Source organism: Delphinapterus leucas, chromosome 14, assembly GCF_059928025.1.
Source record: "Delphinapterus leucas isolate spDelLeu-1000000601 "Yukka" chromosome 14, BTC_Dleu_Yukka2, whole genome shotgun sequence".
Lineage (NCBI taxonomy): Eukaryota > Metazoa > Chordata > Mammalia > Artiodactyla > Monodontidae > Delphinapterus > Delphinapterus leucas.
The window spans coordinates 84,095,302-84,167,390 of record NC_143142.1 but is presented as its reverse complement, the minus strand read 5'-3'; positions in this window follow the sequence as shown (position 1 = coordinate 84,167,390).

The following is a 72,089-nucleotide window of genomic DNA, read 5'->3' as shown; positions in this document are numbered from 1 at the left end:
CCATTTTAAGAATGACATTCAAGGACCGGAATGTGTTATTCAAAATGTTTAATTAAAATCATAGGGGCTTCCCTGGTGGCGCAGTGGTTGGGAGTCCGCCTGCCGATGCAGGGGACACAGGTTCGTGCCCCGGTCTGGGAAGATCCCACATGCCGCGGAGCGGCTGGGCCCGTGAGCCATGGCCGCTGAGCCTGCGCATCCGGAGCCTGTGCTCCGCAACCGGAGAGGCCACAGCAGTGAGAGGCCCACGTACGGCAAAAAAAAAAAAAAAAAAAAAATCATAGAAATCAGAAAGGTTTTTGTCATCTAACACATTGAATTCGAGCTTTACGATCAAAATATCTGTGAACTTTATAGGTCTCCTGGTTACTTGCCCTCTCTGAATCTTAATGTCAGTATATGGGGGGAAAAAAAAGAAATATGAACAAAAATACCCACCTTATAGAGTTTTTGTGCAAATTATATAATAACATGTTTAAAAGTACCAGTGACAGCTCCAGACTTAGAGTAGCACATACTACCCTCCTCTGTCTCTCTCCCTCTTTCCAGCCCCTTCTCCTTTCTCTAAAATATCTTTTTTGCTCCCTCCTCCTTCCTGCTTTCTCTAAATTATCTTTAGGCTGGGAGAAACACTTAGTTTTAATTTTATTGCTTTGTTCAGTAACTTTTGGCTTCCTAAAATCTGTCTTCCCTTAACATTTTTTAATCCCTCAGCTACTTGTCACCAACTACCTTTGACATTGAAAGCTGGGATTTGTTCTCCACCTCGTGGTCCTGAGGCTTCAGCTGATTTTCATATCTTCCTGCAAGCAATATATTCTCTCAAGCTACACTATTAGATGAAAACCAAGCAGTGGTTTTGCTTTTTCCCTCTAACTCTAGAGATCTGCTAGGTCACTGTCATTCCTTCCGTCTTTTCCTGGATCCTCCCTCATAAGGAAGGTATTCAGAAACATATGAGAATACAGTCACTGGCAGCAAGAAACTCAACTTTTCAATTTCGTTCCTGAAGAAAAATCTCTTCTCTCCTGCCCACATTCTTCCAAAGCATTGCAGAATAAGGTGACTGTTTGTACTGTCTTCCAACCTGAAATAATTTGACATATTGCTTCTGAAATGAATCTAAACTTAAAGCCTAAACCTATAACACATAGAAGTAATGCTGTACCCATAGATTTCACGGCTTCGTGACAGTTCGACACTTTGCTGTACTGCTTCTCAGACTCTTGGTAAAAATTAAGTGTTTATTAGTTTGACTTTTGACTAGCAACAAAAAAATAAATATGGTAAATATCTGAAGTATTATAATGTATGTGGAATTATATATGTACATGTTATACATATATAATAAAGCTTTGCAGTAAAGTCATTTGATTGTGTTTATGTAAAAATTTTCTCAGTTTTATATTTAAAAAAACATTTACAAGTCTACTTAATCTTTCAATCATGGCTTCATACATTAAATTAATATTTATAAAGTGCAGACTCTGTGCCAGACACCTATCTTGTGACCTAGAAATTTAAATATGGACATTCATGTTCTCATGAGGAAGACAAGTAAATAGATAATTACAGCACCATAGATTCAAGCTATGTAGAGATATAAAGTGTATTTATACTTGTACAATATAATTGAGTATCGTGAAAGCAGCTAATTCCGTAAGAAAATTTTAAAGATATTTCCTACATGCCTGATATTGGTCTGTTTGTTTTATATACATCGCCTTCTTATGAACTCGCAGTGGCAACCCTGTTCTCCAGCAGAGGCAGGGATCAAATGCAGTTGTCCTGGCCATGAGGCCTGTGCCACTTAAATGACTCTTAAACTGGCAGCCAAAGGAAAATTAGTTTTCCAGGTAAGCAGGCTTGTCAAGGGCTTTCCAAGAAGGAGGGCCTGCTGCTGGTGGTTGAAAAAGAGAACAGAGTTCCAGATACTGCACCTGAGAGGTGAGACCAGCCCGTGAGCAGAAGCCAGGTTGTCTAATTTCCACAGTGGTGGACTTGCTCAGCTTACCTTCTTGTAAATGAATATAACCACTCACCATTCACTCTTTTTTTTTTTTTTTTTTTTGGCCATGCTGCATGGCATGTGGGATCCTCGTTCCCTGACCAGGGATCGATCCCATGCCCCCTACCTTGGAAGCGCGGAGTCTTATCCACTGGACCGCCAGGGAAGTTCACCATTCACTCTTGCAATTCAACCTTTGCTGAACACCATGCCAGATTTCGAGAGAGACAGCGATGAACAAAAAGACTATGGTTCTCTGACTCTGAGAGGCTTATAGTCACTTGCTGAGGAGAAGAAAGTCATCGAGTATATTCACACAAGCCACCGCAAGAGCGCGGGAAGGACAGGATCAGATGCTTGGCAGAAACTATCCAGTAAGAGCAGGAAGCAGAGGTCTAGTTAATCTGAACCAATCGAATATCAGCGATGCTCTTGGCCTGTGAATCAGGAAATTACCTAAATGTCTGTCACTTTTGCTAGGCAGAGTTTTCTGGATCCACTTTAAAATTGCCCATTGCTCTTAATGCTAACCACCACCCTCCCATCTCTTGTTCTGCAAGCTTCAAGGGTTTCCTAATGTTTCTTTTAGCTTCAATCAGTTCAGACTACAGTTGATCAACTTTCAACAAAATAAGTTCCTCTTTAAGTATCTTTGAAGTTTGGTCTTTCCTGTCTCAGTCACCACATATATTATTTCCCATCTATCACCATTACTGACATTAAGACATCTAAGTTTTCCAATCGGACATGCTAGATTAATTCACCTTCCTTTTGATGAAGAACTTTCTGGCCTAAGTATCTTCTGGTGCCAAATTGGCATTTTGGAGAACCCGTCTGCATTATAATAACTTCTATTTTAACCTGAGGGCTTCCATGTCCTCTTACCTTCTTTTCCTTCCAGATTGACTCTTGGCAACCATAAAGAGATTCAGTGTCTTTCCTGCATTCCAGAAATCACCTGACTTTCTCAGTCTGGTGCTGTTGCCTCTCTATTCTTCTCCTATAGGCTTGAATTAATCTACAATAGCCTGTCCTCGCAATGATGGATTTTCTTGATTATTTCTCGCCATTATATTTGAATATTTGAGACAAGGGATGGTCCTATTTATATTTTATCACTAGACCCCAGCAAAACTTCTGATGTAGAGTATATCCTACAAGTGTTTATAGAATTCACGAGTGAATGAATATATATTATGGGGGAGAAAACTTTCTTCACTCCAGTCTTAAAAAAATTTTTACTAAGTATCCTAGTCATGATTTCCTATATTTTTCTTCAAACATTACTCTTCATTTATTAATAATTAGTGTGCATTTTGTATGAGTAGACTTTTAAAAAGTCAATTAACCCACCTGAACTGCATTACTGTGAGGGAGGAAGCAGTGGGGACTGTTGGTTTTTCTGTCATCAGCGTTCCCCAAGGTTCAGGTGGATGCCCTGAGGGTTTTATCCCTTTTGGAATTTGGGGACTGAAGCAGACACTTCAGGAGGAGTAGCAGAGTGAATTTAAATGAAAAATGCTTCCCTAAATAACTAAATTGTTAAGCAATATTAATTATCGTAATTATAAATTACGTAATTATAAATTTAATTATAAATTTCCTTATATAAAGATGATTAGCGTCTTGGAGGTAATAATAAAAATATGTGGTTTTAGAGAATTCAGATTTAAGGGGACAAAATAGGGCAAAGTGTAAAATTTTAATATAGAAGTTAGCATATTTAAATCACATTTTCATATTAATTTCTATTTTCTTCAACTCAAATTATTAACATTGATTTTTTTTAGCAACTTGTTCATGGAACAAATGGAACAGTAATAGATATAAAGGGTATTTCTTTTCAGAAAAAAGAAAGACAGTGATCAGTCTGTTAATTTATATTACTAAGTATAGTGCACTTACATTGATCATTGCTTATCATTTGTTTTTTATACTTTTCATTTCTATCCCCCCCACCAAGAAAGATTCCTGTGCTCTAGGAACCACCATCAGGGTTTCCACATCTACTATTACACATATTTTGTATATAGAAATTTTGCATATAATGCATTTTTGTATATAGTGCATTTTCATCCCTTATGAGGAATATTTAACTATTCATATGCATTTATAAATAATTGTCACGAACTAATTGGTAAAACTGAAAAGATAAAACTGCAGATGAGTGACTATAATTAATTATCATCAAGATTGTACTCAGTATCAAGCCTACACGTAAACTAACATTTTTACATGACTCTCGCTTTTTAGCCTTTGCCAAAATCTTGTTGCCGACCCTCCCCAGTTTGTTCCCAACAAGGGTCCTCCTGCCTCGTGCTGCTCCAGCCAATAGAAGGAGAGCGAGTTTGCTTCAAAAGCAGAGGAAAGCTTTACGCTCTGATCAGAGAATGGAGAGGGGTGAGCTCGAGCTCTAGAGCACACGCCCTCCCCACAGGCGGTGGGCGGGGCTGCTTTGCAGGGATCCTGTCATTGGGGAGGGGGCGGAGTTCGGGGGGGAGGGCGCAGCGTCCGTGCACAGGTGTATGGGTGGCGAGCTGGGGTGTCAGCAGCAATTTCACGCCTGGAGCTCTGGGTAGAAGGGCCCTGCGTGAGGCCTCTGCCCGTGGCCCACCGTGAGGCCGTGAAGCTAGACTCAGCACAAAGGAATAGAAAAAGTTGAGACTTTGTTTACCCAGGTTCTGTTTTCATTTGCTGGGAATTGTTATCAGGCTTTGCTGAGACCGTCTCTCTACCTTCTCAGTCTTCTTTGCGAATGACAATGATAGAAAGTGATGGGCAAGCGATACTTTGCCTTCTTAAGAAAAGGAAACTATGTCAACTGATCTACACAGCATACACGTGAGGTTTTTAGAAGATACACTGAAGAATAGATAGTCGAGGTCTGGCCTTGGGGAGCGGGGGAGGGGAGAGGGGAGAGGGTGCGAGCCGAGAGGCCTCAGAGTCATCCAGGGTGAACCGCTGGCTCCACAGACGATAAACTGAGGACCAGAGAGGTCGAGTGACTTCCCCGAGGTCTCCCGACAGTTCAGAGAATACAGTCCCGCTGTCCTCACTGCCCGTGGGTGCTGCCAGCGCGATGCCCACACCTTCTAAGAGTTAAACTATGTCAGGAAGAAACAAGATCGATCCCGAGGCGTCTGCAAAGCCGACTCCATTTTCCAAGACCATCTTTTATTCGACGCTAACAAAATCTCAAAAGGGAAAACATTGTCTCTTTTTTTTTTTTTTTTAAACAGGACGAGACAAGGTGTAGTAAGTGTCAGGAGTCAGCAAGGGCTTCACAGAGGGGATGGTTTTTTTTTTTTTCAAGAAGATGTTGGGGGTAGGAGTTTATTAATTTTTATTTATTTATTTTGGCTGTGTTGGGGTCTTCGTTTCTGTGCGAGGGCTTTCTCTAGTTGTGGCAAGCGGGGGCCACTCTTCATCGCGGTGCGCGGGCCTCTCACTATCGCGGCCTCTCTTGTTGCGGAGCACAGGCTGCAGACGCGCAGGCTCAGTAGTTGTGGCTCACAGGCCCAGTTGCTCCGCGGCATGTGGGATCCTCCCAGACCAGGGCTCGAACCCGTGTCCCCTGCATTAGCAGGCAGATTCTCAACCACTGCGCCACCAGGGAAGCCCCAACATTGTCTCTTTAAACAAGGAAAAACATGTACTAGGTCTCTGTAGTCATGTTAGGGAATTCAGTGATTTCTTGAGACACGGAGGAATTGGGGAACCTGGGGAGGCCCGCAGGAAATGGATCCTGCAGCCAGGCTGGCCTCCTAATTATCAGGTTGGATGACACAGAGCCTTAGGTGTTGCTATTGTCACCACAGATAAAATGCATCCTTTTGGCTTGTGGAGATTTTGGAGTCCGTTCATGAAACCAGATGGGTTCTAATTAATGCAGGAGCTGTACACAACCCACTTCTTTTTATTCCTAACTGGCTGCCTGAGATCCATTTGGGATTTACCTAAACGAGTGAGTCTATTCCAGGAAACTACCATGTGCATTAATTAACTCTATGATAGAAATAGGGGGAGCATTTAGAGGGTTGTTAAAACGGCAACGAGAATGTCACATTCTCAGTTCTCTGAACCTTTTGGCTCTATAAGAATTGTTCTTCAAGAGAGGGCTGATATCCCAATACCATCTAGAGTTCCTCAGCCTCTGGAGTGTTACCCCTTTCTTGCACCTGTTCCTTAGTGTTTGGAGCAGTGATGTGCCCATTTAAGTGGTCGCCTCCCCAGCCAGGCATGGCCATGTGAACCAGTTCTAGTCAGTGACATGTAAGTAAAAGTCTTCTGAGTGGGGATTCTGCAAATGGATTGTTTTTTGACACAAAAGAATAGAACTCAGGTGACCCATAAATTTTACCTTATCCTCTTCCCACTTGGATTGTAGACATGGTGCATGAATTGAAGTAGTTATCTTGATTTCATAAGGACAAAAATCCCTATGAAGAGAGTGGCAGGGGAGAAAAATGGACAGAGTCCAAGACAGGATGGCCTCCTGCGTCCATGCCCCTCACCGGGCTGGCACTGTGTCTAAAGACCAAATTCCCCTTTTGGCAAATTAACTCCTCATTTTTACCCCAAACCCCATGGGCGTCTAAGCTCTCCCTGGGATATTCTTGTGAATTAAGTAAAAATAAGTCTTATATTTTATTGGTCACTTTTTCTCGCCTGTGATAATGAGTTTGCCCATTGTTGTGAAAACGCAGGTGAAGAAATCAGCCTCTCACTTTTCTAATCAGCACATCCAAGATCAACTCTCACAAAGCATTTGTGAGTAAGAAAGAATGTACTGAACAAAGACGTGTCAATTAAGGATCACAGGAAGTGTTTCATACTGTTGAACTCCAATATGCATTCAAAATCACATAGCAGAGATTTTAGTTTCTGTCTTTTTGGATCCCACAAAATGAAGATTTTCTTGAGAATTTTTCCGAATAATGACCAGGGCCCTATCCTACTCTGGATCTTTTCTGCATCCCTCAACTTTCACTTTTGTGTCTCTTTGAAAAGCAATTCCTACTCTTTATCTCATGATCAGTAGTTTGACTTTCTTTTTTGAAGCCATCCTACCAACACAAAACCTGGCTTTCTACCTCAACTGTGTCTTAAAGTATTATGTGTTTCTTTGTTTATATTTTTTAGAAAACTTTTTATTGTTTTGCTAAGAAGAATGTTGGTATCAAAACATAAGGATTGTTACTGAAACTTGAGGATTGTTTCACTTTTTTATAAGTAAAGGAACAATTTATGTACACATATTAGTATGGATTTATGTCTAGTTTTACATTTCTAAAAATGTCAATTTTTGTGGACCTTAGTAGTTAAATTTCTACTTCAAAGGGCAGATATAGTCTTTATAGATGGCTCCTAAAATATCAATAGAATCTCAGAAGATTTTGAAAAGGCAGCAAGTGGGATATCGGACCACCCTCGTAGGCTCTTCGTTGTTATGTAACCATTTGACATCTCTGCCTCTCTCTGACTTCATAATCTGTTAAACAGAAATAACACTCCAGTCATTATATGGCTTCAATCGTAGGCTGCCCGAGACAACAAGGAAATGCCGTAAAATGCTAGAGTTGATTTTCTTTCGAGAATGATGATAAATCTTAGTTTTTAGGTTTGTCGAGTCCATCCTTTTTCCAAACCCAAACTAGATCTGACTTTTGATAATTGTGGTTTGCCTTAAATTCAACTCTCAGTATGTACTCTATTGAGAATTAATTCAGGAAATGAGCTTGTTTCCCTAGGCAGTGGTAATTACACCCTTGAGTAGCACGTTCCTATATGACGGTTACTGCTAAACTATAAAACAAAAGGCAAGGAGGACTCCCAAACAGACTCCACAGTGTTTTCTTATGTGGGAAACTCCTTATCTAATACGCTGCCACCAGCACCCCTGCTAGAGTGAGGCTTCAGGGTGACTCATTTTAAAATACTCCTTTTTTTTTTTTTTTTTGGCAAGTGAAATCATTTGTAGGTAAAGTGAGAGAAAACAAGTGAAAAGAGGTGGTAAGGGATAGAGTTTGGAATGGAGCTGACAACAATTAACCCAAATTAGCACCAACCAGCCCACAGACACCCGAGCAGAATAAAACCAGGAAGGTTTCCTACTTAGATTTCAAATCATATACAACCATGGGATGTGAGTACCAGTCACTTGATCCCTCTGGAAAGCTGAGCTTTTATATTTTAGAATCAGTATCAAGATTATGTTTATAATCCAGAAGGGAGAAATGCATTTGCTTTATTCTGTTTAATTTCCAGAAATAATAAAGTCACATAAATAGAAAAAATAGGTGTTTCTCATGCCTTTTAATTTTTGCAAGAAAGAAAACTCCAATTTCATCCTGAAATTCTTATATATTCCTCTGATTAGGTAAGTTCATTTTTTTCCTTTACTACCCAATTATTTTGGCATGAAATACAGAATTACCTTTATTTGAAGGGTATATATGTCTTAGGAACCATTTTGAATTTAAAATTCCTTTATGTGTAACACATCTCTCTGTGGTTAAATCAATGTCCTCTCACTGTGCAGAATATCTTTTTCTCATCCCAGTGAAAAATGGTGAAACGACACACAGAAAAAAATTGCTTAAAATATGAAAACCATTTATTTCATGACATTTCTTAAAAGCATATTTTGTGGTCAAATGTTAGGTGGAAGCAAATAATTCAGAATTGTGCAGATATAATAGACCACTTTTGGAACCAGGAATTCCTCACAAAAGAAGTTGTACTAAAAATACTTTTATTGTATATAAAACTGACATTGTATGTTACCATAAAAAATAGGTTGAATGATTTTATTGATCTCGTTAAAGAATTAGATGTGAGACTTTCATAGGTCTTAGAATTTTAAATAGGGTTGAAATTGAGTCTAATACAATTTATTCCTTATGTGTACAAAATAATATAATCATTTAAATATTTTTCCAATAGCTACTGTTTATTAACTGCCTACTATATGCCAGGAATTGTGCTCAACAAGTTATAGGTGTTATCCTCTCTAACACCCACAGCAACCCAATGAAATAAGTATTACTATTTTGCCCATTTTAAACATAAGAGTTCTGAGACCTAGAAAGATGGAGAATCTTGCCAAAGACTACTCAGCTGGGATTAGACTCACATCTGTTTAACCCCGAAAAGCTCATATTCTTAACAGTATGGGTGCTCTCCTGCAATATCCTGCCAATGTTTTATTTCCTTATTTCTTTTGTAATACAAGACTTTTATCTTAGTGCCTCTGGCTAATACTCTTCTTTATGATATTTCAAATGGTTTCTGAAATTTATATGATAAGAGCATGACATTTTAAAATACTTCTTCTTGAGTCGGATAATGTAATCCTAACAGAGACACCTTGTTGACTTTGTGCTCAAAATGACATGCTTTGTAGAAATGCCACTGCAGAATTCTTGACATGGTGAGGCTGACCTTTCTGCCTTAAATCCATGCATATCTGGTTGACCAGAAGATCTCAGGAGAGGGGCTCAGTAGCACCTCTCCTCCACTGACTTAAAAGCTGTTAAGTGCCTTGGTGCATAAAAAGCCATGTGGGTTTCGCATCTCTTCCAAGGTATGATTTGGGGTTTTCCAGTCTAATAACATATGGTGAAGTTAGTGAGCCTAAAATTTAAACTAGGCTTGAAAATAACTTCCTCAGGAGTCCTCCACTTTATTACTGACTATTCCTTTATTATTCCAGTTCTCCATCTGGAAATTATAATGCTTAGATGTACTGCAGTGGGAGGTTGTGAATGATTAATTATATGGATTTAGCTTATTGAAGTCGTAGAAAATTACTAAGGATCCTTTTAACCTCTCTTCTGCTCTGCCAGAGAGATAGAGGACATGAGCTAATGAGTCTCTTCTCTTCCATTGTAAGCACATGATCTTTACAGAGTTTGAACATCTGCACTTAGGTGAACTTGCTAGTGGACATCAAGCGGAGTGAAACACATTACCAAAAGGAAATGGGCTGATTGGTTCAAAAGAGGCCATTCACTCTTGAATATCATTTACGTATATGTTGTCATCACTGTAGTAGTTCCTACTCAATCTTTCCCCAGCTTCCTAGCAATCCATCTCTGAATGGGCTTCTGGCTGTTGCTCAAAGAGCAAAGCACTTTTATTTTTCCTGGTCACCTCTTCCCTGTTATGTCCACATGGTTGGCTCAGAGAGTTCAGGTTTCTGCTCAGTTGTCATCCTAACAGAGACGACTTCCACCACCTCTCTATGTAAAGGAGCAGCACTCTGTCCTCTTCTGCCCACACTGTCACCCTTTAGCCCTTTATCCTGCTATATTTTTCCAGAGTGATCATGGTGTTTGGTTGTCTGTTATCGATCATCCCACTCTATAAAGGGAAGCTTTGTGAGATCAGGGAATTTGTACATCTTACTCGTTGCTGTATTCTCAGGACCCAAAGGGGGCTTAGAAGAATTTAGGCATTCACTGAATATATGCTGACTAAATGTAATACTTCTGCATTATACATCCTTCCTTCTTTAGTGTCTGTTTCCAATTATCATGGATGTGGTCTACATTCGATTTTTGGCATTAATAAGGTACAGAAAAATCTTGTCCTTCAGAAAGTCTTACAAAACAATTGTAACTCACAAAAATCAAATTTTAATTTGCTGTGTAAACCTCCGAAGAGAGGGTAATAGAAATATGTGTCTCTGATCTAGTATGAGTTTTATCACATACATATACATCTGAACTTATTTTAAACTCCCGTTGGCATACATGGTCTCGTGTAGATTTGAGGTTCAGGTAGACTGGATTTCAATCTGAATAAGCCATTTGCCAACTGAGTGTTGCTTGAACTATAGATTGGGGGATAATAATACCTATTTATATTTTTCCTCACGAGTTTATTAAATAAGAGCCTTTTAAGACATCTAGCAAAATGACTGATGTATGTTGGGCATCCAATATGTGTTAGTTTTCCTTTTTATCAAAGCAAAACACATAAATTTTTATTTACCTAGGAAACCAGGAATATGTGTCTAATTTTTCTCCTTTCAGAGACTGGCTAAGTCACCTCTAGATGCTTCACGGGTACATCTGCTGTCGGTCAGGCTCTGAAAGGATGTTTCTTCTACTTACCTTCTCACTCTTGCACCTCCCTCTGTACCTCTTCACTTACAATTTCTTTATTTGCTCTTGAGTTTCCTGTCCTCCTACAATCTCATCTGTATTAGTGTTTCTAAGGATTCTGTTCCTGTCCCATCACTCTCTTTATCCCATAAGCTTTCTCCCAAGTGGTTTTATTCATTCTCTTCTTTTTATTATGACCTATATGCTAATGGCCCTCTAGCCAGCCCTGTCCTCTAAGATTCAGGATCTTATACTCAATCAATGCCCTGCTGGCTCCAATTCAGTGCTTCTAATAATATTGAAGAGGAAACTATCATTTCCCTCAAATGAAATTGCTCTTCTTGCTGTATTTTTTGATGACTGGATGGCAAGATGTCTGGTTTCTAGATAACATGGTAGCAACAACTGAGGGAAAGAATAGGGTGACAGAAAAGTCCTCACCCTCAAGTGTGGTATTGGTTACACAGATGTGTAACTTTCCGGAGAAGCCTGGCAGATGCTACTTTAATCAAGGAATCAAAGTTAACATCCACAAAGATGAGACAAATCAAATTTGATAGGATGCAATGAAAAGAACAGCCTATCACTTTTGTGATATTTGCTTCAAAGATGTGTAACCTGAACCACATTCTATAAAAACTTTAGGTAAGGGGCTACCCTGGTGGCGCAGTGGTTGAGAGTCTGCCTGCCGATGCAGGGCACACGGGTTCGTGCCCCGGTCTGTGAGGATCCCACATGCAGCGGAGCAGCTGGGCCCGTGAGCCATGGCCGCTGAGCCTGCGCGTCCGGAGCCTGTGCTCCGCAACGGGAGAGGCCATGGCAGTGAGAGGCCCGCGTACCGCAAAAAAAAAGAAAAACAAAAAACCACTTTGGGTAAACCAAAATGAAAGGATATTCTTGAAAACAACTGGCTTGTAATCTTGTAATCAAAAGCGTCAAGGTCATGAAGTCGAGGAAGGATTGAGAAAAGACATAACTAATTTTAAGGCATGATTTTGATCTGGGTAATTGTGCTATAAAACATGCTATTAGAAAAACTGGCACAACTTGAATGGGGTCCGAGGATGATACTGTAGAAACGTATCCATTTTTATTTTTTACGTTTGTTGGTCTTATTGTGATTGCATAGGAGAAGGTGCTTGTTTATAGGAAATATACACTAATATTTGGGATGGTGGGCAACACATTGACAATTTTTTCTGAAATGGCTTGTGGGAAAGAAAGTCCTTTGTAGTGTACTTGCAGGTTTTTCCCTGCAAGTTGGAGATTGTCTCAAAATAAAAATAATTACTAAAAAAAAAGGTTAGAAATTTGCTCATTGCTATACAACTGTTGAAAGACATAAGCTGTATGGTGACATAATCAGATGGATGTCTTTGAAAGGTCACTCTGCTGCTCCCTGGGAAGCAGATTTGGGAAGTGGGAAAGTGAAGGGATTGTTAGACTTTGGGCATGTACTATCCCTTGGGGGGAAATACAGTAAGGTTCCCCTCCTGGGGGATGAATTGAAAAATGGCAGGCAGCCCATTTTCCAAGCTGACATTGTTCCAGGCCAACCTCTCAAAGTGCGTGACTATATGGAGAATCTCTGGGAAACCCAGGAACCAGATGGGAAGCTATAGCAGCTCTCCACAAAACAGGGGATAAATGGCTTTAGGAGCAGATGACCTCCAGATATATTTTAGAGGTTAACTGGATAGAACAGGCTGAAAGATTTGACACAGAGAGTGAGGAAAAGAGAGAAATCAAGAATGACTTAATAAGGTTTTAACCTTTAACTTCAGCAAGGGCTTAGTGGTATCATTTATTTCTATGGAGAAGATGGATGCACAATTTTGGGAGAAAAATTAAGAATTCTTATTTTGTTATGAATGGGCAATTCACCAAAGAAGGATTCCAATGGCCAATACGCAATATCAACTTCATTAATATTCAAAAAATAAATAAAACATTGGAGTATTTTCACGTATCAGATAAGTAAATTATTTTTCTTTCAATTTTGTTATCTATTATTGATGTTTGGGGTAAAGAAATGGGTTCTTTTTAGACTGATGTTAGGCAGGTTAGTTGGAAAGGTCTTAATGGAGAGAAAATATGCATGCAATACGGTTACAATAATTCATACTCTGAACAAAAAAAATTCTACTTTTAGAAACTTACCCAAATGAAATTACTAAGGAGGTATATAATTTACATTATATGCATATGTGTATGCATGTGTGTGTATAATTTGCATAGAAAAAAAGGAGAAACATATACACCAAAATGTTAAGACTGATCATCTCTGGATGGTGACATTTATAGTAATCAAATATTTTTATTTTAGAATATGTGTTTATTAACTTATATTTACCTGTCCTACCTTTGGGAAGAGAAGAATAAAAATAAGGATAATAATGTGAAATAAACATTAACAAATAAAATTATAAAAATTGTATTTTATGTCTACCTATCACTAATACCCCATTTCTCTTTTAAACATTATCTATATTTTATGAATTTTTTGGTCTTAATAACTTGCAACATCAGCTGATGGCAATAAATAAGCTCAAAATAATGATAGTGTGTTTAGATACATTCTTTTTTCCATGAATCTTTTAACTCTCAAGCAATCTCATTATATCATTTATTGTTTTATTAGATTTCTATTACTACTTTGTATTAAAATTCCTATTACTATAGTAAATATGAAATCAGAATCACAAAATTTATTTCATAGCAGACGTTTCTGTGGTTGAAGAAAATATATCTTACAATTTTGTGTGGAAAATGTGCAATGTAAGTTGTAGACCTCCTTTCCATGGTCTCACCCAGTGGGGCTGACTCTCAGGACTCATTAATTTTCAAGAAACACACACTCAGTGGGCACACTTCCTTCCATTTATGGTATGTGTTCTGCTCTCAGTGGCTTGATGGCCCCGGTGTCAACTGGTCTCTCAAAATAATACTAGTGGTGGGCTTCCCTGGTGGCGCAGTGGTTGAGAGTCCGCCTGTCGAGGCAGGGGACGTGGGTTCTTGCCCCGGTCCGGGAAGAGCCCACATGCCGCGGAGCGGCTGGGCCCGTGAGTCATGGCCGCTGAGCCTGCGCATCCGGAGCCTGTGCTCCGCAACGGGAGAGGCCACAACAGTGAGAGGCCCGCCTACCGCAAAACAACAACAACAATAATAATAATAATAATAGTGGCCCCTCAAGTTCAAATATAAGTATGGCCATCTAGCCACTGGCATATTCTTAACGTACTTTTCTAGTTTACTCATGTCTCAGCCTGCTTTTGTTTATATGAGTCCTTCTTACCTATTGCACAGAATATTTGGGAGATTCTGCTGAATAATATTTAAGAAAGCTGCACTGCTACATTTACTCTAACTCATGCTATAAATGCAGTGTGTTACTATTACTACAGTCAAGTCAATTGATTTATTAATTGATTACTGGCCTCCATTGGGCATGAGGATACTGTGCCTTGACTCCATGAAATTCCAGCTGATAACCAATAATATATGATGTCCGGTGCTATCCAGTCCTTTATATTTTCACTAGAATGATATTGTACACTTAAGATATTGGGATATATCTATCTATATCTATATATTCTTTATAATCCATGAGAGCTAGAGCCATAATTCTCATTATTCCAGATATATTTACTAATTCTTTTAAATTTAACATTTTGTTAAGTACAAATACTACTATAACATTTAAGAGAATTCTTGGGTTTACGTTAACGTAGTTGAGCTACCCACAAGGCAAAAGTAAGACCTTCTCTTTCAAAGATAAAAGCTGTACCAAAGTTTTGGAAAAGTGTAGTTTTGCCCTGAAATATCCATTCAATATGATCACTGTAGTTCTAAGAAATTTAGTTATGTCATGACAGCTTCAAAAACTGAACCTCTCCTGACGAAAAGTTAAATCAACCCTCTGTACCCGGCTTTATGCAATGCCGTGCTCCTGAAATATTCAATATACATCAAACAGTATTTTAAAGATATTCAGGGAAATAGTTTGTGCAAGAACCGAAGGATGAATTTTCTTATGACTAACTGTTCTCTGAGTTATGTCTTCAGTGAAAGTTAGATTTTGTTAAGTCTTGAGTTTCCTATCACAGTTACTGAAAACACTTAACGATATTATTCTGGAGACTAGTTTCATTTTATTCAATGAAACCATATTGAAAACTATATTAGACTAATTTTTAAATGGTGAAAAATCGCTGTGTTAAATGTATTTTAATTACAAAGTAGTTCCATAAACATGATCCCTGGGTGTGATGTTGTCATGATGCTTCTATGTCCATGTTCAATGTTTCTTCTGCAATAAGGCCCAGCAAGGCTTCAGGGAACAAACCTTTGGGTTGACACTCTAAAAAGTGGAGGTTTTCGCAGCTGAATGGAGAAGTGGATCTGATCAGTGAAAGAACGTGTAGGAAATTGATTAGGTGGGAAGGGTGTTTCGGCCACCACACCTGTCATATGCCAGACGGGAGAGGGTCTTGGCAGCCCTGCTAAGGGATTTAGACTTTATTTGTGGACAAAGAGAGGATAAAGGAAGATTGTGCAAGAGAAGTAATGTGGACAGGACATCAGAGCAGCAGGGCTATGGACCTATGAGGGTGTTTCTGCAAACTATTTGTTGTATTGTCCAGAACTGGAAAAGTCTGGGCGTGTGGGAACCAAGCGGAAAGTGCTATGAGAATAACACCCGCTCTGAGTTTTCATGCTTAGTTATTTAGAATACGTTTTCACATAATATAAAGTTAAATCCTTATAGTATCTTACCACTGAGAAAACAAAGGACCAGAGAAGTTTAAAACACAAGAGGCAGCAGAGTTAGTAAGTGGCTGCTCTGGTATTAGAATACCGGCCTGTGAATCAGAGCACATAATTCTACTCAGTAGTTTGTTTTTCCTGCTAGATAATTATTGTTACAGTGGGTGACAGAGCTCTAAACCCTACAGAGCACGTCCACTTGATTTGATGGCAGAATGTGGAAGCAAAGGTGGAGAGAGCTTATAGCTAAAGACAGTTCTGAATGACCCCATTTACAAGAACTTAACTGATAACTAGCAATCTAACTTGCTTTTAAGTTTAGCTGGTTAGAGCTTAAGGTGTGTGTGCATATATACAACGTACACACACGTCTGTCTGTAGACAGAACCTACAAATGTTTTAGTTTCATAAAGTAGTGTATTCTGACTTGGCTTTCCTCAAGCCCATAATCCTAATGGGCCAATTTTTAATAATGAAATAACTGTGTATGTAAGGTAGTGGGGAGCCATACTTTTCTAAAATCGTCTTCAAGTTCATTTTCCATCGTTTCAGTTTCTAGTTCAAAACATTTTGACACTTGTGTAATTTACTATTATTGGTTTTAAAAATATTGGGGGGGGACATTCAATTTTCCTAGATGTCATACCTATTATATCAGTTTGCTAAGTGTTGCTGTAACAAAGTACCACTCACTGGGTGGTTTAACAACAGAAATTGATTTTCTCACAGTTCTGGAGGCTAGAAGCCCAAGATCAAGGTTTGGCTGGGTTGTTCCTTCCCAGGGCTGTGAGGGAGAATCTGTTCCACGCCTCTCTTGGGTTTGCAGGTGGCTGTCTTCCAAGTCCATTCTCCCCTCTGTGTGTGTCTGTCTCTGTGACCAAATCGCACATTTTTATAAGCACACCAGGCACACTGCATCAGAGCCCACCCTAGTGAGCTCATTTTAATTGGATTAGTTCTTAAAGACCCCTGTCTCCAGGTCAGGTCACACTCCGAGGAAGGGGGTTAGGAAGGACTTCAACGCAAAGCTGGGGAACACAATTCAACCCAAAATACCTACACTACAGACGAATATGTTAGTATAGTAATTATTTATAATGGATTGTGGAGATAATTTTAACTCCATAAATGGAACTTTGTTTGACACATACATGCTGCCTGGAAAGTTCTTACCCCTGGTCTCCGTCCTAACCTTCAGATCTCAATCACAGTTTCTCCTCAGAGTAAACTTTTCACATCCCAGTCTCCATCTAAGATCTTTGCTTTTTGTAGCTCTTTACCTGCCTGGAATGGGCTGGTTTGTTCCTGTGATTTGTCTGTCTCTCCCCAGTAGGAAGGACGCCCCTTCCCAGCAGGGCTGCTTTCTGTCTCACTCACTACTCTGTCTGCAGGGGAGAGGACAGTGCCTGGCACAGAATGGACTCTCAAATAATAACTGTCAAATAATCACATACAACTTTAAAGTTTTTAACTTTAATCTGGATATGGATCGAGGGCATTAGACGTACAATCATGAAGCCCTACTATGTGTCTCTGAAAAACCAGGATGAATAACGCATGGCCCTCATCCCCCCACGGAGGCTGTGTTTTTTTCTGCTGCTCTCTGCCATGGTTCTATCGGGTCGGACACTTTCTGTGTACTGTATCATTTCCTGTCCAGAGTTGTAGAAAGGTAAATGAATCCCGATTTTGCAAATTTAGAAATCAAATACAAAAACATAAGTAAATCTATCAAACTCATTTTAAAGACTAAGAAACTAAGAATCTACCTGTTACTATGACTTGCCTAATTCGTGACCATACTAAGCCTAAAACTTAGTTTTCAGAAGATTAAGGACATGCAAAAAAGAGGAAAAAAAAAAAGGGATGCCAGAATTTGTATGTTTATATTTTAGTATCTGCCTACGTCATTATGCAGTTTTTGTCTCTCGCCACACCTGCTGATGGAAAAGTAAAGGCCCGGTGCACCTTCTGTCTCCAAAACAATAGTGTGTTTTCTCTGTGGACATGGGGACTCCTGGGTCTACGGTCAGGCAACCACCACCTGCCTTCTCACAGGCTGGCCTATGGCATCCACTTCTCAGCACATCCTGAACTGGCTTGTGCGTCAGCCTCAGGAAGTGTAGCCTTGTGCGTAAAAATTGAGAAAAAAAAAATTGAAGCTCTGATTGACACTTGCAATTTGGGAGAATGATAAACAATCTGATCAGAAATAAATGGAGAGTTAGTAACAGCATGTTCTATTATCAGCTCTGCTACTGACTTCCTGTGACTTTGAGTCAATCACTGAATTCTGTGATTTCCCCATGTGTAAAATACAGAACGAAATGATATCCAAGGCCCCTTCTATCTCTAAAATTCAGTTTATATTTCAAATTGAAAATATCTGCCTGAAGGCATTAACACATTGTTTACAGCTTTCCAATAAACAGCTTTTCAATAAATAAACTGTCTAAGGCAATTTGAATAATAGTCCCTTTCTCTCCCCGTCTGTCCCTTTCCTTCTCTCTCCCATTTCCTCCTTTTGGATGAATGATATATGAAGTATACACTTATCATCCTATCTGTTTGCACTGACTTCTGACTTCATTGGTCACATAACTCAAAATCGTTCTCTGCATACCCCATTTTCTCACCTGAATTAAGGTGCACTTTCACTGGTGGACTGTGGATATAGGCAAGAGAAGCAGCTGTCACCCCCCTGCAGAGGGATCCTCTGCAGTTGTCTTATCTGCATGGAGCAGCTGGCTGGTGAAAGCTGTGCGTTGCGTTGATTGATCTTGGACATATTTTGAAGTGCGTTTATACCTGTCAGCGAGTTTTATAACATCTCCCTTGCATTTTTCATCAATAGCATTAAGTAGAGCTCATGGTGTTCATCTGCCATCTGAAATAGCAGATGGCATTTTACTTCTATTTTCTTTACTAACAATTATTAGCAGGGTTTTAGTACCCATCATAAGTACCAGCTAATACATTACAGTGGGTCATTGGCAGTTATTTGGAGCATATACCATCACAGCAATTTGCCAGAACTTTGTCTTTAAAATGACAACCTCGGGCTTCCCTGGTGGCGCAGCGGTTGAGAGTCCGCCTGCCGCTGCAGGGGATGCGGGTTCGTGCCCCGGTCCGGGAGGATCCCACATGCCGCGGAGTGGCTGGGCCCGTGAGCCATGGCCGCTGAGCCTGCGCGTCTGGAGCCTGTGCTCCGCAACGGGAGAGGCCGCAACAGTGAGCGGCCCGCGTACCGCAAAAAAAAAAAAAAAGACAACCTCATAATTCCCTCTGATATAAAATGCAAAAAAGACACCTTCTATAAATCCCTCCCAACCTGTTAACTCAGTGCTTTAAAATGGTTTGCCAGATGTTGAGAAAGTGTATCAACTGTCTTGCTTTCCTCTTTGCAGCTGAATTGTCCTTACTGAAATCAGGGCTGTGGAATTAAATCGCTGTTGTTTCTCTAAACAATAAAGCCCCTCACAAAAGCAAGCCATTTCTGAAATCACAGGAGAGTAAGCACATTTAATAGCTTAGGTACCAAGAATGTCTAACAAGCACTTTATAGTTTGAATTACTTCTCTGAATACAGTAGGTATTTACTGACTTTCCATTTACATTCTTCTTTATGCAGATAATAATTTATGTCACCACAAAAACTAGGACTTAATGGCAATTATTATGACTAATTACTAAAAAAATATTATTTAAAACATTGTGCGATCACATCAGAATTTTAAGAAACTGATATTCTGTGACTGAGATGCTAATTCAACCTTAGTTTGTTGTTATAAATCTTAGTTTACTGGCTTTTGTTTAATCCTCTAGGAATTATCCTCTAAATTCTACGAATATATTCAGTTCAATGTATTTTCATTCAGTTCAAAACGTTTCTTTTATTTCCCTTGAGACTTCCTCTTTGACCTAAGGATTATTTGGAAGTATATTTTTTCGTCTCCAAGTGCTTGGAAATTTTCCTATCTTTCTGTTATTGATTTCTAGTTCAATTCCACTGCGGCCAAGGAACACATTCTATATGACTTCAATTGTTTTAAATTTACGGAGGTTTGTTTACTGAGCCAGCGTATGGTCTATCTTGGTAAACGTGCCACCAGCACTTGAAAAGAATTCATGTCTTTTGCCAAATTTGGGAACTACTTAACCATTATTTTTTAACTACTTTTTCAGTCTTGCTTTCTTTCTCAGCTCCACCCAGGACTCTGATGGCACATATTTTAGATCTTGTCTTATAATCACATACGCCCCTGTTAATCTATGCATCTTTTCCAGTCCATTTCTCTCTTTTTTACACATTAGGTGATACATATTCTATCTTCAAGGTCACTGATTTTCTTCTCTTTCTCTTTTTCCATTCTATTATTGACCCCATCCAATGAGTTTTTCATTTCAATTATGATATTTCATAGTTCTAAAATTTCCATTTGGTTCTTTGTATCTTCTTTTTCTTTCCTGAAACTTTCTTTCTTTCCTTTTTTTTTTCATTTGTGCTTGTAATGTTGAAGCATTTTTATTGTGGCTTCTTTAAATCCCTTATCGGATAATTCTAGCGTCTGTATCATTTTGGTGTGTGAAGTCTGTTGGTTGAATTTTCTCATTTAAATTGGGTTTTTCTTAGTTCTTGGCATGATCGATGACTTTTAAGTAGACCAGGGTGTGCTGGGTATTATAATCACGCTGGGGCTTATTTTAATCTTCTCTTTGGGCTGACCTCCCCTTACACTCCTCAGACAGGAGCAGGGAGCATCACCTCCTTGCCGCCAGGTGGGGTTGGAGGTCCAGGTTCCCTAATCAATCTCTCTTGACACCGGGAAGGGGCATAGGGCTGCTCCTTGCTCTGGTTCCCTATTTGCCCCTCAGTGGCTTGGAGGGGCAGGAGTGCCTTGTTACTTCTCCCCAGTTGGTCTCTGCTGACATTGATGGGGTAGAAGAGTTGGCCTCATTACTGCCAGGCAGTTGTCCAGTGATGATAGAACCCAACAGGCAGAAAGGGGGACATCTCATTACTGGTGGTGGTGCTGGAAGTCCAGGTTCTCCAGGCGACCTTGCCCCACCAGGATGACACTGTCCAGTGGGGAGCCTGGAGCCTGGTAAGATCAGGAATCTAAGCTCCCTCCTCCCTTTGATGGCAGTGGTGGGATGGAGCTGAGTGTTTTCCTGTGGTATTTGCTGGAGTAGAGAGATTATTGTCTAAAATATTCTGTTTTCCCAGGATGCCCCTTTCTAGGTCTTTTAGCCAGAGAGAGCAGTCTTTTGTCAGGGATTTTTTTTTGTCTGTGCTCATTCATGTTTCTGGGTTCCTAGTAGAATTATTCAACTCTAAGTCTGGGCTGAACGAGACAAAATAAAACCCAGGAATGCCATCAATTCCCTTCTTGAGTTTCATTTAGTTGCCTTCTTCTTTCCACCTTTAAGAATCCTCTTATGTTTGCTTTACATGTAATGTTCAGAGTTTTATTAGTGCTTAGCAGGAAGAAAAGCAGGGAAAAGTACCTCTCCTCCATCTTTACCAAAACAGGAGTGCTCTATATGATTCATTAAGAAGTATGTCTACAGGGTACGGCATCCCATTAACTTATTAGAAAGATAAAGTGTCCTATCCATTGACAATTCAAAAAAACATCATGGAGCCACCCTCCCGTAGGCAGCAGTGGAGAAGGGTGATGAGGCCCTTCAGAGCCTGGGTTTCGTTGCTGCTAAGAGATAGCAAGGGTTTAGAGGAATTAAGTCACAGAGGGAATGAGCTGGGGACCTGTTACATGTAGAATAATAAGCTCATATCACGCCTGCAAATACTCGCTCTAATCTTTCATACACGACCGATGTAAAATTTAAAAGTGTGCATAGAAGGTAATTCTTTTTTGACCAAGACATGATCGTGATTATTACATTGTGACCATTTCCCGCCTGTCTCTGAAAATGCTTCGAGTAACTTCAAGTATCAGTACCAAACAAAAATTGTGTCTCTACATGTGACCCACCCAAATTTCACAGTGGCTCCGAGTCACACTCCGTTGCGCTTTTCTCGTTGAGATAATGATTTAATGCATGTTGTTTCATACTTTAAAGCAGAAATGTACAATTTGTTTACCACAAAAATTTGAGCTCACTTCCTTTACTGAAGAAAGTATAATATAATTTGGAATCTTCAACATTGAAGTAGCTAGCTAGCATCAATGTTATTTTATACTAGAGGAAAGTTGGCTCCATCCAAAGTAAGTGAATATTTAGCTTTTGTGCCTTATCATTCGATAGCTATTATCTAGAGACATGTGGTTCGCTTTGGTGCCTGTTGCTCCTTTTGATCACTGTTTATAAAGGCATTTCAGTGGGCAGATTGACAACTGAAGAAGGCGTTCAAAGAAATGTTACCCTATTTACCTGACTTGAAAGACATTTGGTAAGTAAAATCATAAAACCTTTTATCTTTCAGAGCTGAGGGGCTCTTATGGGATCCAAGCTCTTTCTCTAAGATAAGGTAGATTGTCAATTCCTATTTTTATATTCACTTCCTGAGATTAGTTCAAAAAGTTAGCAGTAAAAAGAAAATTTATTAAACTCAAGGTATTTAAGTGATTGGCATATAGTTTATTATTTGATCTCTGAGCCCATATAGACATGACGAATACTGATACGAAAGCTGTAAAAAACTCAGATATGGCAACGAGCTACATTTAGGTTTGAGAGCAGAGTTTCTTTCCATAACGGAAAGAGTTTGACTTGGGAGTCATACAGACTTGATTCTGAATTTCTAGTCACAGATGTTTAATTTCAGTTCTCTTACTAAACTTTCATCAAGTTTGTTGCTTCTCCTGCAAAATGGGGGGGGGATTATTAATTTTACATATTTGAGTGATGAGAAATAACCTTCCTTTGGGGAAGAGTATTTCAAAACCCTACTCCCCCCTTCCGCTCCCCTGCCCCCCACATAGTCTTGTTCAACATTGAATGGAAATAAATGTAAAGGAAACAGTATTTCAAGTGAACAACTTCCTACCCTGTACAAGACTCATTTTACTCAATTAAAAGAATATCATAGCTGTTATCCTGCAGCTGCTGCCCCAGGCCCTCCGCCAAGTAAAGCAGCCTCCGGAAGTTAAACTAAGATCTGATAGGCTGAGTCTTGCTGCAGGAGTAAACAGTGTATTCTGCATTTCCAGAATAGTGATGGATCTACTCTTGTATCTTCAGTGAAGTATAGAGATTATAAATATCCAGGCATGTAGAGCATCTCTTTCCTAAACTTTTGGTCAGCATCAATAATAACTGGAAGCTCCTCCAGCCTTTTTAATTGTTAGAATCACTCTCCAGTTTTACTTAAAATTATGTATAAGCGGCAGGAAAATATTTCTCTAATGATGAAATGGCTTGATATTGATTTTCCAAAAACACTCAAAGCTGAGAGAGTGGAAAGTATCACTGAACATCTACAGGAAAATCTTTAAAAGACCATTGCCTGTTGTATTTTCTAGATTCTTGAGAAAGTATAAGAGAGACCTCTACTGGAGAGAATAGGACATACCTTGTTATCAGATGAGTTCTCTGTTTCAGAGAAATAACACAATTTCCATTGCCCTAAGATTTTATACCATATACTTTAGAGATCAACATGTTACCATAGTTATAAAGATTCATTTATAAAAATGTGTGGACACCACATGGTCAGTTGTCAGAAGAAGGCTAAGTTTGATTCCAAAGCAGAATGCAGGCCTTCCCTGGTGGCGCAGTGGTTGAGACTCCGCCTGCCGATGCAGGGGACACGGGTTCGTGCCCCGGTCCGGGAAGATCCCACATGCCGCGGAGCGGCTGGGCCCGTGAGCCATGGCCGCTGAGCCTGCGCGTCCGGAGCCTGTGCTCCGCAACGGAAGAGGCCACAACAGTGAGAGGACCGCGTACCGCAAAAAAAAAAAAAAAAAAAAAGCAGAATACAGAAACCACTTAGCTAAATCCAACAAGGATACACAACTAACGACTGAATGGTCCATAGCAGAACAAGATGTGAGTTTTGGTCCTGCTCCCGCATTCGCTAGAGTAGGTGGGGATGAATAATTCTAAGTGATTGAAAGTCACATAAAACTTACTGGAGCTCAGCTGCACCAATGACACAGCAAGTCCTACTCAGTATAAAGAAATTTGGAATAATTCCTCATTTAGCTTAACCTGGATATTTGCTGAGGACACTGTTAATCTTGAGGACCCCGCATTTTAGCAAGTTCTGGCTGCAATTTAGTTAGCTTTGGACACTGTAACAGAATACCATAGACTGGGGGCTTGATCACAATTTTGGAGACTGGGAAGCCGAAGATCAAGATTCCAGCTGATTCAGTCCCTGGTGAGGACGGATGCCCTTCCTGGTTTTCAGGCAGAGAGCTTTCTTGCTGCATCCTCATACGGTGGTGAGAAAATACCTTGTATCTCTTCCTTCCTTATAAGGACATTAATCCCATCATGACGGCCTCACCCTCATGACTTGATCTAACCATAATTACCTCCCAAAGATTCTACCTCCAAATACTATCACATTGGGGGTTAGGATTTCACTCTGTGAATGTGGGTAGGGAAACAAACATTAGGGCCATAGTATTCAGACGTTACCCCCATTGTTTGCTGTCATTAACTCATGCTGACAAACCTTGTTCATGTATATACTGAACTTAAACCCTTAGAACCAGAACAAATGCCTTTTAGAGCGACATCTCTGGGACTATGCTAACAGATCCTATTTTCTGGATTTTTAAAGTAGAAATTATGTAAAGACTGAGGAAGATGACAATCTCAGGGTAATGAAGCTTGTTCTTTCTTTAAATTCATTGGCCTCACCTAAAGTAGTTTCATTCATTTTTAATTAAAACTTTTATTAAGATAATTGTAGAGTACATGAAATCAGAAGAAATGATACAATCTCTTGAATAATTTGCCTGACTTCCCAAATGTAATTTTACAAAACTATATAGAATTTCACAATCAGGATATTGACATTTACTTAGTGAACCAATGTTATTCAGATTTTCCCAATTATACCTGTGTGTATACAAGTATACATACACTCATTACATCTGCCCAAATTTATTAGCGGTATAGTTTCGTAAATCCATCATTTTTGACACCAAATAAAGCCATCATAGAGGATGTATAAGTCAATTTGCCATTTTCAAACATTCATTAATGCGTATTCATTAATTCATTCATATTGCCAAAGGACGAATACTGCATGATTCTACTTATATGAAATAAATAAAACAGATAGAAACAGAGTAGAAGGGTGGTCGTCAGGGACTCGGGGGAGGGAAAACTGGGGAGTTGTTTTTCAATGGGTATAAAGTTTCTGTTATTGATACACCAAACGAATAAGTTCCAGAGCTTGGCTGTACAAGACTGTGTCTGTACCTATAGTTAAAAACACTGAATTGTGCGCTTAAACATTTGCCAATGAAGCAGATCGCATGTTAAGTGTTCTTGCCACAAAGGAAAGCGTAAGGAAGCTTTTGGAGGCAATAGATGTGTTTATTACCTTGGTGGCGATGATAGTTTCATGGGGATATGCATATGTCCAAACTCATTAAATTAATACAAACCTTAGGTATGTGCCATTTTAATAAACCATTTTAGCCTTAATAAAACAATAAAAACATGATACTGGTTAAGATTGTTAAAAACAGAAGGATAAAGGAGGCTTTACGTATTTGGAATACCAAGTAGTCAACAAGGAATCTAACTAATTTAAATAAAATATATTTCCTTCTCTGAAAATTTCACTGGAATGCTTGACGATAAAATGATACGAACGTTATGTTAAAAACATGAAGATCTGAGATATTATCCTGCTTGCAAGTCAGTAAATTATCTTGGGACAGATAGTTATAAATAAATAGATAGAAAGATAGGATAGATAGATGATAGATAGGCAGATAACAGAGTAATGCACTTTCAGTTGGATGTCTCTGTGGAGGAAAAACGATTCTAGACCCCTAACTTGTCCTTGCCTTTTTCCTCTCATTTATTAATAACTTGAAAATTATATTGAGAGTCTGTTTATCTATTTCTCCTATAACTCAAAGCTGAGTACGAGACAAGATACGTAGCATAACCGAATGCAAATGTACTCAACAACTTTGAACAATAGGGTGAATTTTAAAACATTAAATTTAACAGCCACACAATAACATTCAGATTTTGGTGTAAAATGTTAATTGTTTGAGGAGAAGCCAGGAGGAACTGTAACTCCAAAGCGGTGCATGTTGCCAAAGTGGCACGTGACCCCTGTGTGTGGCAGCGGTGTGCTGTGGCTCCAGGATCACCTGCTACATCTTAGACTAAATTAATTGAAGAACAGAATCTGGAAAGAGAATAGTAACTAAAATGTTGATGTACTCCATCCTAGTCACATGGCATCTGGAACATACTGGTGGATAGATAAGCTGAGGCCATTCAGAAGGCTAATTATCAGGGTGAAGCTAAATCCTGTGCAGTGTAAAGAAAATTTGAAAGGATGGTAGGTGTTTAGCCTGAAGGACAGAAGTCTTAGAAACACGAGGCCTCATCGATAAGTGATTATTTTGTATGTGAATAGGAATAGAAATTATGGAATATATAGGCTGAATTATTCAAGTTTAAAATAGAGAAGTATTTTCTGAAAATGTTGTCCAAAGGAAAGGTAATTTTTTTCCCCTTGGAAGATACCATTTATTCAATAAATGTTTACTAAATGTCTACTATCAAATAAAATTTCCCATAAATTGCTGTATCCTATCACTTTTCAATAAATCTAATGCAGGATGAATTTTTGAACAGTTTTAAGGCAGACCTCTGTTTGACCAAGAGCACAAGTGAATAATAAAAGCGACCATTTGTTGAGGTTGAGTGTCTGCTCTCTGTGGGTGCTTTTCTAATTGCTCTACATGTATTTACGCAATTACTCTTCACAACAACCCTATCATCGGTGTGTGTTTCCGCTCCGTGCTGGTTCTCCTGTCTCCACACCACCTTCGGTAGCTCTTTATCCACTTTAAAAAGAAAGGTTTGCCTTCAGGAATTCTGAATTATTGCTTGCATTGGACATAATGCATCTGTGCCTTAAATATCAACATGTCACAATATTGGTGTAGATCCTGAGAAAATGAGTGGCCTTAATGACTACGGGGCAAATTATTTTACCACTAAAATGAGTCCTAGTTATATGTTTTAAAAATATAGAAGGAGGACTGCTAAAGAATATTTTTAAAGATAAGATAATAGCTCTCATACAATGAAAAATGAATGCATGTCAAAGATTTTAAAAAGTAAACAGTTAAAACTGGCTCAAAAGAGAATTCAAAAACAGACATATATAGACAATCAGAAATGCTGAAATTAATGGCTAAGTGTTGCAAAACTTGTCAGTATCCTATGTAATGAGTAGATTCATCTCTTCCATGGAATAGAAATCAGTTAAATTAAATTTATATTAAATTTATATAAGCATGTATTTGTCACTTTGAGTAAATCAAAACAAAGCTCCTTTATGAGAGTTAAAAATTTAATTTTTTAACACTGTATATAGAAAAACATCTTACGTCCCCGCAATTCCCCATGTATGGCCACGTAGATGCATAAAGAGAGTATAGCTTTAGTTCTACAACTTCGGCCACAGGTGAGAAGTAAACACAGAAGAGCAAAAATAAAAAGTACAGTTCAAATCTCAGAGATATTCTCCTTCCCAGTGGGCTCTGAACTCTTACATGATTTGAGGTCAAAATAACAAATAGACAGAAAAACTAAGAAACTGGATTCTTTGTCCTCTTACTTAGAATAGATTTCTATTGTCCATTTACAGATTATATTCAAATGGTCCAGCATAAAACCAAATCTCCCATCATTGTGGCTACCAAGAGAAAAAAAACCATTGGTCACATGCAAACCAGAAACAATCAAACAAACCAAACACATTACATTAAAAAAAAAAAAACAACCTACAGAAACAGACATTCAGATCTACTGCTCTTTAGAAATCACTCTGGGGCCAAGATGTGCCAGGCTTCACCTGCCTGTGAGGTGGCCTCCAGGAATGCCCGTTACCCCTCCTCTGATGATTCAATCTACCCAGCTCTGATGGAGAATCCACTGGGCATCTCCAGAATTAATAGAAGCTAACTTTTAAGAAAGTAAAATTGTGACTCTCACACAAATATAAAATAAACACACCCCCAAGATTATTTAACTCATTGATTAGTGACAAGACCAATAAGATGGTAAAACCATGTCAAAGAACAATCCAAAAGTAGACACACACATATAAACAATCAGGAATGTGGAAATGAATTTGCTAATTGATACAAAACTACTCAGCATCCACAGGGCATAAACTGTTGGGGACCATCTTTCCCAAAAAGTGGGTATTAATTGAATCTCTACCTAATAAAATGCATTTGAATATCTATGAAAAATAATCAGTAGCAGCACTATCAGTTATTTACAACTGAAAGAATTATAAAATAGATCAACTGAAAAACAAAAGGATCAGATAAGCCCTGAGGTCCACTAGACATTCCATGATTTCATGAAAAGAACACAAAATCATTTTTTTCATTTTGAAGTCTTCTAAGTTTTTTCCTGACATAATTTAATCAAATTGTCATAGGGTAGAGAATTAAAAATGATTTTATACCATAGATCACTCCATGATATTTGGAATATATCTTGAAAGGGGTTCAAAGAAATAAATGACATTGTTAAAGCTCATTCCATTCCTGTCTTTCTGAAACAAGTTTTTAAACAATCTGTAAAAACAATAAAATAGAAATAAAATTGTGCTCAGCCATACCTCATTCTAGCAAGAGATAGTATTAATACACAGATAAATAAAATATTTGAAAATAAAAAAAACCTCATCTATCTCACTGAGATTCATTTCCAATGAAAGTTTGCTTTTTATGTCTAATAATGAATAAGACATAGCCTTTGAAAAAATGTATATTATGATGAAAAATCATAGATACCTCTTAAAATATATGAGAGTGTCCATGATGCCAAAAAGAAAAGTAACAAGGAATAAAAGAACAACAAAACAATGACGGTCGTAGGTTTCAGTGATTTGGTTGTGGATTCATGGGGCCACGTGGCCTATGAGTGGCGGCAGATAGCTCCCAGCCCACAGGTCAGCAAGCTCAGGAGAAAGAGTGGGTTCGATAACCTTGTGCAGGTACATGGAAGATATGCACCCATCAGCCTCAAAGAGTCTTTAAATCTCTTTCTCCCTAAGATCCTGTGAGTGGGTCTGCATATCTCTCTCTATGTATCATACTTAGAGTAGACTTTGTTAACACTTAGTGTGTTTTTCCAAGATCTCCAAGAACACTTTTCCAAGATTACTGTGGTAGCTTAGAGTCTTCCCCCTCGGTACACCATTCTCCATCTTCATCCCAGTACATTCTCCAAAACTCAGCCAGAATACTTTTTTTTTTTTTTGCGGTACGCGGGCCTCTCACCGCTGTGGCTTCTCCCGTTGCGGAGCACAGGCTCCGGATGTGCAGGCCCAGCGGCCATAGCTCACGGGCCCAGCCGCTCCAAAGAATACTTTTTTAATGGTTATCTAGTAAGCTCGTTCCCCTTCTTTTGACTCCCAGGGCTCTTGGCATTAAATCCGCCAGCTCCCCTCTGCCTATGTCTGTAACCAGAAATCTCTAGCATCATTCCATCTGTCTCTCTCCCTCCCACTTCCCTCCAGCTCACTCCCTTCCTCTCAGTACCCTAAACCATCACACTGACTTCTCCCCTGACCTGTGGTCAAGCTTATCCTCCTCCTGCCCCACCCCCCCACTTCCTATTCAGCTCCTTCTCATCAAATGTCAGATCAAATGCGTCTGCCTCAGGGAATTCTTCCCTGATGAGCCAGGCTCAATCAGATTCCCAATTTTACCTTCCCATCACATCCTACATTGACCTTCACTTCATTTATCCATGTTTGTCATAATAAATCCCACAGCTGCGGGATTACTTGATTAACTTCAGTCTCTCTCACTAAACTGTAAATTCCATGAAGACAGGAACCATACACATGTGCACACCATGCTATACCAGCATCTACTTCAGTGTTTAGAATACTTTAACCTTTCAACGTTTTATAAAATACAACGAATGAATATTTTATCAGAACAATCTACGTAGGGGAGGAAAGGGTAGAAAGCTTAGAAATATTTGAAGTGTAAAGTAGAGTTTGTTCCAAGCTTTACTTCCAACAGATAATTCGATGGTAGAAATCTGACCCACAGAAGCAGAATAAAAAGAATGGACGTCCTCTACTCAGCTACTAGTTCAAGTTAAGAATTTGGTGACTTACTTTCCTCTTCAGATTTCCTGTATCCTCATTTGTAAAATCACTGTTAGATTGGCTCTGAATGATACCTTCAAGTTCTGCAGTTCAGTGAAATAAGGGGTGGAAACTTTAATTTTAAACAGTTGTGTAGCATATTCAAACTGATGTAAATAGTGATGATTTGTAGCGGGTAGGGATAGAGAAGTCCTAGAAACTGGCTGCCTATGAGGACAAATGAGTCAGGGCAGAAAAACAAAAAACAGAGAACACATAGAGAAAGTAGCAAAGATTTTGAAGACATGATACCTGTTTTTCATAAAAAAAAATTCAAAGCAGGTGAGGTAGGGCCAAAATCAGGCAAATGGCCCAAAGCGGCTTCCATAAGTATAAACAAAAGCAAACATGATAAAACAAAAAACAAGCCAATACATAGAAATTCAACTTAAAAATAGTTGCCATAACAATCGTACCCAGAAAGTGATTTGTTTTTTTCTCTTTGTTCTGGTAGGATATTTTAGAGTTTAGATAGTACACTGTGAAATAATTTTAAATTCTATTGTCTTAAAAGATATATATATATATATATATACATATATAAATGTATACATAACAGATAAGAGGTCATAGTGACCCCAATAAGTGACGTATCCCTTTCCTCTTATCCATGTCTAAAGTAATTCTAACTGCCTCCGCAGTGGTACGAGAATGACATGTCACCAATTACTTAGGACAACATCCTAAGGGGAAGTATGGTCTTCGGGGGAAGGGAGGAGCTATAATATTTGTCACGTAACCTCAAGCTCCTTTTGGCAATGTAACTTTATGCAATTTCACATTAGATAGATATGCCCTAATGAGTCAAGAAATATTTCCTTTAGTACATTTTTCAATTAATTTTAGGCATAGCTTCAGATAAAGTTTTGAAGCCACTAGTTGGTCCACAGGGCCACTTTACCAATGAAGAGATATCCTCCCTCCCTCTGCCAACACCCTCCCTTCGGCCATATAATAAGGAAGCAGCTGTTTCAAAGATTGAGAACTTTCAAGGTGGAACTTAGTCTTACTGCAGTCTAGGAGAAGTTGTTTAATATCTTTGCAGAAACTGAGACAGCACTGTCCTCTTTAGTGTATGTCAAAGAAGAAAGTAATAAGCGGAAATGTTTGACATCACCCTGTCTGATTGAAGGGAACATGGCCAGCTGATGGCTGAAAGTCCACTGTCCCCTCCAGCTTCTTGATTCTATAAATTCCTTAAGCAAAAAATGGGTTTTCTATGTCAACTTGGGGGTGATAAAATCGTGTGTGTACCCTGGATGCATTCTGCTTTTGCACTTTTGTAGATGAGCTATATGAGACTTCTGTGATGTAGCCTAGGAAGAAGTGCCTTAACATTTGTCAACTAAGCACCAATAATCATTGCTTGGTTATGAAAAATTATCAAAGCATATTAACGTCATCTTCCCTTTGGGATATCTTGTCAAGTAAAATGCTCCCAATTTTTGTGCAGCCTTTTAATAAAAGCATAGACTATAGAGAATGGATAAAGGAAATCGATAGCCAAAGTAAAGGGGACTTGGCTAATTTGGTCATTTCTTACTACTTGGCAGGGGCAGGTGAAAACCGCTCATCAGGGAGCAGGTAAAACCAAGAATTCAGGCACCAGAGGGGTCAAAGAGAACTGGACCGTGGAAAAACAGAGAGAGAGAGAAAGAGAAGGAGAAGAGATCTCAACAGGAATTGGAGGAGTTAACTAGAGATGAAGTGTTTCTATATAAATGTTTACTACCTTAGTAGTTAGCCAGATGATACATGTTTGTATCTTCGTGTAAGTCTTGCTATAGAACAAAAAATTTGAAAATACTCACATAAGATGGTACATTTAAGAGGAAAGCAAGGAAAAGTTTCTCCAAATTTTTATTTTCTGTCTTGGAAAAAGGAATTGAAAGTATGCCTTAATCCCAACCAATAATATTTTAGAGAGATATTTTTAAAAAGTAAGTTAGTCTTCATAACCCTTCAAAAGTCCACTGTCTTCACTTCTGTAAGGGAATCAAACTTTTAAATGTTCGTGCATCACAAAGGGCATTATGAAGAAAGAGAAAGACAACCTGCAAAATGGGAAAAACTATTTGAAAATGTATATCTGATAAAGTCTTAGTATCCTAGAGAACTTTTTGCAACTCAGCAACAAAGGAAAATCTGACTGAGAAATGGAAAAGGATTTGAATAGAGAATTCCCCAAAGAAGGTGCACAAATTGTTAACAAGCAAATAAAAATGTGTTTTCAGTGGCATTTGTAATTGTTTATTGCAATATTTTTATGATGGGTATTTTAAAATCTTTCCCAGATAATTCCAATACGTGTATCATCTTGGTGTTAACATCTATGGATTCTCATTTCTCACGCAAATTGTGATTCTCCTTCTTGGCCTGATGGGTGATTTTCTAATTTATCCTAGAAGGTTTTGATGCTGTATATGAGGCTCCGAATCTTACGTCATTCTCCTTTTCATCCAGGGGTGGCAGCAGCCCGGGGGCTGTGCTGATGTGCAGGTTCCTCCCGGGCTTTCATGGTATCACCCCAGCAAATCGAATCATTCTGCCTGCATGGTGGATGGAAATTCAGCTTCACCCCTGGCCCACCTGGCACCTCCCCTTTGAAAATGGAGCACTGGTTAGCACCAGCTCAGTGCCTCTGAGTGGGGTGCAAGCTCAGCTTCCCATTAGGCCACATAACACACCGGGAGATGAGAGGGGGAGAGCAAAGTGTCCACCAGCCCTGCCCCTGACCACCTCATCCCCTCCTGCCCCCCAGTGGTGCTGGTTGGCTTGAGGCTCAGCTCTCCACTAGGTCCCCCCTCCAACCCCTGCAGGGCATGGGGTCCTGGGGTGCTGAGTCTCCCTGCTTCACCCGCCTTGTCTAGTCTCATTGATGGTGGTGGGGGGGGAGAGGAGCCTCAGCTCACTGTTGGACCCCATCTCTCTATCTCTCTGGGGAATCAGATCACCACCTGCTTCTTCCAGAAGCTGAAGGATCAGCTCCCCACTCAGCCCCCAGTTAAAACCAGCAGGACCCTGCAGAGCCCTCCCAGGTACAAGAGCCCCTCTGTATCTCCTGTTTCTTGTTTTCAGCAAAAGGCTTTAGTCTCCTAGGCTTTCCATGAGTTTCAACGAGCAGGCTCCAGCCCATAATAGGACAATAGAGTCACAGGCCTCCAGCTTCCTCCTGAGGGATGTGGGCAACAGCCTGGTACATGTCTTTGAGCTGTTCTGCAGAATCTAAAACTCCACCCAGCTGGAGTATGGTGACTATGTGCTGACCACAAGCATGTAGACCTCAGACTGGTTGGAACCAGAAGGTTGAGATTCCAGAAACATCACCGTATTACCTCACCACCAACCAATCAGAAGAAAGTCACACATCCTGCAGCCCTCACCCCAAATTGAAAACTTCCCCGCAAACAATCGGGGAGTTCGGATCTTTTGAGCACGAGTTGCCCATTCTCCTTGCTTGGCCCTGAATAAACCTTTCTCTGCTCCAGCCTCCGACGGTTCAGTTTGTTCGCCTCACTGCGCGTCAGGCACACGAACTTGGGTCCACAGCAGTCCTGTTCAGTGAGGCACTCAGGGTGCTGACACCCGTTTCTGTGGGCAGGTTGGTCATGGGGAGGATCCACTCACTTCTCTGCCCCACTAAACCTCAACGGAGGAGAAATGGGGCTTTTCTATTGCTGTCTGGCTGGAATAGGGTAGATATTGCTTAAAAGATCTTCTGTTCTTAGATCACTCTTTTCTCGATCCTTTAGCTAAGGGAATAGTCTTTTCTAGGATGTTTGTCTGTCTCTGTTGGCCATTCTGGGTGTATAGTGCCCTGTCTGGGGTATATGGGAGGCAGTACAGAAACACAGGGAACTCACCCCCTCTGTTCCTCAAGTCCCAAGGTCCCTACCCACTCTGCCTCCTTCTTTTCTGCTTTCAGAGTCTCCTTGTTCCTGTTGGTTGTCTTATGAACAGAATTTTTTTAGTTGCAAAAGAGAGGAACCAGGAGGAATGTGGCAGCTCTATCTTTGCCAGAAATGATCAATATGCCTTTGAAATAAAATTATGCTCAAATTTTCTGCCCAACTATTGCAAATTAAGTGCACATTTAACAAGTAAAATCCAGTATCAAAAAGGCAGAAACTGACTTGATAAAATGATGTATGGAATAACGTGAGTTATTTATACGGCTCATAAAAACATCATGGAATATATTTACTTTGAAAGCAGTGATGAGATCTCTTCAAAAGCTGAAAAGCCCCACATCTGTGCTTTCTGGTTTCTCTTCACTTACTGGAAACCCTGTCTCTGAGCCAAATCTTTAAGTGTATCTCTCTTTGAGGCTGAGTGGCTGTCAAACTGAGGAGATGCAAGGATGTCTGATAAGGGGAAAAGGAAAACAAAAATGAGAAAACAAACAAAAAACCAGAGATTAAAACCTTTGGATGCAATGAGACATCTGGGCCACAGGGCACTGTCCTTGCAGGGAGAATTCCTAGTGACTTCTGAGGACATGAGGGATAGGAAAGTTGCCTGTTTGGGAACCTCCAAATGTGTTAGGGTAAACACAGCTATCGAATGAGAAGCCACTTGGCGCTCTGAGGAACCAGAGACACAAATATTATTGTGCCGATGGTGTGAGTTTGGCTACTTAACTACAACATAGACTCTTTCTTGTGACTGTGTGTTCTCTCATAGCCTTTTAATAACTTCTTTTTTCCTTCTATTTAAACCAATCACCATCTATTTCTGTTGCTTGCAACCAAGGATCCTAACAGATAAACCATCCCAAACATGTTCTCCAAACTTGGACAAAAATTCTTTCAGGGCTTTTTCCGATGATATTCTAATCGATAGATGTCTATTTTTATTTACCATGTATGAGAGATATAAGAAATAACTGGTACCATGTTGAGGGAAGAACCTAAGAGATTAAAGTTGCCAGGGAATAGATTTGAAAGTAGTAATTCTTGAGCCAGTCTGCTAAGATTGGTAAACTTGGATCTGCAAGAGGAGGGTGCTCTAAATTATCAATAAGGTTGAATCCTGGATTAGGGACACACAGCCAGTTCTGCTTTTTGGCCTCTCCATATTGCCATCCCTTGCCTAATTGATAAATTTTATTCCGAAAGCACATTTGATGAGCTTTGCTTTGTCTCATAAATATTCTCTCTTAAAAGCAATTTTCTCACTGCATGTTCTTCTGGTGTGAACTCATTTCTGGATTTGGAATGAGCTAAATTCAATTACATTGTGAGTGAGTTTTTTGGCAGAATATGTTTTGATGAAGAAAAGACATTCTACTTTTCCTATAATTTTCTATTTCAAAGCTAAATTTATTTTTGCTTTTGAGATATGATTATACAGGGGTGATTCACAAAGAAATGAAGAGAGGACACTGTTTCTTCCCTTCCTTCTTTCCGCCCCTTCCTTTGCTTTCTATGTGCTAAACTGGACACTTGACTATATATTTTTATATATATATATATATATATATAGTCAAGTGCATGTATTTATATACATATATAAAAATATATATATATGAAGTTGACATGATAGTTTCTTCAAATAATATGTTAAATAACATATACCTTTTAAATTCATTTATTATTATTATTTTTTTTTGCGGTATGCGGGTCTCTCACTGCTGTGGCCTCTCCCGTTGTGGAGCACAGGCTCTGGACGCGCAGGCTCAGCGGCCATGGCTCACAGGCCCAGCCGCTCCGCGGCATGTGGGATCTTCCCGGACCGGGGCACGAACCCGTGTCCCCTGCATCGGCAGGCGGACTCTCAACCACTGCGCCACCAGGGAAGCCCCATATACCTTTAAAAAAAAAAAAAAAAAACCTTCAGATGCTATCAGAGCTCTAGTTTGGTGGTATTGTAATTCAGACCTATTATTATGGAGAGAAACTTGTGTCAAGATTTGACACTAATTTTTGAGATTCACGGTTCCCTAGGTTTGCAGTCTCACGTTTCTTTGCTTCTCTGTGAATGCGCGCTCACCGTGCACACCTGAACCACACTGGTGTACCTGACACAAGACTTCTCTCATGAGCTTTGTTTCACGTGTGTGTTGTATGTGCTTCTGTGCCTCAAAAGTAACAGGCATGGCATTCCCCATATTGTCAATCAACCACGCATCACTGGCAAACTGAGGAGAATGAGGTCACATGGGGCCTCCGGTCTGGTTCAAACTTGCCCTTCTTAATGTGACATGTGAAGTATGGGTTTTGTATGCCCTTTCTCTCTGTAAGTGCTTACGGGGGACTGATGTAATCTTCTGCTTGGCTGGGTAGGAACCAGCAAAGCAGGACTCCTTGTCTCACCATGTCAGCCTCTTCAGTTCAAAATTTGGAGATGGCCGCTGACATACTTCTGCTGTTTTTGCTCAAGGTAAAAACAATTTCGCAATCTTCAACCAAAAGTATAGATCTGTCAAAAGTATAGATCTGTCAAATGTATTGGAGATTCAGACTTTTAAGGGAAAATTATTATCTTCATTAAATTGCTGGAAGTATAAATTATCTATAAAAGTCTAAAACGAGTTGCAGCTGTGGAAACAAAAAAGTATTATTTCTTCCAAATGACTAACCAGTAATAGAAAACCCAGGGATTTACTAGAATCCTTTGAAAGGTGAGTGGTGGTAATACCGGAGGGCTGCCACCGGAGGGAGCTAGTGAATTTCACATGAAGTATTTCCCAAGTAGAAAAGAAGGGAAACTTTCTATAAAAACAGAGGTTCTAAAATCTTACTTCGATGACTGGATCTCAACCAATGAACTGAAAATCTATAATTGTGTATTGATTTTTTAGTGTGATTTAAGGCTTAAAATATAATTATTTTACACTAATGCCTGTCCCTTCCCTCTCCCTTCCTCCGGAAGTGGCAGACTAGGGTAAGGATGAAAGTTAAAGGGGAAATTTCCTAGATGCTTGCATATATGAATAAGTGCTTTCACCTTCTGCACTCCACTCACAGCCCCCTCCAAATATTGATCACAAATAGAATAAAACGCAATATTAATTGCAAAATACATCCTGACATCCTGTTTCCAAATCAGATTAAAAATTCATGGTTAACTTCTAGTTGGTTGATGCATTAACTTTGTGTTATTAAAAGAAAATTCTGTCTGTAATCAACTTGCCTTTTTGTGTGTAGAAAATTGGGAGGAGATCCCTGAGAAGGAATTGCAACCCCTTTGTTTTAGGTGTCTCTCTGTTTAAGGAGTCCTACCTTTGTACCTGGGCAGGTGAGGGACATTCAGAAATGTGTGTTTGTGCACGTGTGAGGGGGAAATCTGCTAACCTACCTCTGGGGGCTCTCTTCCTGTGTGCATTTATACATTAAGCATGGTCTTGGGAACGTGAGCTTAACTTATGCTTCTCGGAAGAGCTTAGGGCAATAATTATTTCAGATGTTAACTGGGGTTGATGGAGATGTTCTCTTAATGGACTTTCATTTAACCCAGATTGCCTCTTTTATTAAATTTATTTTATTTATTTTTCTATTTCTTCAACATACTGATATTATTCCAGGGACTAGCGCTGCTCCTGGCTAGCTGAGTGCTCTCTACTTTCTGGATTTTAGAAATTTTGCTTCCTGTAGTTAATTTGTGTGTTTACCAATGGATGGTTTTGTTTCTTCAAAGTGCCATTTGTAGTGGCTGAGCTTATCAGCTTAATTATGTGATGAAATCAAATTTCACCTGAAGAGACCAACTGTGAAGGAAAATCTAGAGACTTTTTTTCTGTAAAACGTACGTTGAATAGTTTTGAAAAACTTCATAAGAATGAGTGAAAGAAAAGTCCCACTTATGTATGAATAAACATTTAAAAGCTGAAGGAAACATGCACAAATTCATCCTGAGGCTGAATCAGATTGCTTCACAATCTCCACACTAAAGAACACGGAACTAAAAGTCATGAAGGTGCTGTACTCAAGATAGACTAGATCAGACTTCAATAAATGGACTCAAACTCAAAGGAGGGTTCTGGCCCTGAATTAACAGGCTGGCAAATAAAAATGCATGTGTGTTTCATGTTCAGATATGATGTGTAACATACATAAGTATCACAGTTTCTGATTCCTCAAGTTAAACTGCCTTTTTGTTTAATTGATCAACTATCAGACACTTTTGGACTAGAGGCATTAAAATGATAATCGTGTTTACTGCCTTTAAATTCCCTGAGAAGTTAAAGCCAATAATTAAGGCAGAGAGATGAAGCAAGTCTAAAATGGAACATATTTGATGAGGACAGCTGTGTACATAGGTGCTGACCCAGGTTAAAGAAGAGTCTACCAACAGTTCTATCGGAAAAGGCAATCATCAAATTGGTCTAAGATGAATGCGAGGAACTTTCTATCAGGCAAGAAACTGCAGTTTTTCTAGGACCCCAACGTGAGAAACACTGACCATAACATTACCCAAAAGATCAATTATTGAACAATTGATTCTGTTAATGAGAGTTTTCTCAAATAGGGCAAAATATCAAAATAAACAATAAACTGCTTATTCTTACAGAAGCCAATGTAAAACCCCCTGCAGCCAATCATTCAGCGGGTGTGTTACACCATTTATGCCCACCTGTCTTTCTCTGGTCAGTTCAACCTCCCAGCCCCACCTTTTCTGTCATTATTTAATTTTGCTAGGTTCCCTTTTATAATTTCTATAAACAAGGTCCTTTTAAACTGTGCAGCCTTTCAGTGTGGTATCTGACATGGTTACTAATGGACCCAAATTTATCTTCAGTTTCTCTACAATAGGAAGCCAGCAATAGACAGACCTATGTTCAGTAACTAGTGTTTTATTATTTTACCTTATTTGGAAATGATCTAGATAGTCAACGAATTTCCATCATTTAATTTAATTTAGCAAAACTCTAAGGGTGCAGATTACCCAAGTGATTTGGGAAACTGTTTAAGTAGATATATAAAACAATTATTGTTTAAAAGTTCACCTAAAAACTCTTATTCATTTACATCTATTTAATTTATTTGTTCTCAACAATCATACTTAGATTACTCCTGAAGATTTTAGAAGACATTAAAGCAATGTCATAATTTTATCTGATGAAGAAATAATTCTATGGACAGACTTCCTACCTATGTGTATATCTGTGGTATCAATCCCTTATTATGTAAACATAATTTGGTATTTAGATAATACACACACTGATATTTGTATTCTTACGAATGTTTTCTGGATGCGGGTATAAGTTGCCCAACAAGTTTAGGAAGAAACAACAACAAAGAAAAGTTTCCACAGCAAGATATATCCAAAATGATCGGATATAGAAGTAACAGCCCATAATTTCAGATTCCCGCTGAACCTTGTGGCCAACAGTGGTATCCTCATCCCACTGCTTCCTGTGTAGCGCACAGAATGGGAAATCACTGTTCCTTACTTTCGAATTTGCTCTGCATACCTTCAGCGTGACATGAGTATTCTTGGATTTGCAAGCCTAAATTACCTTAGGATGCATTGGGCTAAACGTGCAAAAATGTGTGTGTAGCTACCAAAGCCAGTAGGGCTCTGACGTTCACACGTTGTCTTGTCATGTATACCTCGTTGCGGGAACACAGGACAGCAGTAAGGAAACGACGTGTGCCTGAGACTGATCTTTGTGTGCGCATCTCATCCTTATCTCTTAAGTACATCCCAAAGAATCCTGGTGCCCAATTACTCTAGGCACTGAGGCCCAGAAGTGGAAAACTTTAATTGTTTCTCTAAAGTGAGAAGCCACTTGAACAGCAGAATCAATTCCAAAGTAATTACTCTTCCTCAGGGTATCCCTATGAGGTTTATCTAGTGTTTAAAAAAACCCCAAAATACAGTCCTTGAACTTTAGGTGGGCTGTGTGAATTGAGGTTCAGAATCCAAAGAATGTTGTTTTCTCTAAGTAATTGCAGGCTGGCTCGTGGGGAAAGCTGAACTACAACTAGAACAGCAAAATTGTTTCCAGACAGTTTTCACAGTTAATGTGGGCGTATCAGCGAGGAACTTGCATATTGTGTCACACGCTGGGTGAAGAGATGAAGTGGACAGAGAGGTAGGGCTTTATCTTTCTATTTAATTTTCGGGGAAAGACGCCTCCATTGACTAGACTGACGTGTCCTCAGAATGTTAAAATAAATCAATATTAGACATGACTGTGTGATTAAATGGCTATGTGTTCACCGAAACCCATCCTCATCTTCCAGAAACTCATAAACAGCCAATAGCAATCATGGACCAGAACGTCATGGCAGATGTGAGGATGGGCACAGATGGAATTAACACCTAAGTGGTAGTCAGAATAAAGCTCCCGGCCCCCAGAATAGACTATATTTCACAAATGTGGTGAAGAGAAGTATTCAGAGGGAGATAAAGGGTTTTAAAAAAAATTTATTGAAGTATAGTTGATTTACAAAACAAAGGTTTTTATGTTTGAGGATTTCTGAGAAAGGAGGTTTGTTCTCTACCCACTGTTGACCAAACTCCTGAGAGACAGTAATGATAAAACCTCTAGATGGGTTTGGGGAAGCCGGGAGCGAGGGATACTACTTTTCTTCCTGGAGAATACCTGGGGAGAAGGTGAAACTCAAGTTTTGAAACTGCCCGTGATTTATCCAGGCAGCTAGATCTGAACCAGCTTCACAGATGTTCTCTTGCCTTCGTGTAGAGCCATAGGCTGCTTCCCACAAAACCTGGATAAGTGTGTAGGACGTGGGGAGAGAGAGACAAGAGGCCTGCATGTAGATTCTAGTGACGGCTTACAAGCACCTAAGAGGATCATTGAATGAAGACCAGGTAGGATTGAAGACCAGAAGGTCTCCATGGAAGTCATGATACAGAGACTGACAGTGAGAAGCACATGGTTACTTCCCAGAAAGTCACAGCCACGGGGCTTGGGCAAAACTAAGCCCCTTAGAACTTAAAAGTTATCTATGTGGTACGCCACTTTCTGCTCTCTTTCCTTCTCATCCCTAAAGCTTGGAATATAGCTAAAATGGCTGGAAATCCAGCATCCATCTTGTACCGTGAGTTGATCTGAAGGATGAAAACAAATGCTGGGATGGCTCAATGGAACACCCACAGCGTGGTCCTGAATGAGATGTGGGAACCCTCATGCTAGTTTGCTCACCTCTAGATTTATCTTACACGTGATGTAAAAATTCCTCTTGTATTTAGCCACTTTATTGTATTTCATTTTTCCTTTAAAGGCAACAGAACCTAAGCTTAATTGGTTGTGGCCATCTCCCCAATGTCTGCCTACTGGGTTTGAAAGGCACGTCATACAGCTGCTCTGAAATATCTGTTTACAAATCCGGCCCATTCGGTTTTTCGGTGTGTCCCTTATTCCCTGCAGGTCCCTCAGGCTGCCTCCCCGCATTTACCACATCCTGCCCAGAGACACCAAGTTCCACAAAAACAAGCAATAATTAGGGCATAGTGAGAGCTGGGTTCCTACACTGAGCTCTGGGAAAAAGTCTCTGGGCACCAGTTCTGGGGAGAGAGGGAGAGACAGAGAGACAGAGAAGAAAGAAACAAGAAAGGAAGAAAGGAAGGAAGAAAGGAAGGAAAGGAAAAAAAACAATCCAAGAGCTTATTTTACTAACTGAACTGAAAACTTAGTGTGTGTGTGTCTTTGTGTATGTGTGCGTGTGTTAAAATTCCACCTCTAGATAAAGATAATTCTAGCAGGTAAGAAATTTAAAGCACATAGTAAGCAAACTAATAAAACACATAGCAATGAGCGTTTGTTAGTTTGGGGCTTTTGGTTTTGGTTTTTCATTTGGTTTGCTTAATGCAAGTGTGTATGTTAGGAGCTGTTTCTTTCTCACAAAGTTTTAAAACCTTAGTGCAGTGCACTCTGCTGTAATACAACTCTGACTATAGAGAAAACTATGACGATGCTTGTTTTCACCAATAGGCAATGGCAGAATTGAAGAGAGAAACAGATTTTTCTAACTACCATACCAGGGCTCTTTGTGTTCAATTTTGGGAAGTATTTATTTTTATTCCATGATATTATGAAGAAATGGATCATATTGGTGAAATGGATCCAGCCAGTGAATGAGAAGAAAACATTGTTATCTTGATTATTCCACCGAATGTTGGAGAAATGGAAGTCCATCTTCAGAGTAAAGGCAGCAGGAGCTTGGGCGGTTGCCCTGCCAACAAGCTGAGAAAGCTTCTGTGTTGGAGGATGGAGAACAGGCTGATTTTCACACTTCCGAAGTGTTAAAGCAAAAGTGGGCTTTGTAAGGTTTAGAAAATGCATCTCTTTAAAATGCTGCAAGATATAAAGTGGAAACCACCCAAATGCCCATCAACTGGTGAAGGTGGTATATCCATACAACGATATATCATCCCCAGTAAAAGGGATGCAGTTCTGATTCACACTACCATGTGGATGGACTGTGAAGCCTTTAACCATCACAACTTCGATTGCGATGGTTACACTATTCCGTGAGCAGACTAAAAAGTACGGAGCTGTGCAAGATTAAATGGGTGAATTTTATGGTGCATAAATTTACTCAATAAAGATATTAAAAAGGGGAAAAGTGGACAGAAAATATTTTGAAATAATGCAAGACTAACTTCTTGAAGTAAAAGTCATTTTTCTTCCCATATCAGAAATGAACTGCCTCAAAGCGGTTGTTTGAGCTTGTGTCATATGACTCTAAAGCAATCATATAGTTCACCGCATTTAACTATCTAAATTATGCAGTCTGGCTAAATCCACGGTTACATGACACAGCAAATATTTTCCTGTGGAACAACAAGCCCATTTTAAAATGACACATTTACAGTTAATTTAATAAGCCTGTTTTTTTAAGGGAGAAGGACCAAAACCCAAGTTAACTTAAATGTGCACAATGCAGCACAAATGGAAATACATTTATGTAAATTACATATGAATTATTCAGTATTCAGACACCAATCTGATTTTGCATTAAATTATATGGATAGAGGCTCCCCAATCTTGACACAAATTAAACGTTTACAGAGTTTGGCCCTCTCTTCTTCTCTGCCCTGAATGGGGATTAGGGAATGACCTTCACTATACATAGTTGGGTCTTTCAAGTTTTCCCCAAATGGCAGGCAGTAAACTCTGCTTGAAGCCATTGCTTTAAGGGACTTCAACCAAATATCATTATGTGCATATCTGTAAGTCACCCTTAGGTACTGTGGGGAATGAAAAGAAGCCCCAAACCCTGCCTTCAAAAATCTTAACTTCCAGTAGGAGAGAGGTTATTGACCAATAAGAAGTTAATAAAACTATTATCACAGGATGACCCCTTAGATGATACCCATGTGGGTCTTCGAGGCAGCTTGGTATTTATCACAGGTCTGAAAATATACACAAGGAGTTAAGTTCATGTAACATATAAATACAATCCTGTTGCCAGCTATGCACAAATTTTGACATGTGCAATTAACTAGTTCTGCTATTCTCCTATTATATCTGTATTTTTAAATCTCTATAGTTCCTCTCTAGGCCCCAAGCAGCTGAGAAAAAATTTTAGGGTATAATTTCCATTTTTCTTTCACTCTCCAATTTGGATTGACTTACTGTCTGTCCTTAAACGCCTTGCGGTAGATTTGGTCTTAGAAAGAGTAACCAATAGAGGGCAGCAGAGAGGAGTGGTGGTCGGCCCATTGTGGATTCTAGCCCAAACCTCTATTCGCTTACTAATTTCTCACACTGGGAAATCCTGATTTCACTTTTTTTTTTTTCTTTATGGTCACTGACACAAATGTTCTAGTTATTTGTCCTTGGGTCCTCTACGTTTGGTGGCATTGCCTCTGTCCACTTGTCCTGCTTTCATATATCATTATGGGGGAGGGGAGCTTCCTCATTTTTTCAAATTATCATTCTTTAGATAATTCCATTTCTTCCCATCAGACCTTGGATATGCTCCCATATTTCCATCCCTCTTACCCCTCTCTCCCCATCATGCCAATCTATACATCTGTTTTGGTATACATCTGGTACATCTCTTTTGGTTTCAAAGATTACAGAAAATTATCTTGCACATAAAAAACCTCCCTGATGTTTATTGCAACTTTTAAAATACATATTGAGTGAATAGGGTGAATTCTGGGCCGACTAACCGTGGTGGAAATTCTGTGATGTCAAGGTAGTACTGTAAGAAATAAAGTGCAAAAGTAAGTGTAATTTATACATCACTGTGTTACAGCAAAAATTGTGAACCAGGACCCTGGGTGAAGTCTGGATCATGTGGGCTGACAAGGCCCCGACCGTCTAAGGAAAAAAATTAGAAGCCCCTCTGAACGAGGTATTTAATTCTTCACTTTCCTTCAGAGGTTACAGGATAAGCTCGGAGCAGCTAGGGCTCCCCTTGAACCAACATGCATCTCGACTATATTCTACCCTTTGAGATTTTGCTGCCTACACTCAGTGATGGTGAGCAAAAGTGGAAGAAAGCTTTCTTATGTCTGAGTTGTTATTTTTGCCCGTTTTTCAAGTCTGCACCAGCCTTTGTGGGCTTGTCCCTTTTACAGGTCAATAGGGATCAATTTTCCAGAAAAGTAACAGCAATTCTGTCTGAAATTTTTTAAGACAGGAGTTGGGGAGGGGAGGTTTGGAACTGATAACTAGATTGCTGGAAAGGAGATAAACGTAAGATATAGAAAGTCGTTATCTCAACATTTCATAGGCAGAACATACACAAAGAGCTAAGACCTCTCTGAGGTTCAAAAATACCAAGGACATTTTCCACCTCTGGGACACAAGGCCACTGTAGGGACAGAAAAAGTGGTGGTTCCTTATCAACCTCTAAGGATGTGAAACAAGTTCCTCTACTAGGAAGCTCAAGCCTTCCTTTATGGGGTGAGAAGCACGGGGACAACTAAAAAGTTAGAGAGCTCGCGTTTCTCAGCCTAGCGTTCATCCCTGGAGGTCCCGGTCACTAAGCCATCGAGGGAGCAAGTGAACAGTGGCCAGAACAGAGCCAGCCTCAGTGCAGCGTGGGGTGCAAAATCGCCCATGGCAGTAGCCCGCGCATCTCCAGAGCCAAGGAGGTGCCCGTCCACGCATTTCACTGTGGAGATGGTCTAAAACGCGAGGCATCTGTCATGTATCACAGAAGTGATAGCTGGGAAGCTGGAAGGCCTTGCCTGTTGACCTTCCTAAACACATTTTGCTTTTGACTGCTTTTAATATATGTTCACTTCTTGGAACAGTTTTTGGAATTCTCTGCATTTGCAAAATCCTTAAAGGACCAACTTAATACATACTTATGAAATCTGTTCTATATGTAAGACATTCATATAAGACATTCTATATGTTGTGGATATATTCACACCAGTGTCAAAAATCTACTTACATTAACTTACATGTACAAAGGAAATGCATTATAACTTTTTAGTTATATATCTTTAGTTATATATCTTTGATTCAGCTCGTCCTATAAGCCTCTCCCCAGTGGGTAGTAGAAAAATTAAGACAGTCTCTCAGTCTCTTCCAGTTTTAACAGTTTCCTTTCCATAAATAATCTTCAACTATCTAAGTTCAATTCTTTTTTAGGGATGATATAAATCAAATAACTTGGTCCCCAGTAAATGCTCAGTCTTTCAGAGCTCTGCTTTCACCTTCTCCCCAGATTGAGGTCTGGGTGAAACGCGGGTGTTAATGTGTGCTCATAGCACGTAAAGGGGAGGCAGGAGGGAAATCCTGACCTCTGATTGGTGCTGGGGTGGGTGCCATCATCGTGGTCTGCTAAGGAGCTCTTCTGCTAGCTTCCCAGAGTTCTGTGGGCATCGTCTGATGAAGACCGTGACTTGGTCAGGACCCAGTAGTCCTTCCTGTTGTGTTGTCCTCCTGCAGGTAACAGCATGTGGTGACAACTCTCATTTGATGTCTGCCCCACAGCTGGCCCAGAAGCCTTTTCTTTCTTGTTTATTTTCTCCCTCTGTAGCTAACTGGCACTCCACTGAGAGGCCTGTGGGAACTTCAGGATCCTTCCTGCCCCACAGGGGATAGATGGATTCCAGGAGTGCTTTATCTCTGTCCAGACAGGCTGTGCTCTCACGTTTCCTGAGATGCTGCTCCATTGACATTGGTGCACAGTCTCCCTGGGATGCTGTCTCCTGCAAGATTCCTAATGGACAGAGGTTCGACAGGCTTCCTCTTTTTCAGATTTTCATTCCAACTACTTACCTGCAGTGGTGGTTTAGAGCATATCCGCATATGCTTTGACACTCTTTACACAAAAAGTGGTGTTTAACCTCCCATTGCATGTGGGTCATCCTTAGAAACACTTCTCTAAAGACTTGATACATTACTTTTTAGGCTAGCCAGCCAAGAGGAAACTGTTTCTGCCTCATCTCTCTCTATCTCTCTCTCTCTCTCTCTCTCTCTCTCTCTCCCTCTTCTTCATAAGTCTCCATGTAAGAAGTCCATCTATCTTGAATGTATCAGATTGAGAGATAAGGTGAAGGGACTACACAGAGTTAGACAGAAATACCCGAGGAGCCTCCGACACCCCCCTCCCCAGAGGTTGAAATCTTCCCAGCCTGGCACCAGCCCTGTGACACAGCTATCCTTCCAAAGATTCTAGCCCTCACTAGTGTTGGCTCAGCTGATGTAGCGTGGGGCAGAGCCTTCCCATACTGCCGGTACAAGTTCTTTTAAGGCATTAGATTTCAGGGTGGTGCCTTACAAACCTGTAGTAACTGGAACACGCCTTCACCTTCCCTTTAGGACTTGAGCTGGAGAGGGAAGGACAAGATCTCTGTATTCCAACCTGCTTTCTCTTGATCAGCCTTTCCTTTCCCGACTACCTAAAACCTGAAGGTATAGGCTTTCCATCTCCTCCTCAAGCCTTGCTAAGGTTTTTCCTTCTTAAAGTCTGTGATTAGTTCAGCAAAGCCTGCCTCTTGATCCATAAAATGGGAGCTAAAGAACTTCAGAAAAATGTAGTTTTATTTCAACAAAGCTCGGCTTTCAAGATTACTGCCTGGTGCAGGATTCAAAGCAGTCTGTGATTTGAAAGCTGATCTGTGACTCTTCTGTTCAGTACCATGTTCTCCTTCCATGGGCTCTTTGCATAGCCAAGGAAAAAGAAGGAAACGGGGAAAGGCGACCTAAGGAGGAAATGATGTGTCATTTTGTCAAAATTAAAATGGTACCTACATTAAACAAAGAAGCAGAAAACATATTCCTTGTCTTTGAATAGCTTTTGCGTTATTTCTAGAAGCAGGAAACAGATACAGAAAGTCACACACTCACTCATACACATACGAGGAAAGCTCCTCGTATTGTCAGTTTCCAAGTGAGCGACGCAAACAGTGTTTGCATATTTGGTGAGTGAGATCATTTGCGACTGGAGCTATGAAAGATGGTTTCAGGAGGGCAGGACTTGAAATGGTCCCCAAAACCAGAGAGACAGAAAAACAGATGAAGAAATAGGAAGGGTGACCAGGCAGGGCAAGCAGGATGAGGTGAGCAGGGACACAGCATCTGGAGAGCAAGACGTATATGCAGAGTAGTGCCGGGCGGAATTTGAGAGAAGTGCTTGTGTACATGTCCAAGGGACTAGAGGAAAATCAGAGCAGTGAGTGGTAGTGGGTTGAACCAACAGCTGAGGAATTCAAGCATTATAATCCTTATTGGTGTAATTGGGATCCAGGAAAAGATTTTGAGCAGGAAAATGACATGGACTGAACACGATTTAGAAAAATGATTGATTCTGCCAGTAATGCATGAGATGATTTAGAGTTGTCAAAATGTTGTGAGAATCCACAGGAGACTATGCTGCAATATATGTAAAGTTCTTAAGGCAGAGAATGGCAGGATGTAATTGTTCGATTAATATTAGTTATTGTTTTCAATGCCACTTTAATTCTGGCTGACACGAATAGGGAAGTTGTATTCTTAAAGAGGATGGTAATGCATCTGGATTTGAAAAAATGAGTAAAATCTATAAGTAAATAACTAGAGTCTCTATTAAGAAAATGTAGTAGCAAGAAAAGAGTGGAAACAAGAAAGTGACATGACTGTTGAGATTCTATGTCGGGGTCAGTTTGGTTAGATTATCCATCAAGTGCACTCAAACATAAAATTTTGTTTGGAGACAAATCACTATATGCCATCAACATTCTGGTAAATAATTTATATAATAATAATAACAGCTTAATATATGCCACGTACTATAGTGAACACTATATTTTCCCAGTGTAGTCCTCACAATAAACCATGAGATAAGCAGCATCGTTAAGCCTGTACCACAAATTCAGGTTAGTTGCAAACCTAACAGGTGGTATATTTAGGATTCAAACCTGGCTCTGTCTAATTGAGCCTGAGTTTTAATTATTCTCTTTATATCACTGTAGGTTTTAGTGAGTCCAGGCGGAGCCAATAAAGACTTTAGATCAGGAAGGTAATATAAATAAAATTGTAATTTAGGAAGGTTCTGCTGGCTGTAGTGTATTGGATAGATTGATTGGAGTGAAATTAGAATCTGGAGCCCAATGAAGAGGGTTATTACAAGATTCTGTGCAAGTATTGAGGACTTGAACCATGATGGATGTCATAGGATTAGAGATAGATCAAGGGTAGGTACAAACAGGAGACTGGAAATGGAAGACGATGGTGATATTTCAAAGCATAGTAAGATATTGATAGCAATATTCAAAAAAGGAAATACAAGAGGCAAATATGGATTGTTAGAGCCTGGGAGGAAGTGATGGAGAGGAGAGTGGACGACAGTGGATTTGATTTCGAATGTGCCTTAGTTTAAGCTGTTATTTATTACAACATGGTGGAAATGTGTCAAAAGTTGTTTAAATATAGTCTGGAGCTCAACATGTAGGAATGAGTGTGTGACCTACATATAGCCTTTGAAATGTCTGACAGCATTTGAGGTAAAGTGAAGGTATATAACTTTGGGCTAACAAAATCAACCCAAAATGGGTGACGTGAGCTATTTTTATTAATGTTTCCCCAAGTTACCCATCTTAGAAGTGATCGTTCAGTGTTTTCATAGAACTAGGTAGTTTTCTAAATCTCAGTAAGAGGGCAGATGTCTTTTCTTATAAGAGCATCTCAACTCCAAATGTGACTAAGTTAACCTAAAGCTGTGTTTTTGGCAATGGGAACAGATCTAGCACAAGGAAGTAGTATAATGCTGAACACCTACCAGGTGACTGGTAGGAAGCTCTGAATCAGGAGATTGGACAGTGTGGACTTGTCAGTATCACTCCAGTGTCGTCTGGCAGAAAGAAAATTCTCTGATGTTAATGAGTGGGCCTCATTATCTTGATAAAAAGCACCGTAAAATAAAGAACTGTGATTCGGCCAACTACTACAGCTTGCTATTTCCCTTAAAAATCATTTAACTCCTTTTCCCTTTGCTCTAACAATAACCTCCTGGTCATTATTTAGTTCCCACCAGGAGGACCTGGCATTGCTGGTCAATCAGCAATCAAAAATCTCATGAACCCACAAAAAAGATTTCTTCCTTGGGTTGTGCTTATCTCTGGGAAATTGAAAAAAAACAAGAGTAAGAAAAGTCTACATAGCAGACCAGGTGCTGGATTTAGAGTGACTATATAGAGAAGCAAATTCCCCTTGAGGCAATTCCTTAAAAAAAAAATTGGCCATCTCTTCTTATAGCTTTTTTCTTGAAACATGATATAAACATGGTAGAGCTACATCTTTGTAGTATGTAAGATTGCCAACGGGATGGGGGTGGAATGAAGAGAGAGAGAGAGAGAGAGAGAGAGAGACAGGGAGACAACCTCGGAAAAAACTGGAAGATTGGTAATATAAGGAAATGGAAATGCATTGGGATCCATTAAAGGATAGAGAGAAAGTGCAGTTAGGGAGAAGGATGAAAAAGCTATCCTATCCTAGCAGCCAAGGCAAGAAGTAGTTTGTAGGTCAAGTGCTGCAGAGGACAATGTTACATAAGGAAAAATAAAATTCATTGAATTTGCGATTAGATGGTTAAGAAAAACATGGTTTGGGTAAACGGTCAGAGACACAGGCTAGATTTTAAAGGCATGTAAGGAGTTGAGGACATAGAGAATTGTGATGGCAGTCAATTCTTTTTCATAAGTCTGATGTACAGAATTAGGTAAAATATGAGACTGGCTTGTGGCTAGAGAGAAGGTTTGCTGGGCTTTTGCTGGAGGGGATTGGCAAGGTATGGTGTGGGGCGGGACAAAGGTCAGCAAGATGAGCGTGGAAAGTTCAGGCTGATTCTTTCCCGGGGGGGGGGTGGATATCCACATTGTTGCCCCAGATAGAAATTGTACTTTACAATTGACGCTGTTACAGGAAATGGTCTTATTCTCGGAGAATGCTCCTTGAAATTGCATTTTTGAAAGTAGATATCTATAAAATGTATGACAACCTCTTGAACAAATGTCACATTTTGAACTTTCATAGCCAGTGTTCATATTTCCACAATCTTCCCAATGTCAGGATATTTTATTTTAGCAAATTCTGCATGGTAGAGAATGGAGCGATAAATGTCAGTTTCTTAACTGCATGAAATGGGATTCTCCCCCTATCTCTGTTGCAATGCAGATGAAGCTTGTGCCATTAACTAGGGCTTATCATGAAAGTCCTGGATCATTTGAGTGACAGCTGAGGATTTTACAAATAGCAGATCAATTCAAGTGCCTTTCTCTGAATCTGACAGCTCTGCATAATCTGATGCTCTTAATGACTCCCTCCTTCTTGAATACACTCTTCCCAGGAATTTTGCTTTCTAACTCGCAGAGTTTCTTTCCCTGAATCTGAACGCTCCTTTTTGTTCTTCTAAAGTGGCTCCACCCTGTTTTGGATTTATGGCAACTTTCACCCTTTTCTCCCCTCTTTTCTCTAGAGATATTTTCCATCATTATCTCATCCAATCTGATATCTATCACATTTATATGACTTGCTCTTATGTTTTATCAGTGCATTTATTTTGGTGTTTTTTTCTGTACAGCTTCCCAAATTTTATTGCAAAGTCCATCATCACTTCAACATGGACATGTATAAAACTCACCTCTGCCAATATATATAAATACATATATATATGAAAAAAGTATAACATATTTGACCACAAAAATATTAAAGCAAACTACGGTTCAAAAATATCATAAGCAAATGACAAATGAGGAAAAATATTTTTATCAAAAAAAGATTCATTCTTAAGAAGCTCTTATAAACATATTTTTATCAACACCCCAGTAAAAAGATTGGACATGAACTTACAATTTACAAAAAAAGTTATTAAACAAATAAAAATGATAAATATTCATACTCTTTAGTAATAAAAATGCATGATTTAAACTAAATGAAAGATATTTACTCCCCCAAAATAAGCAAAGCTGAATTAAGATTAATACTCAATGTGGTCAAAATTACAAAGGAACACTATTCTTTAATATAAAATGTAAAAATAATGCAACATTTTCTAAAGGAAAATATGTATCGAGACAAAAATATTTATAACTGTTGACTCAGTATTTCTAAGTTTCTACTCTAAAGAATAAAATCACATATTTGCATCAAGATTTGGATACAATGATTCCTACCTCAGTAGTACTGCCATCAGTATGCAACATCCCTCCAAAAGCAACATTTGCCATGATCCCACTCTAAATGCTAAGTGGCCAAGGTTTGCCTGCCTGCACTAATGTGGGCAGTTTCATTGTCCACATCATGCTCACATACCCCAAACTGCACTAAGTCCTGTTAATTTCACAAGAGACATAAAACTGGACATAAACCTGAGAAAATGTATGCTAACTCCATCAAAAATCCTAAATTATGTACATGTGTATGCTGACGTGGGTGGCTCCACCATCTCTCTCCTAGCCCATGAGGGAGCTGACCTTGGACAAAGATGAGGTAAGACTGTAGCGGACTTAAAGTGTCTAGACTCTCTAGGAAAAAAAAAAAAAGGAATGACAATATATGCAAATGTCCAATTATCCCAAATTATTTTGTTTTGGTTCCATAATTTTGAAACATCAGGTGTCTTGTAGGGAGTCAATAGAATCTATTCAATCATTTTTTTCTACCTGGGTTCCTCTCATTCTGTATAATTAATATGAAGCCTTGGTGGTATCTGTCAGAGTTTATAGCCTGCAGCATCCATCATTCTGTGGATGCTGGGCTACAGCCTTCTCCTATTTCTCTGAAGACATCCTTTGTTACATACACATACACAGATACACACTCTCACACTAGCAGTATAAGCTAAAGATTAGAAAAGTACTAGCTGGTCTCAAAGTAATATTTTTCTAATTAAAGCTACTTTACCTTAAGAAAAAATTTCACATTGACTTTATTATAACTACATGACAAGGTAATGTCGAGATGCAGTCCTTAAAACTTTCACCCCTTAAATCTTACTTGTGGAATAGCTATGTCTACAAATAATGAGCTGAGTTTGAAACTGAACCTTCAAAATAAAACCCAGGCTCTTGAAATTCTAGCAATCTGGTCTAACAGTGTGCTGTCGAAGCAGAGGAGTCGTGATCTAGCCAGGAAGCATCAATCAGACATCACGTGCTGGGGAGAAGGCTCCTCTCGCTCTCAAAATTCTCAGAATACCACTGAGTTTTAGTTGCTGGTGCACAATATTGCTTGTTTCTGGGTAGTGGAATACCCTGTTGCTAAATAATGCATTGGTAACTCTATTGATAGAAGTGGATGCTGCTTTGACAGGAAAAGTGTCCAGATTTCCTGTTGTGGCATGGGAGATTAGGTGGCATATGTCATTTGAAAAAAGCCCTGCTAGCACAACATATTTCAGAACTGCTCCTCCCTTGGCAAGTCTAAAATAGACATGTGGGAAATAGCAGGTGATTCATGGACCACTTGGAATTTAGTCATAAGCATAAATGTACTAAGACTGTCCAACAGGTCTTCACATTCATCAGCAAGGATAGGGGCTGTAATTGGGTTAATCCTATGAAGTTGGATATAAAAGTGGAATAAACTGAATGTACTCTTCTCCGGATCTGCAGGGATATATTTTTATTTTCTGTGAGTATTGGAATGACATGGGGGTGGGGTAAGAGATGAAATTTTAGGTTTGAGGGAACTCAAGCACGTATCCTAGAAAAAAGTCGGCTCCTGGAAATTGTGGAATGAAAGACAACAGCAAAAAGATGTGATAATTAAGAATTAAGTGTAATCCAAAGTACTTACAGGTGTTTTCTTAATAATAAGCATTCCTTTAGAACTTATTGGAATCTAAAGACTGTTTTGCAGGTCAGTTTATTTCAAGGGCATTCCTTTTGTTTACATATAGTATGTGTATATAATTGCATATTATACTATATATGTTATTCAGGTGGAACTATCAGAGCCTGCCTCACTCGAAACTTGAGTTTTCTGCAAACCCTCCAAGGTTTGCTATAACAAAGGACTTGCCCTGCTGTTCCCCGACCTGGAAAGTTCCTTCTCTTGATCTCTGCTGTCCCATCTCAGCTGCCTTATCCTGACCACCTAGTTCAAGGCACTCCAGTAGTTCTGACTCATTTCCCCTTTTACGTTTGCTTCACTCATAACACATACCATAATCTGAGATTGTCTTATTTACAATTTGACTTCTGTTTCACGTCTTTCTTTCCCATTTCTCTCAGGGAATAAAAGCTCCCTGAGGGTAAAGTCCTGGTCTATCCCTGTCAATCACTGGGGAACCGTGGTGCCTGGCAATGGTAGATTCTTAATAAATATGTGTTGACTTCATGGAATGAAGTCTATTTATCAGGTGCCAATTTCCCTCTGGGGAAAATAGCACATAACTTGGGCTCTCACAAAGCCACAGTTATCGTGTTGACAAGTAAAGACTTCCTGTCAGGGCAGCTGTTCATTCAAAAGTGACAAGTAGCACACTGCTGTCACTTTCTATTCACACCAGCCTGGTGCCCGAAAGAACCACCAGCTGCCAGTGTTGGGCTGAGGCTCTGCTCAGAAAATGGAATCGGAGTCTCAGAATTTTTCACTCACAGTCATCAAATTGACCGCTTAACAATCTGATTCTTGGCAGACTTCTTCTTCAGAGACTAGTCACTGGTAACCATTTCTTACACTATAGATAGATGAGGACCACTTTTTATTTGTTCTATGGCATAAGCACTGGACTTTGAGAGGTATACAAGTATTTAAGCTTATCATAAGTGATTTCTGCACTTAAGAAAATAGAAACATAGATAGGACATATAATATTTCACAATTGTTTGTCAGATTTGCTAAGTAAGGTACAAAATTCATGAGAAAAAAAGTTTTCTGGTGATTGGAACCAAGATGGTGGAGTAGAAGCACATGCTCTCACTCCCTCTTGCGGGAACACCAGAATCACAAGTAGCTGCTGGACAATCATCGACAGGAAGACACTGGAACTCACCAAAAGAGATACCCCACATCCAAACACAAAGGAGAAGCCACAATGAGACAGTAGGAGGGGCACAATCAAATTTTGCCACAGCAAAATCAAACCGCATAACTGCTGGGTGGGGGACTCACAGACTGCAGAACACTTATACCACAGAAGCCCACCCACTGGAGTGAAGGTTCTGAGCCCCACATCACGCTTCCCAACCTGGGGGTCTGGCAATGGGAGGAGGAATTCCTAGAGAATCAGACTTTGAAGGCTAGTGGAATTTGATTGCAGGACTTCAACAGGACTGGGGGATAAAGAGACTCCACTCCTGGTGGGCACACACAAAGTAGTGTGTGCATCGGGACCCAGGGGAAGGAGCAGTGACCCCAGGGGAGACTGAACCAGACCTACCTGCTAATGTTGGAGAGTCTCCTGCAGAGGCAGGAGGTGACTGTGGCTCACCTTGGGGACAAGGACACTGGCAGCAGAAGTTCTGGGAAGTACTCTTTGGCGTGAGCCCTCCCACAGTCTGCCATTAGCCCCACCAAAGAGCCCAGGTAGCCTCCAGTGCTGGGTCTCCTCAGGCCAAACAACAAACAGGGAGGGAACCCAGACCCACCCATCAACAGTCAAGCGGATTAAAGTTTTACTGAGCTCTGCCAACCAGAGCAATACCTAGCTCTACCCACCACAAGTCCCTCCCATCAGGAAACCTGCACAAGCCTCTTAGATAGCCTCATCCACCAGAGGGCAGACAGCAGAAGCAAGAAGAACTACAATCCTGCAGCCTGTGGAACAAAAAACACATCCGCAGAAAGACAAGATGAAAAGGCAGAGGGCTATGTATCAGATGAAGGAACAATATAAAACCCCAGAAAAACAACTAACTGAAGTGGAGATAGGCAACCTTCCAGAAAAAGAATTCAGAAAAATGATAGTGAAGACAATCCAGGACCTCGGAAAAAGAATGGAGGCAAAGATCGAGAAGATGCAAGAAATATTTAACAAAGGCCTAGAAGAATTAAAGAACAAACAAACAGAGATGAACAATACAATAACTGAAATGAAAACTACACTAGAAGGAATCAATAGCAGAGTAACTGAGGCAGAAGAACAGATAAGTGACCTGGAAGACAGAATGGTGGAATTCACTGCTGTGGAACAGAATAAAGAAAAAAGAATGAAAAGAAATGAAGACAGCCTAAGGGACCTCTGGGACAACATTAAACACAGCAACATTCGCATTATAGGGGTCCCAGAAGGAGAAGAGAGACAGAAAGGACCAGAGAAAATATTTGAAGAGATTATAGTTGAAAACTTCCCTAACATGGGAAAGGAAATAGCCACCCAAGTCCAGGAAGCTCAGAGAGTCCCAGGCAGGATAACCCCAAGGAGAAACACGCTGAGACACATAGTAATCAAACTGGCAAAAATTAAAGACAAAGAAAAATTATTGAAAGCAGCAAGGGATAAATGACAAATAACATACAAGGGAACTCCCATAAGGTTAACAGCTGATTTCTCAGCAGAAACTCTACAAGCCAGAAGGGATTGGCATGATATACTTAAAGTGATGAAAGGAGAGAACCTACAACCAACATTACTCTACCCAGCAAGGATCTCATTCAGATTCGATGGAGAAATCAAAAGACCCAGCAAGGATCTCATTCAGATTCGATGTTGAAATCAAAAGCTTTACAGACAAGCAAAAGCTAAGAGAATTCAGCACCACCAAACCAGCTCTACAACAAATGCTAAAGGAACTTCTCGAAGTGGGAGACACAAGAGTAGAAAAGGGCCTACAAAAACAAACCCAAAACAATTAAGAAAATGGTCATAGGAACATACATATTGATAATTACCTTAAATGTGAATGGATTAAATGCTGCAACCAAAAGACACAGGCTTGCTGAATGGATACAAAAACAAGACCCATCTATATGCTGTGTACAAGAGAACCACTTCAGACCTAGGGACATATACAGACTGAAAATGAGGGGATGGAAAAAGATATTCCATGCAAATGGAAATCAAAAGAAAGCTGGAGTAGCAATATTCATATCAGATAAAATAGACTTTAAAATAAAGAATGTTATAAAACACAAGGAAGGACACTACATAATGATCAAGGGATCAATCCAAAAAGAAGATATAACAATTATAAATATATACACACCCAACATAGGAACACCTCAATACATAAGGCAACTGTTAACAGCTGTAAAAGAGGAAATCGACAGTAACAGAATAATAGTGGGGGACTTTAACACCTCACTTACACCAATAGACAGATAATCCAAAATGAAAATAAATAAGGAAACAGAAGCTTTAAATGACACAGTAGACCAGATAGATTTAATTGATATTTATAGGACATTCCATCCAAAAACAGCAGATTACACTTTCTTCTCAAGTGTGCACAGAACGTTCTCCAGGATAGATCACATCTTGGGACAAAAATCAAGCCTCAGTAAATTTAAGAAAACTGAAATCATATCAAGCATATTTTCTGACCACAACACTATGAGATTAGAAATGCCTTACAGGGGAAAAAACGTAAAAAACACAAACACGTGGAGGCTAAACACTACGTTACTAAATAACTAAGAGATCACTGAAGAAATCAAAGAGGAAATCAAAAAATACCTAGAGACAAATGACAATGAAAACACGACAATCCAAAACCTATGGGATGCAGCAAAAGCAGTTCTAAGAGGGAAGTTTATAGATATACAAGCCTACCTCAAGAAACAAGAAAAATCTCAAATAAATAATCTAACCTTACACATAAAGGAACTAGAGAAAGAAGAATAAAGAAAACCCAAAGTTAGCAGAAGGAAAGAAATCATAAAGATCAGAGCAGAGATAAATGAAGTAGAAACAAAGAAAACAATAGCAGAGATCAATAAAACTAAAAGCTGGTTCTCTGAGAAGATAAACAAAATTCATTAACCATTAGCCAGACTAACCAAGAAAAAGAGGGAGAGGACTCAAATCAATAAAATTAGAAATGAAAAAGGAGAAGTTACAACAGACACCACAGAAATACAAAGCATCCTAAGAGACTACTACAAGCAACTCTATGCCAATAAAATGGACAACCTGGAAGAAATGGACAAATTCTTAGAAAGGTATAACCTTCCAAGACTCAACCAGGAAGAAATAGAAAATATGGACAGACCAATCACAAGTAATGAAATTGAAACTGTGATTAAAAACCTTCCAACAAACAAAAATCCAGGACCGGATGGCTTCACAGGTGAATTCTATCAAACATTTACAGAAGAGCTAACACCTATCCTACTCAAACTCTTCCAAAAAATTGCAGAAGAAGGAAAACTCCCAAACTCATTCTATGAGGCCACCATCACCCTGATGCCAATACCAGACAAAGATACTACAAAAAAAGAAAATTACAGACCAATATCACTGATGAATATAAATGCAAAAATCCTCAACAAAATACTAGCAAACAGAATCCAACAACACATTAAAAGGATCATATACCATGATCAAGTGGGAGTTATCCCAGGGATGCAAGGATTCTTCAATATACAAAAATCAATCAATGTGATACACCATATTAACAAATTGAAGGAGAAAAAAACCATATGATCATCTCAATAAATGCAGAAAACGCTTTTGACAAAATTCAACACTGATTTATGATAAAAACTCTCCAGAAAGCGGGCATAGAGGGAACCTACCTCAACATAATAAGGGCCATATACGACAAACCCACAGCAAACATCATTCTCAATGGTGAAAAACTTAAAGCATTTCCTCTAAGATCAGGAACAAGACAGGGATGTCCACTGTCACCGCTATTATTCAGCATAGTTTTGAAAGTCCTAACCACAGCAATCAGAGAAGAAAAAGAAATAAAAGGAATACAAATTGTAAAAGAAGAAGTAAAACTGTCACTGTTTTCAGATGACATGATACTATACACAGAGAATCCTAAAGATGCCACCAGAAAACTACTAGAGCTAATCAATGAATTCAGTAAAGTTGCAGGATACAAAATTAATGCACAGAAATCTCTTGCATTCCTATACAATAATGATGAATAATCTGAAAGAGAAATTAAGGAAACACTCCCATTTACCACTGCAACAAAAAGAATAAAATACCTAGGAATAAACCTACCTAGGGAGACAAAAGACCTGTATGCAGAAAACTATAAGACACTGATGAAAGAAATTAAAGATGATACAACAGATGGAGAGATATACCATGATCTTGGATTGGAAGAATCAATATTGTGAAAATGACTATACTACCCAAAGCAATCTACAGATTCAATGAAATCCCTATCAAATTACCAATGGCATTTTTTACAGAACTAGAACAAAAAATCTTAAAATTTGTATGGAGACAGAAAAGACCCTGAATAGCCAAAGCGGTCTTGAGGGAAAAAAACAGAGCTGGAGGAATCAGACTCCCTGACTTCAGACTATACTACAAAGCTACAGTAAACAAGACAATATGGTACTGGCACAAAAACAGAAACATAGACCAATGGAACAAGACAGAAAGCCCAGAGGTAAATCCACACACCTATGGTCAACTAATCTATGACAATGGAGGCAAGGATATACAATGGAGAAAAGACAGTGTCTTCAATAAGTGGTGCTGGGAAAACTGGACAGCTACATGTAAAAGAATGAAATTAGAACACTCCCTAACACCATACACAAAAGTAAACTCAAAATGGATTAGAGACCTAAATGCAACACCAGATGCTATAAAACTCTTAGAGGAAAACATAAGAACACTCTTTGATATAAATCACAGCAAAATCTTTTTTGATCCACCTCCCAGAGTAATGGAAATAAAAAAAAATAAACAAATGGGATCTAATGAAACTTCAAAGCTTTTGTACAGCAAAGGAAACCATAAACAAGATGAAAAGACAACCCTCAGAATAGGAGAAAATATTTTCAAATGAAGCAACTGACAAAGGATTAATCTCCAAAATACATACACAGCTCATGCTTCTCAGCATTAAAAGAACAAACAACCCAATCCAAAACTGGGCAGAAGAATAGACATTTCTCCAAAGAAGACATACAGACTGCCAACAAACACATGAAAAGCTGCTCAACATCACTAATTATTAGAGAAATGCAGATCAAAACTACAATGAGGTATCACCCTACACCAGTTAGAATGGGCTTCATCAGAAAATCTACAAACAACCAATGCTGGAGAGGGTGTGGAGAAAAGGGAACCCTGTTGCACTGTTGGTGGGAATGTAAAGTGATACAGCCACTATGGAGAACAGTATGGAGGTTCCTTAAGAAACTAAAAATAGAGTTAACATATGATCCAGCAATCCCACTTCTGGGCATATACCCAGAGAAAACCACAATTCAAAAAGACACATGCACCCTAACGTTCATTGCTGCACTATTTACAATAGCCAGGTCATGGAAGCAACCTAAATGCCCATCGACAGATGAATGGATAAAGAAGTAATATATACAATGTAATATATACAATGTAATATACAAGTAATATACAAGCAATATACAAGTAATATACAAGTAATAATACAAGTAATATATACAATGGAATATTACTCAGCCATAAAAAAGAACGAAATTAGGTCATTTGTTGAGACGTGGATGGATCTAGAGACTGTCATAGATCAGTGAAGTAAGTCAGAAAGAGAAAACCAAATATCGTATATTAACGCATATATGTGGAACCTAGAAAAATGGTACATATGAACCAGTTTGCAGGGCAGAAATTGAGACACAGATGTAGAGAACAGATGTATGGACACCAAGGGAGGGAAAGTGGCGGGGGTGGTGGTGGTGGTGGTGTGATGAACTGGGCGATTGGGATTAACATGTATACACTGGTGTGTATAAAATTGATGAGTACTAAGAAACTGCTGTATAAAAAAAAAAAAGAAAAACGTATTTATTAAAAAAATAATAAAAAATATTTAAAAAGTTTTCTGTCCCCCCACTGTAACTTTTTGTTGCTTCAATTGTTTTCTCATTGCAATTGGGCTTAATTGCAGTTTTCTTTATATTAAGCATTGATAATGATCATGTTTTGTTCCCTTAAATGGGGTAAATACTTAAGATACTTTTTCATATACATTGTTCTTCTGCATAACTGAAACCGAAATCTTAAAGGTGAAAATTCAAGGCCAATTTTATTGTCGCAGTAAGAGTGATGAGAGTAAAATTTCAAGTGACTCTTTCATGCCAGGAGTTTACAAGTGTAACTTTGCTCCTTAATCATGTCAGGTAGAAATAATTTCCATTTTACATATGAAAAATCAAAGGTTTTTTTCATGATCTTATTTTGCAATGGAATTTCTTCTAAACTTTTTTTTTTTAACTGTACACAAGTTTCTCAACCTAAGTATGAAACCAGGGGTCTGTATTTTTTATTACTTTTGAAAGAAGTGAGAAGATGAGCTACCCAAAGAATCTGCATTTGCCCACCTATCTGGCGTGTAATAATTAAATTTGTTCCTCATTTTTTTGGCCACATTATATTACCTTACTTTGCTGACTTGTTAAACAATCAGTTCTGCTGTGTTGTATACGTTACTGAATCAGGAAAGAAAAATGCCTGCTTATGTGAAAATAACAGAATGTGAGATCTTTCTTCAAGACCTATTCACCTATGATTTCAATACTTTGGGGAATATATTCTTTAAATAATGTTCTGTCTTGCAAAAGAAAAATAAACATATTTGAGTTTGGAAAATGTAAATTATAAATATTAATATATTAAATATCACTAGTTATTTCTGATATGAGCCGTTTATTTGGAAACTTCTAAAATGGAGAAAAGAGTGATTTTTCTTTTTAAACAGTGGGCATCTAACTTTAAAAATAAACAACTTAAAAAACAAACAACTTATTTGATTCAAGATAAAGCTATGTTTTTTTCTCTATATTCCTAATTAAAATAATTTGCAGGCAAAATGATATTGTAATCTTTTAAGAAACACTTATATTTTCTCATTTGCTTTCTTCTATTTTCCCATGGATATTCATGAAGATAAATACAAATGATTACTGACTTCATTTTCTGATATGACAGGACTGAGTATGGTTTGAGATGTTGTTTCTTGCAAATGATAACCTAGGAGTTTATGTTTAAATAGGGTCTTTCCATCAAACCAAGTTAGACTTTTGAGAGACGAATATTTGAGTCTCTGGAGTTTTGAATGATTTTGTTTCTTTGCCCTCTCTAAACTCCTTACTTTGTTTGCCGGTTTTAAAATAATTAAGGTTGATAATTTTCCTGAAAATGTCTGCCATGTATTCTCTTATAAAATATTATTATAAAATCAGTTGGCCTAAGGAAATAAGATGAAAAACAATAATGGAAGGAAAATTATAACATGCTAACATATGTATTTGCAACTTTACTTTGAAACATGTAGAAAGTGACTCTCCATAGCACTCACCCTCCCGATGTCCATCCACTTCCTTATCAGCTGTACCTTCCATCCCATCTTGTCTAGAATGAAAGAAAATTTAAAATGAGGCCTTTTTTCCCCGTTCTCCTCCGTTTCATAACCAGCAATTCAATTAGAACGCTTTAGATGCTCACTAAATTGTTATCTAAATATTTGTTCATCAAAGTTAGGGACCTTGGGGTTTTTTTAAAAATAATTAATTTAAACTTTTCACTTTATATTGGAGTAGAGTTGATTAACAATGTTGTGATAGTTTCAGGTGTACAGCAAAGTGATTCAGTTATACATATACTTGTATCTATTCTTTTTCAAATTCTTTCCCCATTTAGGTTATTACATAATACTGAGCAGATTTCCCTGTTCTATACAGTAGGTCTTTGTTGGTTAACCATTTTAAATGTAGCAGTGTGGACATGTCAATCCCAAACTCCCTAACTATGCCTTCCCCCCTCCCTTCCCCCCTGGTAGTGTGAATAAGCCACAGCAAGGGTGTTGGTGCTGATTTTACTTTGAGATCAGGATGAATGCTGCTTGAGTTCAGGTGTACTTTTACTCATTCAACAATTTTCCAGGTAGGAACGCTGTTCAGGAAAATACGGTGATTCACAGATGACTAAGAGACAACTCATGCCCTCAAGAAAAGCACAAAATTAACAACTTAAGCCATGGCAGAAATAGAGAAAAAAATACCTTTGGTAAATATGGTCAAGAAAGAATTGGCTCATCTAGGAAGGAACCACCACTTGGTTAATATTTCTTGTTCCCTCAGTTGGACTTCTGAAATCTTTGAGAGCAAATTCTAGGTTCCTGGGAGAGATAAAGAGAGGTTTTCTAGGCTATTTGCTCTGTCACGTCCTATATCCTAGAGTAAGTGTGAAAATGTATATGAATAAATCATAACATTTTATTTGAGAATAACTAAAGGATATTACTTTGTAAAAATATCTTGCAGCCACAGGAGGCCACTGTGACTGCAATTATGAATCCCTGAGAACAGCTTGCCTTGCAAAATAACCCAAACTGCTTTTTAATATACTGCTCTATTGCTCCTCCTCTAGGCTCCCAAGGCACTTGTTTATACCTCTTGTAAAACATTTCTCATGTTACGTTATAAAACATCTATCTGCATATGCATCACATCCCTTGTATTGTAAATCCCTCATGCCTTATTAATTCTTGCATTCCCAGCAAGGATACATTTTATATGGGGCTCAGTCAACATTATATGGGATGAATGAACAAATGAATGAATGAATGGCAGATGGTAGGTTTTAAAAATTAGCTTCAATTACATTATAATTTTAATAATTATGGGGATCTTGTCTAATTTATCTGGGTGCATTCCATATGACACATAACACATAGATTGTTTCACACAGTAGGTAAAGAATAAGTGATATTTAATTGAATTAAGTTACATCATTGACCATAATAGCTGGTTAGTAAAATAGATTGAAAAGGCAGTGAGTACTCTAAATCCTCTCCTACGTTTTCACATAGATCAGTAGTATCCTATCATAATTTATTTCTCACAAAACCACTGGTTACAGAGTGATGAGGTTCAGGGCAGGCCTCCCCAAAAGATGCCACATTGGCATATGGATTATTTTGAATTACAGTTACTTAAGAAGCAGCTGGTTCAAGAAGAACACTCTGACCTGCCCTTGTCCCCCTGGTAACAGGATATAAACCTCCCATGTGAAAGGTACCCTCCCAGTGCCAGATGGTAGAAGGCGAACTTATCACCTGAGATAGAGGATTTAGGGCTGAGAAGGCTGTATAAACAAACCTGTTACTTCTTCACCAACTTACTACCCCACACCCAAACTTCTTTGCATTGTCAATTCCTCATAAATTTATTGTTTCATCTAAAAGATATAAAACTGTCTGCTTTGGTCACTCCATTGTGTCATATTTCTATGAGTTCCCATAAAATTTATTTTTCTCCTGTTAAACTGTCTTATGTTAATTTAATTATTAGACCAGCCAAAGAACCTAGACGATAAGAAAGGAAAATTTTCCTCCCCTGCAAGAGCATCTTAAAAACCCTTATATATTCTGGAAAGATGAACTTAATGTATTAGTCAAATGTTAGTTTAAAATTACAAAAATATACATCTGTTTATGTCTAAATTCTTATCATGCATACAATACAAATATTTCCCTCTTTCACTGTATTTCAGTTTATTGAATTGTTGTTTAGTGTTTGCTTTTTAATTTTTAAATATTTTTAATTGATAGTACTTTAAAGAGAAATTTGTATGACACCACAATAAAAGAAAATAATCTCAAAACAAATTTACTCAGATGTAAATTTACTCAAACTTACTGAAGTGTTATCCTCCAGACACTATTCTCACAGACCTATGTTTAGACACATTTGCCTACTAGGGATGTTTGATGTTTTTAATCTACTAATTGAAAAGTTGTTTCTAAATTAGGAATGGAGCAGGATGATAGGAAAGAAGCAAATAGCCTAAACTGGAGATAAGTCTAATTTAAATTCAGAAAGAAATATTCTAGTACTATTAAAATTATCAATCAGATAATGCCATTATTCCCTTAAAATACATAGGTAAAATTCTGTAAACTGCCCATTCAAACTACATCACGAAGACATCGTGTAATGCCTAAATTCGTGCAAGTTTGAACTGAATTCCTGAGTGAATTTCACAGGAATATTTTCAGCTCTATTGTTGGTGAGATATTTTGAGATGTGGTATAAGACAGGACTGTCAAGCTTTATGAGGAATGAATTTTTGGCAAATGATGGATGGTCCAGAGATACTAATTCCATGACTTCTAACCCCAGATAAAAAAGCAAGTTGGGATATGTTAGTGTGGTTTTTATTCCCTAATGTCTTTAGTATCATTGATGTGGAGGTGTGGAGAATGACACATTCTGTGTCCTGACACATGTTTCCCAAGTACACACTTCCAGAAAGCACTTTCCGGATATGAAGTGGGTTTTGTAATGAATAATGGAACTAGTTCAGATTAAGAAAAATAGGAAAATATTTTTAAAATATTCACTAGCCTTTCTTATTTAATAACTACAGAATACCTATGTGATCTGGTTTCAACTTTGTAATTTGCAAACCCAAGAAAGTTGAACAAGGATCGTATAATTTGAATCAACACTGGGGATCAAAACAAAATGATACATTTCTTTCAGTTTGTCTCTTTCCTTATTTTCCAAAGCTCAACTGCCATAGATAGCACCTGAGTTGATCTGTTCCCATAAGAAGGCAGGTATAGATTAATGTAGAACTTTCTGGTTGCTAAGAAACAGAAATGCCCATTAAAAAAAAATTGAGCAGTCTCTTCACTAAAGAAGTTTGCAAAGCATCTAATCTCCTTGTTAGTATGTTTGTGACACTGAGTTCCTCCACAGGAAAGCATATTTTTACCGACTTCCTTATAGAGAGGAACTAGTAGCCTATTATTAGACAGGTAACAATTTTTCTTAGTTACTATAAAGAGTTTAGTTTTACGGCAGAAACATTTTCATAACTGCTGTTTCTCTTTTGTGCTTGAGAATTCAATAAGGACTATTCCACACAGCATGTATTTATTTATTCTGAAATAAATACAAGCGTCCTAAGTCCTAAACTCCACTGCAGAGCCTGCCTTCTGGGAAAACTGCCTGCCACAAAGGCCTTTTTATTTTCTATCTAATGTCAGGACTGACTCCATAATTTGCAGGTTCTCTTGTAAAATGAAAACTCGGGGCATTTTCTTTAAAAATTATTAAGAATTTCAAGATGGCAATGCAGAGCATTAAACCAAGCATGGGGTCTTCTAAGTGCAGTCCCTGTGTGATGATGCAGGTTCCATACCCACGGAGCCAGCTCTATTTAAGTAGAAATGACAATTTTCATCCAGCATTTAAAGAATATACAATCATACTTCTGATCATTTAGTAGAACAGATAATACAAGATAATAGACAATAATTTTAGAGCCATGCAGATAGATTCCTGGTAATAAATAACTGACCCATTTAGTAAAATAATTTGACAAGAAACCTAATTTCATTAATGTCTGTGAAAAATAGACCGGCAATGATTAAGCTATAAATACGTGGAACAGAACAGCTTTTATTTTAAATTTGGACCTTTGAACACTCGTAGCACAAAGACAGTCAGTGAAATCACTTAAATTTCTGGAAAAGCTCCGATCTTAAGCAAGCCCACGTGACAGTGGTTCTAATGGGAGAGGCCCTGTCCCAGGTGTTTTGCTTGAATTCATTCATTAGTTGTTATCCCATCCCCCATCCTGCCCCACAATTAGGCATTGTCATTCTGATCTTACAGGTGAGGAGACTGAGGCAGAGAAAGGTACGCCAAAGTCATGCAAGTCAGAAATAGTAGTTAGAGCCTGATCAGTGGGAATCTTGATCCAGCATCCCACCTAAGTGCTACGCCACACTTAGAAAGAAGAAGAAAATCATTCATGAACATAACAAAAGTGGAGAATCCACACAGGCGGTTTACAGACACCTCTCTTAGATCTGCCTGGCTAAAGGTTTATCCACTTTCTGACGGAAAGAGGTTGAAGATAAGTAGCCAAACGATTCCATATAGTGTTTTGATATGTTTTGAGTGTATGGACACTCATGTACACCCACTCACAATCCCACGTATGTGGAAGCCCGTTTGAACAGAAGACTAACACAAACTCTGTGTGGTTACCTTTCACAGGGCTTATCCACACCCTCTCCATTCATTCACTTATTATCATTACAGAGTCTGAAGTCAAAGCATCTACCTCATAGCCTCATAGCCTCATAGCCTCGCTCTGATTGTTACAGATAATTCCTGAGACTTAGGGGACAGCAGATGACATTGGCAACCAGGGTACCAGTGTCCAAAGTGAGTAGACAAAACCAAGAAGCGTAACTCCCCTTTAGGAATAGTATTTGAGCAAGGTATGGTCCTCTCAGGGCCTTCCGAGCAGCAACATCTCCTTACAAAAATAATAATAAACATTACATTACCACAACAAATAATACGATATGAAACTCTTGTATAAATATGAGTTTTTTCTAGCTTATTTTCTTTTTTAAAAACCTCCTAGAATAACATCTACTCTGTAGTTTGTGCTATATTACATTTGCTTAAAAAACATTCAAACTAGTATCCAGAGTATATTTATCTGTTCTGCTATGGATTGGCTTTGGGAACGATTTCAGTTTGAGTCTACAAGTGCTGCAATGGGTATTCTTGCACATAGCTTTTGGAGGACTGCGGGTATATATTTTTGAATACCCTTTATTTCTACACATTGGAATATTCTACAGTGTGAGAATAAGTCAATGCCAACTGTGTGCAACAAGATGGATGAATCTCACAAAAATAATGTTGGGTGGAAAAAAGCCAGACACAAAAGAGTACAGACTGAATGAGTCCATTCATATCAAGTTGAAACACAAACAAAAAGAGTTGTTAGGAACCGAGATATTGGAGTGAGACAAGCGCCTTTGGGTTCAGATTGAGCCACATCAACCTGGAGGCCTGAGGAGGAGGTCGGATGAAGCCGTAACTCGGACTCAGTATGTTGTGAGAACTAGTGGTCATCAAAGCAGAGAGTCCCCATTTGCTGATTTGCCTTCCGTCTGTCTTTTTCTGGGTCACAAGCCTGATTTCCTTTTTACACATCAAGGATTGATGACTAGTTTTCACACAAGTTTATGGCTAAGAGACATTTTTCTTTGATATCACCAAACTAACTCCCAACTAACTTGACTCATATATGAAATTCTACCATTACCCATATAATAAATGATGTTTCCCTTCCCTTATGACATTGTCCCCTACTAATGAAAAATTCTCTAGGAGTAGTAACAAATTACAACTTCTCCAGGACAGAGATTGTTCTTATTCGTCTTTGTAAGCACAATGCCTTGTACATGCCTTATACCAGTTTTTGACCAGAAGAAGTAAAAAACTGAAAATCTGCTGAATGTGAGAGAAACTTTCAGTGGTTACATGTTGACATGAATGAATTCTAGATTCTTTCCTCAGAGGTATTTTCTACTGGAGAGACAACAGGAAGAGCTGCTCTCACTGGACCACAAAGTTGGGAAATGATGGTAGGCTGGGAGCTGGGATAAACGACTGAAAATGAAGGCTGAAGATGTAAAAAGAGAGTGTGCTTTCTACACAACTTTGCCCAGGAATGGCCTGAATCTCAATGCATCTAAAACACTATTAAAATAAAAATACAGCAGTTGGTCTAAGAGACAAGAGAATATGTGTTTATTATACCATTCTCAGACTCATTCTTTTATGAATCTATTCATATATTTACGAAATAATCAGTGAGTTGGTACCTTGTACCGAGTGTGGGCGTAACTGATACAAGAATGAGCAGAAAACAATTATAGTCCATGAACTTCTGGAGCTTGAAATGTAGGTAAAGAGAATTTAAGGAATCGTACAAGTAAAAATAAAAGTATGAAAGTGGTCAACTCTAAGGAGAGAAACCTGATTTTATGAGAATATATAATGGAGATATCTAATCTAGCAATTCTAAAAAAGAGAAAAAAGAGTCTGAGATCTGAAGCATCCATTGGAAGAGAAAGGTTGTGAGGCATTTTTAGACAAAGGAGAAGAATGTGCAAAAGTCGTGTGGCAGGAAGAACCATGGCACATTTAAGGAACTAAAAAATTTACTATGGCTGAGAGCACTTCAACATAGGTTGGACAGAAAGATGGAGGGGTATATCCAACACCCCTTGCGGGGTACATGAGTATATTTTTGTGCTTGTTCTAAGAGAAATGGGAAATTTTTCAGGTTTACATTTTAAAAGAGTATTCTGACTGTTCATAATAAAGAGATTACAGTTGATCAAGAGTGGATGCAGGAAGATGAGAGAAAAGCCTAAGAAACATGTTTATTTTAAATATATTTATGGGCAAAATAAGCAGAATTTGGTGACGGACTGGATACAAGAAGTGGAAGAGAGGAAGGGGATAATGTCAACTTTTGGGTTTCTGGCTTGGACAGCTGATCAATCACGGTGCAATTCCTAACACCAGGAAATGCAGAAAAAGACAGTAGCTGAGATCAATGAGGAATTCTTGGTTTTGTTTTATCGTATTGATTGTGAGATGCTTGGGAGGCACTGAAGTGAAAGTGTCAATGTGTTAACAGCCATTATAACATCACTAGTCATGTAAGCTCTCAGATTGGATTAATACACCTGGCTCGTTACACTGAATGTTAGATCCTTGAACATATGACCGACATATTTGTGGAATAGCTCATCTAACCAGGATTACTGACTTGAAAATATTACGAAAATATTCAAGAACACAAAAAGTGGAGGCGACAGAATAATGAATTTACATACACTCATCACCCAGATACAACAATTTTCAAGATTTTGCCTAATTTGCTTTCTCTCATTTTTTTTATTATTTAAAAATTTTTCTCTGCTGAAACATTGAGTGCCATTTACATACTTCATTATATGCCTTTTAAAAACATTCCAGTATCACATCTAATACAAATACCATACCTCATGCAATAAGCCATAATAAAAGTATCATTCTTAATATAATTAGTGTTAATTCCTTAATGTATTGAATACCAAGTAATAATACAATTTCACAGCTACCAAAGTCTTCTTTAGAGTGTATTTATTTGACTCAGGTTCCAAATTCCACACCGTGCCTTTTTATTATGTCTCTTCAGTCTCATTTATTCGACCCACTGCACCCACCACAGCTACAACTATTTTTATTTGGTCACGCCACTGGTGTTTTGCATAAAGTGGATTGTCTTATAAAATACCTCACATTCTGGATTTGTCAGAATGATTCATTGGGATCATTCAACTGGTTCTGCTGTGTTACTCATAAGGGACAGCTCTTGAGGATTGATAAGGTTCAACATTTTAACAAGAATCCTTTATAGGCGGTGTGATGTGCTTCACTTTACATCACAACAGAATACAACCAGTGTTCCATTTTCAGTGTTATTCAGATTGTTTTGTGGGTTCAAGTGGTGACAGGTTGACCTCTTTCCTATAAAGCTGACTACGAACCTCTCATGTAATTGCTGGGAGGAGCTCTATATGACTCAATTTTTATTACATTGTGCAAAGTGACCATCTCCTAATCTTATCATTCCTGTCACATGTAATAGGTAGAATTCTTCTGTGAAGAACTTTATCAAATAAATATATATCTATTTGGATATCATAAAATACAGTTTATACAGAAAGGGCTTAATGATTGACTTCATCAGTCCAACTTTCAGAGGAAGGCTTCATATGCTTTACTATTTCCACTGATGCCCCAAATGGTGTTATTGCTGCTGCTGCTCTTTTCTAACAGTTCATGTCTTTAGGTCACATTTTGGTGATTTTCATGATATTTCAAACTTCACTGTTTTTACATTTGTTATGGTGATCTGTGATCAGTAATCTTTGATGTTACTATTGTAATTACATAGGCATTTTTTACCAATAAAATATTTTTAAATTAAGGTATGTACATTTATTTTAGACATACTGCTATTGCCCATTTAATAGACTACAGTATAGCATAAACATAACTTTTATACGCACTGGGAAACCAAAAATTCGTGTGACTCCCTTTATTGTGATATTCATTTTTTTCTTGGTGATCTAGAACCCACAGTATCTTCGAGGTACGCCTGTAGTTAGTTCTTACAATTTCAGCCAATGAGAGTGCCATCAAGTTGGCTTCTGTGTCCTTAGGTACCATCATTCCATCTGGGACGGCTGCTTGACTTTCTGTCACAATATGCCTCTGTGTCATATTGTGTATTTCCTATGCCAGCGGTCCCCAATATTTTGGGCACCAGGGACTGGTTTCATGGAAGACAATTTTTCCACGGACCCGTGTGGGGGGATGGTTCATCAGTAATGTGAGCGATGGGGAGCAGTGGGGAGCAGTGGGGAGCGATGGGGAGCGGTGGGGAGTGAGGAGGAGTGATGGGGAGCAAGGGGGAGCGGTGGGGAGCGAGGGGGAGCGAGGGGGAGTGATGGGGAGCAGCAGATGAAGCTTTGCCCATCTGCCCATCGCTCACCTCCTGCTGTGTGGCCCAGTTCCTAACAGGGGTTGGGGACCTCTGTCCTATGCCACATTTGGGATCAACACTGGTTCTTTTTAGTGGGGAATGGTATTTAGAAACCATTTTATGCCTGTGAGGGTGCTCATTATTTTTCTATTAGCATTGCTTCTAGACCTTTCTGGAGGACAGAGTTAAGATGTGCATATTTTTGGAAATTCAAAGAAATCATGAGTTCATACAAATATTTTCAACTCAAGTTTAGCACTATTTTTAATTAACATCTTTGATTTCTATATCAGTATATTTTTTCCTACACAAAAAATAGATCACTAATAATCTGAACATCATTATTGAATTGCCTTATCCTCAGTTAGACCTATAATATTGTTTCAAAATAATCTTAAACTATTATTATGGATAATTAGACTAAAGATCAAAGTCTACGTTTAAAATCACATTTAAGATTTTATTTTTGTAGTTCCATTTGTCCTTGCGTACATATCATTGTGGATAGAGAGCCTTAGTGTTCCCATTTTATTTAAAATTATTCTTTTCTAAGAATGTTTATTTCACCAGCTTCAACAGTCATTTGTAGGTTTGTTTTCTATTCTTATGTACTGATTTTCTTTCCTTTATTATTTAATTTAATCTTTCAATATGTGATCCATTTAAATTTTTCAAAGTTAAAACAATAAAAGATATATTTAGCAGTATTGTTTCCCTCCCCATCCTCTCATCTGCTATCTACTTTTACTTATAGGTAACAGTTTTTATTAGTTTTTGATTTATCCTTACAATAGTTTTGTAAATATAACCAAATATAAGTACCCATTTTCCTACCCCATTTCTTATACAAAATATAACATATTAATATATGATTTTTCCAAACCAAACTGTAGAAAGGAGTAAGACAAACATAGTATAACTAAAAAAAAACTGTTTTCTAAGAAAATGAAGAGAAATATCAATAATTGAAAAGATATAAGGCTGCTACTTCTTACTGGGAAAAG